Raw genomic sequence first — 72089 nt, 5'->3', positions numbered from 1 at the left:
CTCTCCCTCTGCTGAGACGGACCCTCAGTCTGCTGCTCTCTCCCTCCGCTGAGACGGACCCTCAGTCTGCTGCTCTCTCCCTCCGCTGAGACGGACCCTCAGTCTGCTGCTCTCTCCCTCCGCTGAGACTGACCCTCAGTCTGCTGCTCTCTCCCTCCGCTGAGACGGACCCTCAGTCTGCTGCTCTCTCCCTCCGCTGAGATGGACCCTCAGTCTGCTGCTCTCTCCCTCCGCTAAGACTGACCCTCAGTCTGCTGCTCTCTCCCTCTGCTGAGACGGACCCTCAGTCTGCTGCTCTCTCCCTCCGCTGAGACTGACCATCAGATGCAGACACCAACAGCCCAGTAAAATGTAAAGATGAGATAATATAAAAGTATGCTTCCTCAGCTGTGCCTCACAAGTAATACAACAACTGACCTATTACTAGTGTGATCATTTAGCCTCAAATGTTGAAGATGGTCTGACCACCGATGTAAAGGATAATTAACAACACTCTGTCCAGAACCTTGTAATCTCAAATGTATGACAACTGCCTGATTTGACTAGTGATGTGTACGTGGGAGAGGATGATGTTATCTGGGCCAGATGTGAGTCCCCCCTCCATCTGTCCTTGGGTCTGTTCTCCACAGAGCCCCACAGCTGGGCCATAAAGGAAGGATCGTGACGAGGTCTCTCCTCTCCACAGGTCTTGTAACAGTTATCTGTGTTTTAACGCACCCCACTGCCTCTTCACTCTAGCCCAGGGGTGTCAAATTAATTTTGCTCCGGGGGCCGCATTCAGTCTTCAATGAGGTCTGGAAGGCCTCATTCAGTCTTCAACGAGATCCGGAGGACCTCATTCAGTCTTCAACGAGGTCTGGAAGGCCTCATTCAGTCTTCAACGAGGTTTGGAAGGCCTCATTCAGTCTTCAACGAGATCCGGAGGGCCTCATTCAGTCTTCAACGAGGTCTGGAAGGCCTCATTCAGTCTTCAACGAGGTCTGGAAGGCCTCATTCAGTCTTCAACGAGGTATGGAAGGCCTCATTCAGTCTTCAACGAGATCTGGAAGGCCTCATTCAGTCTTCAACGAGATCCGGAAGGCCTCATTCAGTCTTCAACAACGTCTGGAAGGCCTCATTCAGTCTTCAACAAGATCCGGAGGGCCTCATTCAGTCTTCAACGAGGTCTGGAAGGCCTCATTCAGTCTTCAACGAGGTCTGGAAGGCCTCATTCAGTCTTCAACGAGATCTGGAAGGCCTCATTCAGTCTTCAACGAGATCCGGAAGGCCTCATTCAGTCTTCAACGAGGTCTGGAAGGCCTCATTCAGTCTTCAACGAGATCCGGAGGGCCTCATTCAGTCTTCAACGAGGTCTGGAAGGCCTCATTCAGTCTTCAACGAGATCCGGAGGGCCTCATTCAGTCTTCAACGAGGTCTGGAAGGCCTCATTCAGTCTTCAACGAGATCCGGAGGGCCTCATTCAGTCTTCAACGAGGTCTGGAAGGCCTCATTCAGTCTTCAATGAGATCCGGAGGGCCTCATTCAGTCTTCAACGAGGTCTGGAAGGCCTAATTCAGTCTTCAATGAGATCCGGAGGGCCTCATTCAGTCTTCAACGAGATCTGGAAGGCCTCATTCAGTCTTCAACGAGATCCGGAGGGCCTCATTCAGTCTTCAACGAGATCTGGAAGGCCTCATTCAGTCTTCAACGAGGTCTGGAAGGCCTCATTCAGTCTTCAACGAGGTCTGGAAGGCCTCATTCAGTCTTCAACGAGATCCAGAGGGCCTCATTCAGTCTTCAACGAGGTCCGGAGGGCCTCATTCAGTCTTCAATGAGGTCCGGAGCGGCTCATTCAGTCTTCAATGAGGTCCGGAGGGCCTCATTCAGTCTTCAACGAGGTCTGGAAGGCCTCATTCAGTCTTCAATGAGGTCCGGAGGGGCTCATTCAGTCTTCAACGAGGACCGTTAGTGTGTTATATTTCCTCGTCGTCAAAATGTGCTAAAAATAGTTTTCTGTCCATCGTTTTTTTTAATTTTCTAGAGTTCTTTTCAGTGATTATTAGTGAACTGGACCCAGTCAATAAACTGTATGAATGTAGTGATTATTAGTGAACTGGACCCAGTCAATAAACTGTATGAATGTAGTGATTATTAGTGAACTGGACCCAGTCAATAAACTGTATGAATGTAGTGATTATTAGTGAGCTGGACCCAGTCAATAAACTGTATGAATGTAGTGATTATTAGTGAGCTGGACCCAGTCAATAAACTGTATGAATGTAGTGATTATTAGTGAGCTGGACCCAGTCAATAAACTGTATGAATGTAGTGATTATTAGTGAGCTGGACCCAGTCAATAAACTGTATGAATGTAGTGATTATTAGTGAGCTGGACCCAGTCAATAAACTGTATGAATGTAGTGATTATTAGTGAGCTGGACCCAGTCAATAAACTGTATGAATGTAGTGATTATTAGTGAGCTGGACCCAGTCAATAAACTGTATGAATGTAGGTCCATGATCATTTATACACCATTTATATTTGGTTTTAGTTATTTCAAAGTATATTGAGTTTGTCGCCCCCCCCCCCCCCCCAATAAAAATGTTGGGCCCCCATATATTTGACACCCCTGCCCAAGCCACGTCACGCACAAGCTCCTACATAAAACCTCTTGTGCATTCAGACTGAACAATGCCCAATGCTTTTACACAAAACCTTTTCACTGTGAGAGTTTACAATTTTGTGGTACCATGTCACCATCTCTACAATCTGATATCTCTACAGCTCTACAGTAGCGAATTAAGACACTCTCAAGAGAGATGACGATTCTCGAGGTAAAACATATAGAGAAAGGATAATATCTCCTAGAAAGTGTGTTGAAATGCACAGTAAAGGGAGGAGGAATTTAGAGGAGGTTTTACTGGGACATTGACAGATCATTGCTGGGCCGTTAGGAGGTATTTACCAAAACAACAGGAAACACACAAACAACTAACACATCCATAGACCCACCATAAGGGAAATGGTCTATCCCCTCACCCACTGCCTCACCCACGGCCTCACCCACCCCTCCTCCTGACTCCCTTCTTCCATGGCTGTGGGAAATGGTCTATCCCCTCACCCACTGCCTCACCCACCCCTCATCCTGTCTCCCTTCTTCCATGGCTGTGGGAAATGGTCTATCCCCTCACCCACTGCCTCACCCACCCCTCCTCCTGTCTCCCTTCTTCCATGGCTGTGGGAAATGGTCTATCCCCTCACCCACTGCCTCACCCACTGCCTCACCCACCCCTCCTCCTGACTCCCTTCTTCCATGGCTGTGGGAAATGGTCTATCCCCTCACCCACTGCCTCACCCACCCCTCATCCTGTCTCCCTTCTTCCATGGCTGTGGGAAATGGTCTATCCCCTCACCCACTGCCTCACCCACCCCTCCTCCTGTCTCCCTTCTTCCATGGCTGTGGGAAATTGTCTATCCCCTCACCCACTGCCTCGCCCACTGCCTCACCCACCCCTCCTCCTGTCTCCCTTCTTCCATGGCTGTGGGAAATTGTCTATTCCCTCACCCACCCCTCCTCCTGACTCCCTTCTTCCATGGCTTTGGGAAATGGTCTATCCCCTCACCCACTGCCTCGCCCACTGCCTCACCCACCCCTCCTTCTGTCTCCCTTCTTCCATGGCTTTGGGAAATGGTCTATCCCCTCACCCACTGCCTCGCCCACTGCCTCACCCACCCCTCCTCCTGTCTCCCTTCTTCCATGGCTGTGGGAAATGGAGGTTTTCCAGCATACAGCTCCAGTACAGATTTCTGGAATTCTGCTGGTGGCCTTGACATATTCATTGGTGCCAGATGGCTCAGTCTCAGCCTATACACCTTCACTGCTATAGTCATGCCCATAGTCAGGCACTAGCAGGTCTCTCCCTCTCTGCTGTGCCTTGCCTGCTGTCTCTCCGGGCTCATTTTCTGTATTGTGAAGGACCGGCAGAGGCCCCCCAGCCTCCTCCAAGGGCCTCTGAATGCTTACACTCCACAGTACAATGAGGGGAGTTTAGGTCCACAACTTTCCCAGCATTGTAATGGTAAGAGCTTCTCGGAGGGAGGAAAAACCGCCCCATTTTGCATTTGAAGGAGTTCCCAACATCTGAGGAAGAAGGAGTTCAGAGACAGAAACACACACAGAGGAATGAGCGGGGTCCCACTTTCTCTTCTGTCTCTTCCTTCTTTCACTCACTCGTACTTGCCAACTCTTTCACTCACTCACTGTAATTCTTTACCCCTTCTTCTCTTTCTCTCTCACCCTCTTGTCTGTTTCTTGTTGTTTTGGAGGCTTTGCCATCTGTTGAGTGCCCTGCATTGGGCCCAGAGGAGCAGGGAAATGAAAGAAAGAAGTGTTTTTTTAGAGGGAACATTGAAGTGTCTTAAACTTGATTTTTTTTAAAGTGTTCCCAGCTGCACCCCTGATAACCGTGGACATTTATGGTTAAACTAATTGGTTAATTATTGGCTGTTTAACTAATACTAATACTCAAATACTGATAAATCAAGCCACTTAAATTAATGTTAAAAGTGACAGCCAGCAAAGCACATATGTGTGAGCTACAAACAGTACATTTATTTAACCTGGCAAGTCAGTTAAGAACAAACTCTTATTTTCAATGACGGCCTAGGAACAGTGGGTTAACTGTCTTGTTCAGGGGCAGAACGACAGATTTTTTTTTACCTTGGCAGCTCGGGGATTTGATCGAGCAACCTTTCGGTTACTGGCCCAACACTCTAACCACTAGGCTACCTGCCACCCCTAAGTATAATGTATACATGAGCACATATATCCTTATATAAGGTTGGAGCACTAGGCTACTAAACAGGTAGCCTAGTGGTTAAAGTGTTGGACTAGTAACCGAAAGGTTGGAAGATTGAATCCCCGAAGTGCCAAGGTAAAAATCTGTCGTTCTGCCCCTGAACAAGACAGTTAAAACACTGTTCCTAGGCCGTCTTTGAAAATAAGAGTTTGTTCTTAACTGACTTGCCTAGTTAAATCAAGGTAAAAAAATAATAAAATATATAGACATAAACAATGTAAAGGGTCAGATAACTAATGTAACCTGTTTACATGACTCCATCAAGCCCAGCTAGTCTTATCCGTCAACCGTACACTAGGATGGATTTTCTCCACAGAGACCTTAACCCAGGTCCATTTCATTTATTATAGCTGAGGAGAGAGAAAAGGCCTCTCACATAGCATGTAGCTACATAACAGCCATAGTCACAACATGGAGGGTTCATAACAGCCATAGTCACAACATGGAGGGTTCATAACAGCCATAGTCACAACATGGAGGGTTCATAACAGCCATAGTCACAACATGGAGGGTTCATAACAGCCATAGTCACAACATGGAGGGTTCATAACAGCCATAGTCACAACACGGAGGGTTCATAACAGCCATAGTCACAACATGGAGGGTTCATAACAGCCATAGTCACAACATGGAAGGTTCATAACAGCCATAGTCACAACATGGAGGGTTCATAACAGCCATAGTCACAACACGGAGGGTTCATAACAGCCATAGTCACAACATGGAGGGTTCATAACAGCCATAGTCACAACACGGAGGGTTCATAACAGCCATAGTCACAACACGGAGGGTTCATAACAGCCATAGTCACAACACAGAGGGTTCATAACAGCCATAGTCACAACATGGAGGGAGATTATGGAGGGTTCATAACAGCCCTAGTCACAACATGGAGGGGGTTTATGGAGGGTTTATAACAGCCATAGTCACAACATGGAGGGAGATTATGGAGGGTTCATAACAGCCATAGTCACAACATGGAGGGGGTTTATGGAGGGTTTATAACAGCCATAGTCACAACATGGAGGGAGATTATGGAGGGTTTATAACAGCCATAGTCACAACATGGAGGGAGATTATGGAGGGTTCATAACAGCCATAGTCACAACATGGAGGGGGTTTATGGAGGGTTTATAACAGCCATAGTCACAACATGGAGGGGGTTTATGGAGGGTTTATAACAGCCATAGTCACAACATGGAGGGGGTTTATGGAGGGTTTAAACAGCCATGGCAGTAGCAGACCAGTGAAGTGAAATCTCTGCTGTTTTATTTTGTGTTATTCCAGACCAGTGAAATCTCTGCTATTTTATTTTGTGTTATTCCAGACCAGTGAAATCTCTGCTATTTTATTTTGTGTTATTCCAGACCAGTGAAATCTCTGCTATTTTATTTTGTGTTATTCCAGACCAGTGAAATCTCTGCTATTTTATTTTGTGTTATTCCAGACCAGTGAAATCTCTGCTATGTTATTTTGTGTTATTTATATTTTGTCACCAGACTTGGTTGTTGTTGTGACACAGTAAAAGTGAAAGCTCTCCCTCCTCTCATCTCGTTCCCATACACCCTCTTTGGCATAGAGAGCAGCTAGCTCGTCAGGGAGCCACAGTCAGACAGGCTGCCGTCTCCAGCATAAGGAGCTTGTTTACAGAAGCACCCTTTATAGCCCATAATGAGGCCTCATCAGTGGCCTTCACACACACCTGACTGCCGGCTGTACTGCAGCGCTGCCTGTGTTAACTACGGCCTGTAACTGACACCAGCCTGTCACCTTTTACTGAGCACTTCCACTCCCTAGTTCCCCCAAGTTTACTCGTTCAACATAGCAGGGTTCCCCTCCCTCTCCTTGTTAGAGACGTTATAATAGCCAACCACAGGTTTAAGGACTGGAGTGAGACCTGCGGGCTGCCCTGGGCTCTAGACACGAACACTACATGTGTTCCCGAGTGGTGCAGCGATCTAAGGCACTGCACCTCAGTGCTAGAGGCGTCACTACAGACACCCTGGTTCGAATCCAGGCTGTATCACAATCGACCGTGGTTGTGAGTCCCATAGGGCGGCGCACAATTGGCCCTGCATCGTCAGGGTTTGGCCGAGGGTAGGCCGTCATTGTAAATAAGAATTTGTTCTTAACTGACTTGCCTAGTTAAATAAATGAGGTGTACACCCCTTCAAATGAGTGGATTTGGCTATTTCAGCCACATAAAATGGAGCCCATAGACAAGAAGTAGCATGGCCTTACTAAAGAGCTCATTGACTTTCAATGTGTCACCATCATAGGATGCCACCTATCCAACAAGTCAGTTAGTCAAATTTCTGTCCTGCTAGAGCTGCCCTGTCCTGCTAGAGCTGTGCTGTTATTGTGAAGTGAAAATGTGTGGAAGCAGCAACAGTGAATTGGTAGGCCACATAAGCTCACAGAACGTGAGTGAAGCTGAAGCGTGTAAACATTTACTGTCTTCGGTTGCAACACTCAGCTGCCTCTGGAAGCAACGTCAGCACAAGAACTGTTCGTCGGGAGCTTCATGAAATGGGTTTCCGTGGCTGAACAGCTGCACACAAGCCTAAGATCACCGTGCGCAATGCCAAGCATCGGCTGGAGGGGGGTAAAGTTCACCACCATTGGATTTGGGAGCAGTGGAAACGTGTTCTCTGGAGGGATGAATCAGGCTTCATCACCTGGCAGATTGACGGATGAATCTGGGTTTGGCGGATGTCAGGAGAACGCTTACCTACCCCAATGCATTGTGCCAGCTGTAAAGTTTGGTGGAGGAGGAATAATGGTCTGGGGCTGTTTTTCACGGTTCAGGCCAGCACTATCTTAACGCTACAGCATAAAATGACATGCTACACGATTCTGTGCTTCCAACTTTGTGACAACAGTTTGGGGAAGGCCCTTTCCTGTTTCAGCATGACAATGCACAAAGCGAGGTCCATACAGAAATGGTTTGTCGAGATTGGTGTGGAAGAACTTGACTGGCCTACACAGAGCCCTGACCTCAACCCCATCAAACAACTTTGTGATGAATTGGAATGCCGACTGCGATCCATACCTAATCGCCAAAAATTTGCGCCTGATCTCACTAATACTCTTGTGGCTGAATGGAAGCAAGTCCCTGCAGCAATGTTCCAACATCTAGTGGAAAGCCTTCCCAGAAGAGTGGAGGCTATTATAGGGGAGGACCAACTCCATATTAATGCCCATCATTTTGGAATGAGATGTTTGACGAGCAGGTGTCCACATACTTTTGGTGATGTAGTGTATATACACAGTATATATCAATAATACATTTCATTTAGCAGAATATTTTATCCAAAGCTACTTATGTGTACCTACATTTTACTGGTGGTCCCGGGAATCGAACCCATCACCCTGACATTGCTCGGGCCAACTGAGCTACAGAGGACTTGTAAGACTTGTTGGATAATATAGACAACTTTAATAATGGTAATACAATAAAATACAATATTAGGCATGTTGTGTCGTTCTGAAGTAACATGAGAGGTCCAGTCCTGAGCATAATGACTGAATAATGCTGAACGGAGAATTGGTTTGACTGATATACGCTATTCTGTTAAGAGTATTAAAATGTGAATTAGAATAAGTGATGTGTAACATATGTCCTGTGCTAATGTCAAGGAAGACAACCGACAGAGGGAGAAACATTATACTGAGTGTGGCTAGGCAGGGTCGTAGAGTATTGCTTCATCATAGGAAATGTGTAATGCTACAACAATGTCCTTCATTCACCAGGGGCAGGAAGTGATCCTAGCGGAGAGAACAGGACATCTACGTGTATTTGTGTGATACAGGTGGTTTCTACTCAAGTTTAACTAATTTTAACACACACTCATACACGTCTCTCCACCTCTACGGCTTTACACACACGTCAAGACATTTTCTAAGGTAGTTTATGAGAGTGCTGAGGCAAATCCTTTAAAAAAGGTTGTAACGAATAACAGCATGCCCATGCAGACAACTGATGGTAGCACCTGCTTTAGACTGGAGGCTGTTTTGGACAGGACAAAAGACAGGGGGGGTGGGGGGGGGGCTGTCCCAGACTGATGGAAACAGAGCAAAACAATGCCAGCGTCATCAATCCAGACAAGAACGCTAATCTGGCCAAGAGAGCAGACTGTCCCCATGAGGAATACCAGTTTACCCTGACCACTGCACCAAATGCCCCAGGTGCCTCTCATTTGGAGAAAAAAGTGCAGGATAGCTCAGTGGGATTTCAGGAGTCTTTCTGAGAAATCACATAACAGGAGGAGTGTAGTCGGATGTGAAGACTGGCCTCTTTGTGTGAGTCACACTTCAGCTCATATGATGGATGGAGATCAGCTGATCGTGCCCTGCAGGGAAGCCCAGGGGTCGATATAGATATAGTAAAGAGAGGAAGGTACTGGTACAGGGTTTTACGACTAAGAATGGTTGTAAACATTAATCATGAACAGGAAGCCTGTATGGCAATATGGGACAGTTGAAAGTGCCTATTGTAGGCATACTGGCTGAAGTGTTTTGGACTTGTTCGCAGCTGCCTTGCGACATAGCTGGGAAGCCCCAAATGTTCCAGTAGTTAAGAGCCAGATGAAAGTCATCTTTTTGTGTATTATGTTCAGCATTCAGCATTGCGCAATGAGAGTAATGCCGGTAACTCACTGCATGTGGCTCTATCTTTTTGGATTCCAAAATCCCCCTGGGGTTTGTTTTTCACGAGGTACATAAAGGACAAAACAAAAGCTTTCTAGATTCATGAGCAAGCCAGCATAAAGCATTGTATGGGCCGAGCATTTTGGGCCTGTCAACAGTGTGACGTTGGTCCCTTTGATATCTGATGCTGTTAGGTCCGTCTATTGGTTTCCATAGCAACGAGAAGAGCAAGGTACGGTGTCCCCAGCGGAATTCTGGTTCACCAATAATCTCGGTTAACCCCAGAACTAAATCTGGCGTAATTTGGGATTAGGTTCAACCATAGGTACCACCTGCAAGGGCATACGTGACATCATGGAATAGTGGCTGTCTGGCACAGCAGAAATAACAAGAGATATCTAATGCGATGTCCTCTGAGCTGAGCTGATAAACACAAAGTTATCACCAATGGCCCAGATGTTGTTGCTGTTGACTCATCTTGCTACTTGCTAATTTGCCTGTTGCCTTGGCAAACGTGTGTGTGTGTTTTGCCTCTGTCCTGTTACGACACAACACCTGGTTTTGGCTCAGCCTCTTCTCGTCGTCGGCTGGTGTTGCTGAGGGCTGTGTGCCTCATGGCCCAAGGCCAGTCCTCTGGCCAGGGCTCTCCTCTCCTCTCCTCTCCTCTCCTCTCCTCTCCTCTCCTCTCAGCCAGGACCTGTAACCCTCCACAGATAGCGTCACTAAGGACCTCTGGGTTGCTCTGCTGCTGGCTGATAAACAATGCATTATGCAGAGAGTCATTGGGAATCTGTGTTCAGCTGTGCTCTTATTAATAGTCAAAGAGAGAGAGAGAGAGATTAAAGAAAGAACTTGCTCTATTTTCGGGCAGTGTGTCAGCATGTACTGTACGATCTCTGATTCTTGAAGTGTCTTGGACATCCTGTCAAAGCTCTTGCTCAACGTTGCCAAAAATACACACAGCCAACAATAGCATCAGCAGCACGTGATGTTGTGATGGCTTCTCACGGTAACTATTTCTTAGGTTTGACTGAATATTTCTTAGGTTTGACTGAATATTTCTTAGGTTTGACTGAATATTTATTAGGTTTGACTGAATATTCCTTAGGTTTGACTGAATATTCCTTGGGTTTGACTGAATATTCCTTAGGGTTGACTAAATAATTATTAGGTTTGACTGAATATTCCTTAGTGTTGACTAAATAATTATTAGGTTTGACTGAATATTTCTTAGGTTTGACTGAATATTCCTTAGGTTTGACTGAATATTCCTTAGTGTTGACTAAATAATTATTAGGTTTGACTGAATATTTCTTAGGGTTGACTAAATAATCATTAGGTTTGGTTGAATATTTCTTAGGGTTGACTAAATAATTATTAGGTTTGACTGAATATTCCTTAGGGTTGACTGAATATTCCTTAGGGTTGACTAAATAATAATTAGGTTTGACTGAATATTTCTGAGGTTTGACTGAATCTGTCTGTCTGTCTGTCTGTCTGTCTGTCTGTCTGTCTGTCTGTCTGTCTGTCTGTCTGTCTGTCTGTATGTCTGTCTGTCTGTCTGTCTGTCTGTCTGTAGCCTTGCACTCGGGTGCCAAGCAGCTGGCATGCTCTCGGGTGCCAAGCAGTTGACATACCAAGCGATGATACAGTTCATCAAGATGCTCTCAATGGTGCAGCTGTATAACGTTTTGAGGACCTGAGGATCCATGCCGAGCCTTTTCAGCCTCCTGAGGGGGAAGAGGCATTGTCATGCCTTCTTCACGACTGTGTTGGTGTGTTTGGAACATCATAGATCCTTAGTGATCTGGACACAGAGGAACTTGAAGCTCTCGACTCGCTCCACTACAGCCCTGTCGATGTGGATGTGGGCGTGCTCAGCCCTCCGTTTCCTGTAGTCCACTATCAGCTCCTTTGTCTTGCTGATGTTGAGGGAGAGGTTGTTGTCCTGGCAGTGTGTCACTGAACTCCTCCCTACAGGCTGATGGTGTTGGAGTCATTAGGAGGGGACTAAGCATGCATCCCTGAGGGGCCCCAGGTCAGTGTGGTGGATGTGTTGTTGCCTACCCTCTCCACCTGGGGGACGGACTGTCAGGAAGTCCATGATCCAGTTGTAGAGGGAGGTGTTCATTCCCAGGTTCCTGAGTTTAGTGATGAGCTTGGAGGGTACTCTGGTGTTGAACACTGAGCTGTAGTCAATGAGCAGCATTCTCAAATCCTTTTGTCCAGGTGGAATAAGGGCAGTGTGGAGTACAATAGACACTCACACAAACACCCATGACTCATGCCTGCAAACAAAGCAAGACACATGTATAACATGACATGCATGCAGGTATATGGTCTTTGCAGAAGTAAATAAAACTCCTGCGTTGTTCATTGTAGAGCGATATTGTGGTTTGATGTGTGCCAAGCCTTGTCTTGCTCTGTATGACCAATAGAAGAAAACCACTAGATTACTAGAGGGTTAATTGGGCAACAATTGCCGCTGGTATGGAGCCAGGTTTACAGGCGGTCGGTTCTTGAGAGCAGCTGGTGTGTGTGTGTGTGTGCGTGTGTGTGTGTGTGTGTGTGTGTGTGTGTGTGTGTGTGTGTGTGTGTGTGTGTGTGCGTGTGTGTGTGTGTGTGTGTGTGTGTGTGTGTGTGTGTGTATATGTGTGTATATGTGTGTGTGTATATGTGTGTGTGTGTGTGTGTGTGTGTGTGTGTGTGTGTGTGTGTGTGTATATGTGTGTGTGTGTGTGTGTGTGTGTGTGTGTATGTATGTGTGTGTGTGTGTGTGTGTGTGTGTGTGTGTCTGTGTGTGCGTGCGTGCGTGCGTGCGTGCGTACGTGCGTGCGTGCGTGCGTTCAATATGTGAGGGAACGCAGCTTGGTTTATTATCAGTGTGTGTAACATGATGTTGGAGCAGGTTCAGGGGAAGGGTAGAAACCCTTGACCTCTTTAACGTCCTGTTGACAGTTTTCTGTTAGCTGGGATCAGTCATGCACTGCGCCATATACATACTGTATATTTTCAAACAAATGTACAGTTCAACAACCAGCTATGTTGTTTGGGAAGGGGAACAGGTATACTGTATAAGTAACAGGGTTAAGGATGGAATAGAGTGTTTACTTCCAAAAAGGAACAAAATCTAACTAATGTAACAATCAAAACAATCCCATGACAGCCAGCCAGCCAGCCAGCAAGCCAGCCAGCCAGCCAGCCAGCCAGCCAGCCAGCCAGCCAGCTAGCCAGCCAGCCAGCCAGCTAGCCAGCCAGCCAGCCAGCCAGCCAGCAAGACAGACAGACAGACAGACATACAGACAGACAGATCTGAGGTGCTGTAGAGGGGCTGGTGGTTCACGTTAAGCAGGCAGCAGGCTGTACCCCACCAGGAGGCTGTGTTGATCGCTGATCATCCACCCTCCACTCTGTGTGGTCATCAGCAGTTGCTAAGACACTGGGACTTGGGACGTTTTGCCGCTCTTTCTTTGATCTCAATGGTAAAGGGAGGCCACGGCTTCACTATGGAAAGGTCCATGATCCCTCCTCCCCATCAGTCCAGACAGAGAGGGAGCAGAGGCACATGGGCAGCAACACAGTGTCACTATGAGGCAGGGGGTGGGTGTAGGGTTTGGAGGGGGGGGGGGTGTAAGAATGATAGGTTTTCTCTCTCTCCCCTCCCAGTTCCCAGAATTCACATGATAATTAAGCCATTCCTCTTTACTCTCTGTGGGGCTACAGCTGGGCTGAAGTGCGTTTGATCGTCCCCGCAGCCTTCAGGCCGCAGCCTTCGGGCCAGCTCTACCGCTGGCCACAGCAGCTTGCCGGCCAGGCGCAAACCACCTGTTTGATTTTCCCAGGGTGAAAAAAGGCGGGAGAAGTACTTCAATAGGGCAGAGGCAGGAATTGTTGTATGTCTTTCCCGATACCCTCCTCCTGTCCGTGCCTCCCTCTGGGCTTTATATCCACCCCGAAGTCCTGCTCTTCTATAATAGAGCACACAAATAAGGCATATTTTCTCACAAAGGAATGGCAAAATAATAATTTCTATATGACACAGGGGTTCAAACTCACAAAGATGCACTGCGCCTTCAGAGAGAGGGGCCGGGGGGGGGGGGGGGGGAGTAGAAGGACACAGACCAACAGACCAGAGGGTAGTAATGCCTTTCTTATCAGATTGCAAGGGACGGTGCACATTGTAACGCTGAGCGGGAAACACACTGGGACAGACGACTCTTTTCTTGTTGCCAGTGGATACTGTGTGTCCTGGTAGTCAAACACCAGGTCTGGTATTGACATCATCGTAGATGTGTTTTGACATACAGCAGCAGTACGGATGCAGACCTTCTTGCTAGAATGGAACGCCGTCGCTGTTCATTTGTCATCGAATGGTCACTCTTTAATATCCACATTCTTTCTAGCTCTCTGTTCCTCTCCTGCCGACTATGGGCGGTGTCTCTCTCACTGGCCCTGCCCTCTCTACCTTCTCTCCACTGTACCTCTACCTCTCTCTACCTCCCTGTACCTCTACCTCTCTCTGTATCCTGTACCTCTACCTCTCTCTACCTCCCTGTACCTCTACCTCTCTCTACCTCCCTGTACCTCTACCTCTCTCTACCTCCCTGTACCTCCCTTCCTCCATCCCTCTATGTGCTGTGTACCCATGATGCAGGCGGCTGGCCAGGACTGAACACCTGTTCCCTGTTATCAGGGTTTGTGTGGCGGGTGGGGCTTTGTGCATGTTGTATTGGTCCAGTCACCTCACAAAGCAGCCCATACAGCAGCTGGACAGGTGGCCCTGCACCAGCCTACAAAAGCATAGCATTTTCCCATGACCTCATTATTAGAGGGTTTCAGCTTTGTTTTTGTGTGGTGGCAGTTTTAACTCTGCACAGCCAGGTCATGTTAAAAAAGACAGGGAAAACAACAGCAGTGACACTCCGAATAACAAACATGTCCAATGTGGGTCTGTTGTCAGAGAACTGCAGCATGCCCAACCCACTCACACCTGCAGCCTCACCACATCCTGGGACACACCCCAGTGTACCTGCGGCTGGTTTCACTCTTTTTGTTAGGAGGAATGTATGTGTGTGTGTGTGTGTGTGTGTGTGTGTGTGTGTGTGTGTGTGTGTGTGTGTGTGTGTGTGCGTGCGTGGGTGCGTGGGTGCGTGCGTGTGTGTGTGTGTGTGAGAGAGAGAGAGAGAGGCCGTCCCGGCAACAGGAAGGTCAGAGTGCATGCTAGATCACAGAGTGTGATCTGTATGGCTGCCAGAGCACCTGAGACCACAGAGAGACCACAGCACACAGAGAGACTACAGTACACAGATAGACTACAGTACACAGAGAGACTACAGTACATCGAGAGAGAGACTACAGTACACAGAGAGACTACAGTACACAGATAGACCACAGTACACAGAGAGACCACAGTAAACAGATAGACCACAGTACACAGAGAGACCACAGTACACAGAGAGACCACAGTACACAGAGAGACTACAGTACATCGAGAGAGAGACTACAGTACACAGAGAGACTACAGTACACAGATAGACCACAGCACACAGAGAGACTACAGTACGCAAATAGACTACAGTACACAGAGAGAGAGACTACAGTACACAGAGAGACCACAGTACACAGAGAGACTACAGTACACAGAGAGACCACAGAGAGACCATAGAGAGACGACAGTACACAGAAAGAAGACAGTACACAGATAGACTACAGTACACAGCGAGACTACAGTACACAGAGAGACCACAGTACACAGAGAGATCACAGTACACAGAGAGACCACAGTTCACAGAGAGACCACAGAGAGACCACACTACACAGAGAGACCACAGAGAGACCACAGAGAGACCACAGAGAGACCACAGAGAGACCACAGAAACACCACAATACACAGAGAGACCACAGTACACAGAGAGACCACAGAGAGACCATAGAGAGACGACAGTACACAGAAAGACGACAGTACACAGATAGACTACAGTACACAGAGAGACTACAGTACACAGAGAGACCACAGTACACAGAGAGACCACAGTACACAGAGAGACCACAGTACACGGAGAGACCACAGAGAGACCATAGAAAGACGACAGTACACAGAGAGACCACAGTACACAGAGAGACCACAGTACACAGAGAGACCACAGTACACAGAGAGTCAACTGACTACCTATCAGCCTTCAGCAAATTGATTGTCAAAGTCTTTTCTCAAGGTCTTTTTTGTGGCTAAAACATTGACACACCTGTTCTACGGCCTAACTAAACACTGGGGGTCATCTCCTTCATAAACTGGTATTGGGACCATTGATTCCCATCCCAGATGCGGTACATAGTGCTCTTTTTAGAGGCGAGGTCATCTGAATTTCCTCAGTGCATGTGCCCAGCTGTGTAAAAATGTAAGCTACGTAGATCGGCCTGGATGAAGGTTTTTTGCTCAGCGTGGGTTTGAGCAGATCAACTATTTGCTCAAAGGTTTCCCAGGTCCCTCTCATCTGAACATCAAAATACAATAGTGTTGGGAACAGAATGCAGAGACAGTTCTGGCTTATTGGTGTTGTCCACATGGACAGAGGAGGACTTTAGTGTTTATGTGATGAGAGGATGAGCTCTAGCTCTCTCTCTCTCTCTCTCTCTCTCTCTGTCTTTCTCCATCTTCCCCTCCCCGTCTCTTTAGGGAATGACAGCTGCTCACTGGCTGTTTAGGAGGGAGCACTGTGGTGCCGTTGGCCAGCTGTGAACAGCTGGTACCGCTAAAGGGAACCCCCTGCACCCCCCCCCCCCCCCCCCCCCCCGGGGACTTTCTATGGGTGCAGCAGAAAGACACAGCCTCATTGTGGAGCTCATCTGGGGGTGTTTGAGGGAAACAGTTGTTTAAGAGGGGGCTTGTTAGACCAGTGTCATTGTCTCACTGTAAATGAGTTACCATGTCTCCAGAGTCACTTAGCCCCGACAAATCTGATGTCCCATTGCCTGACGAGGGGTCACTTTCGGAAGCCAAGACTAGAATGGTTTTGGAAGCCATTTTTTAAATTTAAAGCTGAATTTGGTTTGAGTTTTTCTTCTTACCTAATAAAAAGAAGAAGGACTTGAAGCTTCTTGAGTAGGTTTTGTGCAAATGTCGAGCTAATCTCTGAGCTCTATGTGATTGTCAAAACTGATTTTAAAACCTCTCCTCTCCCACTTCACATCTTTGGATATTGAAAAGGATATTGAAAAGGGGGATGCTTTGAATCCAAAGCAGCAGTGGATGAAAAGGAGAATTTTGAGAAAAGGATTCTATTCTTTACCTCAATGGCGGTAGAAATTAGCATTTTCAGCAGTAGGGTTTAATAATGGACTGCAAGCATCAATGGAGGGGTACCCCTTTCCAACTCACCCACACGTCTAATATATAATAATATAAGTCATTTAGCAGACACTTTTATCCAAAGCAACGTACAGTCGTGCGTGCATATAGTGGCAAGAAAAAAGTATGTGAACCCTTTGGAAATACCTGGATTTCTGCATAAATTGGTCGTACAATTTGATCTGATCTTCATCTAGGTCACAACAATAGACAAACGCAGTCTGCTTAAACTAATAACACACACACACAATTATACGTTTTCATGTAACACACCATACAAACATTCACAGTGCAGGGTGGGAAAAGTATGGGAACCCTTGGATTTAATAACTGGTTGACCCAGTTAGTTTTGGCAACAATAACCTCAACCAAACGGTTTCTGTAGTTGTGGATCAGACCTGCACAACGCCCAGGAGGAATGTTGGACTATTCCTCTTTACAAAACTGTTTCAGTTCAGCAATATTCTTGGGATGTCTGGTGTCAACTGCTCTCTTGAGATCCTGCCACAGCATCTCATTTGGTTTGAGGTCAGGACTCTGACTGGGCCACTCCAGAAGGTCAGGACTCTGACTGGGCCACTCCAGAAGGTCAGAACTCTGACTGGGCCACTCCAGAAGGTCAGGACTCTGACTGGGCAACTCCAGAAGGTCAGGACTCTGACTGGGCCACTCCAGAAGGTCAGGACTCTGACTGGGCCACTCCAGAAGGTCAGGACTCTGACTGGGTCACTCCAGAAGGCGTGTTGATTTACTTCTGTGTTTTTGGTCGTTGTCCTGTTGCATCACTCAACTTCTGTTGAGCTTCAATTAGTGGACAGATAGCCTAACATTCTCCTGCAAAATGTCTTGAAAACTTTGAAAATCATAATTCAATTGATGAAAGCAAGCTGTCCAGACCCTGAGGCAGCAAAGCAGCCCCAAACCATGATGCTCCCTCCACCATATTTTACAGTTGGGATGTTTTGATGTTGGTGTGCTGTGCCTCTTTTTCTCCACACATAGTGTTGTGTTCCTTCCAAACAACCAACTGTAGTTTCATCTGTCCACAGAATATTTTGCCAGTAGTGCTGTGGAACATCCAAGTGCACTTTTGCAAACTTCAGACATGCAGCAATGTTTTTTTTGGACAGCAGTGGCTTCTTCCGTGGTGTCCTCCCATGAACACGGTTCTTGTTTAGTGTTTTACGTATCGCAGACTCATCAACAGAGATGTTAGCATGTTCCAGAGATTTATGTTAGTCTTTAGTTGACACACTAGGATTCTTCTTAACCTCATTGAGCATTCTGCTCTGTGCTATTGCAATCATCTTTGCAGGACAGACACTCCTGGGGAGAGTAGCAACAGTGCTGAACGTTCTCCATGTATAGACACTTTGTCTTACAATTCAAGGCTTTTAGAGGTACTTTTTTAACCCTTTCCAGCTTTATGCAAGTCAACTATTCTTAATCTTGGGGCTTCTGAGATCTCTTTTGTTCAAGGCATGGCTCACATCAGGCAATACTCATTGTGAATAGCAAACTCAAATTTTGATAGTGTTTTTTAATAGGGCTGGGCAGCTCTAACCCACATCTCCAATCTCATCTCATTCATTGGACTCCAGGTTAGCTGACTCCTGACTCCAATTAGCTATTGGAGAAGTCCTTAGCCTAGGGGGTTCACATACTTTTTTCCAACCTACACTGTGAATGTTTAAATGATGTATTCAATATAGACAAGAAAAATACAATCAATCAAGGCTTCACTTCACTTTTTCCTACCACACTACATTTTCTACATGGGTAGACTGAGCGGGAATCAATACCTACCACCCTGTTGTTGCAAGTGCCATGCTCTACCAACTGAGTCACAGATGACCATCACTAAACCGACAGCTACCTGCTCATAAGACAACTCCCATACACTAAGTTAGACCTGTTGATTCAAACTCCTTTATCCACCAGTTGCTCTTTGGCGACTGGAACGAGCTGCAAGAAACCCTCAACCTGGACTGTTTTATCTCCATCTCTTCATTCAAACCCTCAACCTGGACTGTTTTATCTCCATCTCTTCATTCAAACCCTTAACCTGGACTGTTTTATCTCCATCTCTTCATTCAAAGCCTCAACCTGGACTGTTTTATCTCCATCTCTTCATTCAAACCCTCAACCTGGACTGTTTTATCTCCATCTCTTCATTCAAACCCTCAACCTGGACTGTTTTATCTCCATCTCTTCATTCAAAGCCTCAACCTGGACTGTTTTATCTCCATCTCTTCATTCTAACCTCAACCTGGACTGTTTTATCTCCATCTCTTCATTCAAACCCTCAACCTGGACTGTTTTATCTCCATCTCTTCATTCAAAGCCTCAACCTGGACTGTTTTATCTCCATCTCTTTATTCAAACCCTCAACCTGGACTGTTTTATCTCCATCTCTTCATTCAAACCCTCAACCTGGACTGTTTTATCTCCATCTCTTCATTCAAATCCTCAACCTGGACTGTTTTATCTCCATCTCTTCATTCAAAGCCTCAATCATGGACACTCTTACTGACAGTTGTGGCTGCTTCGCATTGTTGTCTCTACCTTTTTGCCTTTTGTGCTGTTGTCTGTGCCCAATAATGTTTGTACCATGTTTTGTGCTGCTACCATGTTGTGTTGCTACCATGTTGTTGTCATGTTGTGTTGCTACCATGTTGTATTGTCATGTGTTGCTGCCATGCTATGTTGTCATGTTGTGTTGCTACAATGCTATGTTGTCATGTTGTGTTGCTACTATGCTGTGTTGTCATGTTGTGTTGCTACAATGCTATGTTGTCATGTTGTGTTGCTACCATGCTATGTTGTCATGTTGTGTTGCTACCATGCTGTGTTGTCATGTTGTGTTGCTACCATGCTGTGTTGTCATGTTGTGTTGCTACCATGCTGTGTTGTCATGTTGTGTTGCTACAATGCTATGTTGTCATGTTGTGTTGCTACCATGCTATGTTGTCATGTTGTGTTGCTACCATGCTGTGTTGTCATGTTGTGTTGCTACCATGCTGCGTTCTCATGTTGTGTTGCTGCCATGCTGTGTTGTCATGTTGTGTTGCTACCATGCTGTGTTGTCATGTTGTGTTGCTACCATGCTGTGTTGTCATGTTGCGTTGCTACCATGCTATGTTGTCATGTTGTGTTGCTACCATGCAGTGTTGTCATGTTGTGTTGCTACCATGCTGTGTTGTCATGTTGTGTTGCTACCATGCAGTGTTGTTGTCTCTCTTTAGGTAGTGTTGTGGTGTCTCTCTTGTCGTGATGTAAGTTTTGTCCTATATTTTTATAAAAATATATATATTGAATCCCAGGCCCCCATCCCCGCAATAGGCCTTTTGCCTTTTGGTAGGCTGTCATTGTAAATAAGAATTGTTCTTAACTGACTTGCCTAGTTAAATAAAAGTGTATTTTTTAAATTGTAAAAGCACAATATTACCAATGGATTTGAAGTGCTATCTGATCCATTCTCTGCAGTGGAGGAACTGGTTACAACTTCTCAACATGCAGATGGGGTCAAAGGGCAGGTCTGCCTGACACATTCCACTGCATATAATGTGGTATACACTAACTGAAGGAAGAGTCAGTGCTTTAGCTAATGCTGGGGTGATGGAGGAGGGGGTCAGAGAGGAGTAGCAGGGGGTTGGCTTGAGCATGGTTGTCCTGAGCACTGTAAAGGCTCCAGGCTATAACAGTGTCTCCTATTGTGTGGACCTCCCCCTTAGAAAAGGCCCTGAATGGGCCACAGGTCCTAGGCTTCTCCAAGCATTCACCATTGAAGTGGAAAGGATCCCACCGCACAATGTCTATGCTCTCAATAGATCTTTGCGTGCCATTGGTGCACTGGCACTAGCAGATGACGAGCTAATTAGAAGCTATTATGTGTGAGAACCAGGCTGGTTGTAGGAGCCTGGTATTCAGGGCCCTCAATTGCCAGACATGCTGTTGCCTCTGCCTCAACCAAAGTCTCGCCCTTGCTGGGTGTGGGAGAGAGGGGCAGCCCAGTGGAATCAGGCATCATGGGGAGAAAGGGGGCACCATGGGGAGAGAGGGAACGCCCTAGGAAGACCAGGGGACACTGTTAAAGGACAATGTATGATTGAGTGAGTGCCATAGTGTTGGCAGGAAAGCCAGGGAGGGGCACACTAATTCAAATGCTGGGACAAGCAACAGTAGTCTACATTGGGTGGGGGTTAAAGTTGTGCCCGCATACTTTCACATAATACACCCTCCAACATGCAGCTCTCAGGGGGTGGGGGCGAGGCGCTGTGTGGGTATCTACTGGGCTTGACCCGCTAACACAGCGTCAGTGAGATTGGTGGCAGGGGTCAAAGGTCAGAGCACAGCCACAGGAGGATGCTCATTAGCTGCCTGTCAGAGGGCTGCGGTCTGCCTGCATGGTGATCCTCAGGGCTCAGTGGGAACCTATCAGCTATCAGCTGGCAAACGGCATTAGCCTGAAATCCAGAACTTGTTTTGATAACATTCCACTCTGTATTACAGATGTAGGACCTTAATTTGATACAGCAGGAAAACAATCCCACAGCTAAAGGAAATATTAATTATTATGTGGATTCTAGTTAATGGACATTTTTTTTAGTGGTTCATCTTTTTTTTGTAAGGGAAAGTCATGTTTGAAAGATCAAATTGGAAATTGCAAACTTCAGAAGCCTTTTAAAACCTCAAATATACTACATGTTTTAAGGAAAGTTCTCCTGCTACAGGGTGATCAAAATTAAGTTCCTACATCTGTAGGTTCATATCCTGTCCTATACTTGCAGGGTTTAACTGTTATCTTTCTCTATTAAAAAGAAAAGAGAGCCCATCACTAAATTCAGCCTATTTGAGATCTTTAAAGCCCTTATAATCGGCTGACCCTGACCTAAATTACCATCACAATGTGTTTCTGACACCAGAGGTCAATGATTGGTGACCATTTTAGCTTGTTCTGTGGAACATAGACCCCCCGGGATGACACAGTCCCGCTCTTTTTTCCCTTCCATCCCCTTCCCTTGAGCTCCAGTGACACACCCCATCCACAATGAGACATCTGAAACACAACCCATCTACAATGGGACATCTGAAATCAAAACCTATGTGGAATTTAAAAAATGATTATTTTTTTTTCATCACATGGGCTACATGAAAAAATGTTTAGCCATATGGGCCAAATGTCAGAGTAATATGATAAAAGTGAAGAGCATAAAACCAAGGTCATTTTCACAGGGCCTACGTTAGGCCATGAACCCGCCCCCTCAGAACACTCAGCACACCTGCTCACAGGTGATGTTAATCAGTCAAACAGGAATGGTGATGTTAGAAGTCAAGCAGGAATGGTGACAAAATGGAAAACACAATGAATCCTTCAGCTAAATGGGACAGGCCTAAAAAAATGCCTATTCATGCCTACAGCTCTGTCACTGGCTGTTGAGGCGACTAAAATGTTGATATGCTGTATACAGAGAAGTTCAACTGTGGTAACGTCTCAGCTTGTGTTGAACTTTGACCAACAAACATTAAGGATGGCAAGAGAGACAGCAGTCCACTCACTGGGCTCTACCCAGACACTCACTGGACTCTACCCACACACTCACTGGGCTCTACCCACACACTCACTGGGCTCTACCCAGACACTCACTGGGCTCTACCCCTCCCCTTACACTGTGTACAAGACAGTAGTTTTGGAATTGTTAGTTAGATTACTTGTTATTACTGCATTGTCGGAACTAGAAGCACAAGCATTTCGCTACACTCGCATTAACATCTGCTAACCATGTGTATGTGACAAATAAAATTTGATTGATTTGATTTGAGACACTCACTGGACTCTACCCACACACTCACTGGGCTCTACCCACACACTCACTGGGCTCTACCCAGACACTCACTGGGCTCTACCCACACACTCACTGGGCTCTACCCAGACACTCACTGGGCTCTACCCACAAACTCACTGGACTCTACCCAGACACTAACTGGACTCTACCCAGACACTAACTGGACTCTACCCAGACACTCACTGGACTCTACCCAGACACTAACTGGACTCTACCCAGACACTAACTGGACTCTACCCAGACACTCACTGGACTCTATCCACACACTCACTGGACTCTACCCAGACACTAACTGGACTCTACCCAGACACTAACTGGACTCTACCCAGACACTCACTGGACTCTACCCACACACTCACTGGACTCTACCCAGACACTCACTGGACTCTACCCAGACACTAACTGGACTCTAGACAGACACTAACTGGACTCTACCCAGACACTAACTGGACTCTACCCAGACACTCACTAGACTCTACCCAGACACTAACTGGACTCTACCCAGACACTAACTGGACTCTACCCAGACACTCACTGGACTCTACCCAGACACTAACTGGACTCTACCCAGACACTAACTGGACTCTACCCAGACACTAACTGGACTCTACCCAGACACTCACTGGACTCTACCCAGACACTAACTGGACTCTACCCAGACACTAACTGGACTCTACCCAGACACTAACTGGACTCTACCCAGACACTAACTGGACTCTACCCACACACTCACTGGACTCTACCCAGACACTCACTGGACTCTACCCAGACACTAACTGGACTCTACCCAGACACTAACTGGACTCTACCCAGACACTAACTGGACTCTACCCAGACACTAACTGGACTCTACCCAGACACTCACTGGACTTTACCCAGACACTAACTGGACTCTACCCAGACACTCACTGGACTCTACCCACACACTAACTGGACTCTACCCAGACACTCACTGGACTCTACCCACACACTAACTGGACTCTACCCAGACACTAACTGGACTCTACCCAGACACTCACTGGACTCTACCCACACACTAACTGGACTCTACCCAGACACTCACTGGACTCTACCCACACACTAACTGGACTCTACCCAGACACTAACTGGACTCTACCCAGACACTAACTGGACTCTACCCACACACTCACTGGACTCTACCCAGACACTCACTGGACTCTACCCAGACACTCACTGGACTCTACCCACACACTAACTGGACTCTACCCAGACACTAACTGGACTCTACCCAGACACTAACTGGACTCTACCCAGACACTAACTGGACTCTACCCACACACTCACTGGACTCTACCCAGACACTAACTAGACTCTACCCAGACACTAACTGGACTCTACCCAGACACTAACTGGACACTATCCAGACACTCACACATACTACACTGACACTTCAACACACACATATACAGACACACACATGCATATTGACGCCACACACACTTTCACACACTTTCACAGACGCTGCTGCTACTCTGTGTATGATCTATCCTGACTGCATAGTCACTTTTACCCCTACCTACATGTACATATTACCCCAACTACCTCGTACCTCTGCACATTGACTCTGTACCGGTACTCCTTGTATATAGATATTCTTGTTATTGCTATTTCATTGTGTTACTATTTTTTATTCTGAAATTATTCTCACTTTTTAACTCTGCATTGTTGGTCCATTCCTGGACCATGCCTGGGCCACCAGCACAATACTCCTTACATGTCACTCATAAGGAGCAGGATTAGTCTATGGAACTGCATAGACCTCTTCTGAGATTCCGTCCACCATCAAAGCATCACTAGTTTACAGTAGACTACAGCAGAAAGAAAAAAAATCATTTCAGAATTCTGTGGAAAAAAAAGCTTTAATTCCAGTGAAAAGTAATACAATGCAATGTAGAGATAGGGCCAACAGAACACTGCTGTGGTGGGATAGGGCCAACAGAACACTGCTGTAGTGGGATAGGGCCAACAGAACACTGCTGTAGTGGGATAGGGCCAACAGAACACTGCTGTGGTGGGATAGGGCCAACAGAACACTGCTGTGGTGGGATAGGGCCAACAGAACACTGCTGTAGTGGGATAGGGCCAACAGAACACTGCTGTAGTGGGATAGGGCCAACAGAACACTGCTGTGGTGGGATAGGGCCAACAGAACACTGCTGTGGTGGGATAGGGCCAACAGAACACTGCTGTAGTGGGATAGGGCCAACAGAACACTGCTGTGGTGGGATAGGGCCAACAAAACACTGCTGTAGTGGGATAGGGCCAACAAAACACTGCTGTGGTGGGATAGGGCCAACAGAACACTGCAGTGTTGGGATAGGGCCAACAGAACACTGCTGTGGTGGGATAGGGCCAACAAAACACTGCTGTGTTGGGATAGGGCCAACAGAACACTGCTGTGGTGGGATAGGGCCAACAGAACACTGCTGTAGTGGGATAGGGCCAACAAAACACTGCTGTAGTGGGATAGGGCCAACAAAACACTGCTGTGTTGGGATAGGGCCAACAAAACACTGCTGTGGTGGGATAGGGCCAACAGAACACTGCTGTGGTGGGATAGGGCCAACAGAACACTGCTGTGGTGGGATAGGGCCAACAGAACACTGCTGTAGTGGGATAGGGCCAACAGAACACTGCTGTAGTGGGATAGGGCCAACAGAACACTGCTGTGGTGGGATAGGGCCAACAGAACACTGCTGTAGTGGGATAGGGCCAACAGAACACTGCTGTAGTGGGATAGGGCCAACAAAACACTGCTGTAGTGGGATAGGGCCAACAAAACACTGCTGTGGTGGGATAGGGCCAACAGAACACTGCTGTAGTGGGATAGGGCCAACAGAACACTGCTGTGGTGGGATAGGGCCAACAAAACACTGCTGTAGTGGGATAGGGCCAACAGAACACTGCTGTGGTGGGATAGGGCCAACAGAACACTGCTGTAGTGGGATAGGGCCAACAGAACACTGCTGTGGTGGGATAGGGCCAACAAAACACTGCTGTAGTGGGATAGGGCCAACAGAACACTGCTGTGGTGGGATAGGGCCAACAGAACACTGCTGTGGTGGGATAGGGCCAACAGAACACTGCTGTGGTGGGATAGAGCCAACAAAACACTGCTGTAGTGGGATAGGGCCAACAGAACACTGCTGTAGTGGGATAGGGCCAACAAAACACTGCTGTAGTGGGATAGGGCCAACAAAACACTGCTGTGTTGGGATAGGGCCAACAGAACACTGCTGTGGTGGGATAGGGCCAACAGAACACTGCTGTGGTGGGATAGGGCCAACAGAACACTGCTGTGGTGGGATAGGGCCAACAGAACACTGCTGTAGTGGGATAGGGCCAACAGAACACTGCTGTGGTGGGATAGGGCCAACAGAACACTGCTGTGGTGGGATAGGGCCAACAGAACACTGCTGTAGTGGGATAGGGCCAACAGAACACTGCTGTAGTGGGATAGGGCCAACAGAACATTACAGTGTTGGATAGGGCCAACAGAACACTGCTGTGTTGGGATAGGGCCAACAGAACACTGCTGTGGTGGGATAGGGCCAACAGAACACTGCTGTAGTGGGATAGGGCCAACAAAACACTGCTGTGGTGGGATAGGGCCAACAAAACACTGCTGTAGTGGGATAGGGCCAACAGAACACTGCTGTGGTGGGATAGGGCCAACAGAACACTGCTGTAGTGGGATAGGGCCAACAGAACACTGCTGTGTTGGGATAGGGCCAACAAAACACTGCTGTAGTGGGATAGGGCCAACAGAACACTGCTGTAGTGGGATAGGGCCAACAAAACACTGCTGTGGTGGGATAGGGCCAACAGAACACTGCTGTAGTGGGATAGGGCCAACAGAACACTGCTGTGGTGGGATAGGGCCAACAAAACACTGCTGTAGTGGGATAGGGCCAACAGAACACTGCTGTGGTGGGATAGGGCCAACAGAACACTGCTGTAGTGGGATAGGGCCAACAGAACACTGCTGTGGTGGGATAGGGCCAACAGAACACTGCTGTGGTGGGATAGAGCCAACAAAACACTGCTGTAGTGGGATAGGGCCAACAGAACACTGCTGTAGTGGGATAGGGCCAACAGAACATTACAGTGTTGGATAGGGCCAACAGAACACTGCTGTGTTGGGATAGGGCCAACAGAACACTGCTGTGGTGGGATAGGGCCAACAGAACACTGCTGTAGTGGGATAGGGCCAACAAAACACTGCTGTGGTGGGATAGGGCCAACAAAACACTGCTGTAGTGGGATAGGGCCAACAGAACACTGCTGTGGTGGGATAGGGCCAACAGAACACTGCTGTAGTGGGATAGGGCCAACAGAACACTGCTGTGTTGGGATAGGGCCAACAAAACACTGCTGTAGTGGGATAGGGCCAACAGAACACTGCTGTAGTGGGATAGGGCCAACAAAACACTGCTGTGTTCCTGGAATGTTCTTCCTTCCTCCTTATCATCAACCCGTCGTTCAGCGTCTCCCTCTCTGTTTCCTGTCCACAGTCTGCAGCAGTGTCGGGATAAGATTACAATTAAAAATAAAATGTTTAAACCAAATTCATTTCTTGAAAAACGAAAACATGAGTTGCAGAGATTGAGTGAACAAAAGGTCCCACATTCTCTACCACTTCATGGCATTCAACCAACAACCAACTGCCTTCAAACCAGCGTGTGTGGTGTCACTGTCACAACTCAGGGAGGATCTAACAACAAGGGAGGGGGACAGAGCGAGAAAACATTTTTACACCTCAGTTAGTAGCTAGTTGTAACAAACCACAACAGAAAGAACCTCCTCTCGGTCTTAAAATCAGGAGCTAATGTGTTTCACTTTCCTCCGTCCCCCTCCCCTGCCCCTCCCCTCTCCTTGATGTTGCCGTAAACAGAATTAAAAGGGCCCAGCTGTGTGGGGTTATTGTTGGTGTCAGTAGGAAGTGCTGATAGCTTCTGCAACTGAACAAAAGCTGGATGAGAGAGCAGAGGGGCGCTCCAGACTCACTGGCTCCAGACAAGATTTTCTCCCACAATACTTGCTCTGCACTCCCATTGTTTCAGACCACTGGCTCTCCCCATCCCCAACATGACCTGTGAAAGAGGATGTCACTCTCCTCACACAGCAACAACTCTCTAGAGGCTGGAGAAGAAGATGAGTTTTGCTTAGCGAGTATAAGTAAAATGCAGGGATTTTTTTTTTTTTAAAGAGGGTTAATTGTCCAGTTAAGAAATGCTGATTTAATTACATTTGCATAATCAATTCCATGCACTTAATTATGATACATGCTTTGATCAAAAATGAAAGTTCCACATGCCGTATTTCCAGTGCATTATTTGAGCATTTCACATAGACCAACTGAATTACTCATTCAAACCACATATATTTTTGGGTGGGAAATACCAGATGCTAACAATTACATTCTTCTCCGTTTTCACTTTGTGCTTTCATGCCTTCTCTTGTTTGGTTCTCTGTCTCCAAATGAATTGCAAGTTTGTGGAAAACTCAGCACAATTATACAAGTTGCGAAATTTATTTGAATCTATTTACTAAGTAAAAAGAAAAACGAATTAAAATCTAATTCTGGTGGACTACAACCAGATAGACAGGCATTGAAACTGCAACATTGTAAGTTATTTTATATCAGTGTAAAATATACAATGTTTTGAGGAATTTCCTTGTGAAAAAAGAAGGGGAGTACCTAACTGAAGGAATTCAGGAACTGTCATTTTACATTCAAAGCCCTCTGTCTTTTTTTCTTTACGAGCCTTTTGGAGCTTGAGTGAGCAAGCTAGAGACAATGGCAGTTTGCAGGTGTGTGGGGCAGTAATCTCTTCACTGAGTGGTTTAACGTGATAAATGAATAACGATTTTGGGCAGACAGTTTGTTCTCAGGGTTTGTGCTGTGCAGGTGAATGGGGGGATTGTGAGCCCCGTTGTTTGAGGTCTCCATGGACACCGCCCGCGCGGCGCCGAGCTGACAGCCGTCAGGGACTACATGAATGGGTGACGTCGCGGAACTGGCGCCTGGCGGTCTGCGTCAGCTTGTTTGGACGATCCGGGGAAGATTCAAAACAGAGCAATTCACATACCGCCCGGCGCTCAGAGGGAACATGTGAACGAATCTGTGAAACTATTCATTGGAAGATTTAAGGCTTAATGTGTGTAAACTATTGAGATTTGTAAATTGAAAGAGATTTATTGCATAGGATATGTGAATCCACGAGATTCGTCTACTAAATGAAATGCTATTTTAAATACATTTTAAGTTTTTAGCTTATACTTTAAATCATATTTTGCATACCATAATGCAAAATGTATAGCTGCTAAATAACTGCCAAATTAGTTGATGCTATTAAAACATTAATTTGGATAAGATTTGTTGAATGGTCAAATGCAGAATGATGTATTTAATTTATAATAAAATGCGAAATTATGCACTTTTCAGTTGATTAAAACATAATACTTATAAACAAAAACATGTATTTTGAGGGTAGGATTCTGCAGAGCTGGGATGTGCAGAATGCTTGTTCGTCTTCTCTATTTTATCGAAATTATAAATAGACTGGCTTTTTTTCAGTAGGCTATAGACATCCCCAATAAAAACCTATATTGATGTGACAGGTCAGGTTATTTACCGTAAGATTGAATTCCAATAGGTCTACAATTAAACGCCTATTAATCTAGTTATAGCAGCGTTCTTCATGACTAAACTCCACACCCACGTCTCCGGGCGGTCTCTACACCTGCAGAGTCCACGGTCAAAGGACAGCTGGGAAATTTGTTTCCATTTGTAACACCATCATTTAGCAGATTGTAAAGATTGATAAACACCCTGTCTCTAATGGTAGCGAGGACTGGAGGACCGCCCCTCCGATGCATGCAGGAGTTTCTCATTGGTCCAACGCTTCAAAATGTACCCGCTTTAGTCACTCCCCGAATCCTGCTGGAGAGATAAATGCAGCGTGAGTTCCCTTCAGAGCCACAAACTGTCAAAATTCGCTTGACTGTAACAGTCTGAAAATTCTCACCAGGATACCATAACTCGCATTTACTTTACCTCTTTTTCGTATATTGCTCTTCACTCTTCAAGACGTCAGAACAAGAGAAAATGAAAGTTGTCGGATCTACCTGCACTCTCAAGAACACCGAGGACATGGTCCGGTGTCTCTCCGAACAGAGTATGGCCATCTCCAAGTGCAAGATCCCAATGCTGGACGAGCAGATGAGTGTATTTCTGCAGGACATGAACAGTTGCTACAGCAAGCTGAAGGAGCTGGTGCCCACTCTGCCAGCCAACAAGAAAGCCAGTAAGATGGAGATTCTGCAGCATGTCATCGACTATATCTGGGACCTACAGGTCGAGCTGGACGCACCCGGCAAACAGCAGGCCACAGATGCACCCCGGACCCCCCTGACAACCCTCAATGCAGAAATCGCCAGCATCTCTGTGGAGGTATGTGTACAGAACAATTCCATCAACGCAATTTCAGGAAAATATATTATTGCCATGAATGACATTCAAGTGTAACAAGGACACCACTGCATAATCCTGTGCTAAAACCAAGTTGTTATCTCTGTGTTAAAATGTACCATTACCCCTCTTCCTTTTCACAGAACGGATGCTCCGATGACAGAATTCTCTGCCGCTGATCAAGCAACAGATATAACCGTTAACCGAAGCAACATGAAGAACGATGTTGGCCAGCCATGGATGACATTTCGTCGCATCTTATGTCTTGCATCAAGCAGTGAAGCGACGTGAAAATCCATGATATGCGTAGATAAACATTCTGAGTTGAAACTACGAAACTACGAAGTGTCAGGAGAGCTGTCCCCACGCAGCCACAGGTGTCCTGCTGTCACCATGAAGAGCGGCGCGCTCGGTGAAGACGCGTGCTGGTCGAGCTGAGACTGAGGATGGTCATCAACAACATAGCATCCTAACCCAACGAGCTCTCTTAGATGTTGATACATGTTGGACTTTATGCGAAATAATCTTTAATTCCTTATTATCTTTTCTGTATTTTGAGCAATTTATATGTAGAAAATATTTATATTTTAAAATGTCAATTTCTCAGATTGCTGAGCTATATTTGTATTGTATATTACAATGATTCAGATGTGATCCCCAATATTGTTTTTATAACAATGTACTTCTGGTGTTTTTATTAAAACAATATGTTAGGTGAGAATAATGCCTTCACTTTTCTTTATTCTTTGAATCTGGCTTGTTTTATTCACAACACGTGAATAATAATTATAATAATTATAATAATAATAATTCTCTGTAGACCTACTATCTTGGTTTGAACTGCAGGTCAGACATTCACGGTTAGATTTCCAGACAGAACATAGTGTTGGCAGGCATGGAAAATTACAATTAGTTAAATCAATGTACAGAGAAGCATGTCTTTGGATCTACTAAGTAACCAAACCATGACAACTACAGTATTTTGTTGAACAATCACGACAATAAGGTGATCACAATACTTGTAATGATATTCTATGACAAGTGACAATTCACTGCCATGTTGAATAGATGGATGTTTACTTCCACTCACTCAGCATGAAAACATCAATGGGGTTAATATATAGTTAGTAACTTACACAGCTACTACACTAGAATGTTATCCAAACTATTTAATTAATACGAGCGCATTCAACAGGCTAATCTAGTGATGTTTTCATAATAGACCTTTACCATTTGTGTAATTTAAATATAAAACCCCTCCTAATTGAAATAACCTATACACTTGGAAAAAAAGGTGATATCTAGAATCTAAAAGGGTTCTTTGGCTGTCCTCATAGGATAACCCTTTGAATAACCCTTTAAGGTTCCATGTAGAACCCTTTTAGGTTCCATGTAGAACCCTTTCCACAGAGGGTTCTACAAGAAATCCTAAAGGGTTCTACCTGGAACCAAAAAGTGTTGTTCTACAGGGAGAGCAGAATAACCCTTTTTTTAAGAGTACCAAGGCATTCATCACAGCCCTAAAATAGGTTCATGAATATTCATAAACTAAATTATTTTGGTTGAGAGAATATATGAGAATTATTGATTTAGGATTTATTTTCTCATATTCACAGTTTCAAAGTTGTTCTAACTTTCCCTACTATTCTATCTCTCTGTCACACACATAGACTCACACACACAGCGAGTCTATTTTCTTGGCTGCGATGCCGGGCCATCTGCAGCCTGGCTCGCGGATTTCTGTTTGTTAATGTTTCAATCAGCTGTGCGTCGAGGAATGTGAGGCTATTTAACCTGAACTTCGCCAGGTGTGCGGCGGCGCCACTCAGTCTGGGCCCGCCTGCCCTTGGCACGATGCTATCACACAAACACAATCCCACACTGACTCGGCTTTAAAACATTAGCGCCGCAGCTGTGCGTACTGCACTGCAGGGGATTTAGAGCCGCGTCACATCTGGGAATGGAAATAAATACAACTGTTGAATAGAGGGCTACTATCTATCATAGCTTTGTCCTGCACTCTCCCGGTTTATGTTGAGCTATTTTAACTTCTGTTGGAATTCCATTGTTGAGCCATGCACATTAAACTAATGGTTATAACGCGCTGAGGTCATGTGAAACAGAGACAAAGAAACCGTAGCACTTGTCACATCTTGTATAATAGTAGGCTATAATGGTCAGGTGAGTGACACGATTACAAGAGTTCACTTTGCTCATAAACTGGTCTAATCAAGATAGGTAATTCCTTTCAAATTTGGAAATTAATGTTAATTTTATAGTTGGCACAACTCTTTACTCTTTGTAGACTATAATACTATTACTCTGTTGGATAAGAACATAACTATGAAATGTAGCCAATTATCAAAATAATATATAAAGCAATGTGCCATTAAAACGTTATACATTACAATATATTATTCAATGCATCTGAAAGAGGCAACGAAGATGGTAAAACAAGGAATCCATGCAAATCTTCTGTTCAATAATCATTTTATTTCATAGCCTACTTTATCATGACGAGTAGTGTCAATTCAATAGTGTCAATTCCATTGTATTTCATTCTACTGCACTAAACATAGGCCTCCTGAAGCAAGCAGACACAGGGTCGTATAGCGCCCTCTTGTGGTGGCACACGGATAGTACAGACAGCCCTTTACATTATTTTCATAGCCAGTCATTTGGCGATGAAGTGACAGAACGTTTTTCATGATTGTAGACTCTAGACTGGACACAGTGCAACAATGTAACCCCAAGCAGTGACATGGGGCTAGACACCTAGACACGCCCTCTGTCCACCGTTAATGCATGAGGAGGGCCACCAAAATGGAATGCCCTGCTTAAATGTATCCTCGTGTATCCATGTCACAGATATACAATACATTTTCTTCAGTTTGTGTGCCTACAATAGATGCAATGAAAAAATAACTATGTTATTTTAGCCTATCAAAGTAGGATGGCTAGCAATCCTTTCTGAACGAAAGAGCATCCCAGTTGGCTAACAATATGACCAGAGTGATAGGGGTGCTGTTCTCTGTTTGGCTGGGCTGTTTGAAGCACATATAGAACAAGGAGCCAGATGTTTCACCTGAATCATTAATCTGAAGCACCCAGTTGGAATTTCCACTCTAAACAGCTTTAGTGGGGGCAGCTGCTGAGGCTATACCAAAGAGTTCAGGGAGGAGGAGGAAAGCAGTCCCATTGTGGAAGGAGGAGTGTGGGGAAATAGTGAGGAGTAGGAACAGAGCATTTAGAGTACTGAAAGAGACACATAACTTCAAACATCTGATTCAGTATAAGCAGGTCCAGGCCCCGGTGAGGAGAACTATCTGTCAAAGAGGTTGTGTTGGGGTCGGTTCTGTGACACCATTGGACGACACCTGTGGGAGAAGTGTGGGGGATGATCAGAAGGGACTGGGATCCTCCAGTGTTGATGAGTGGGGAGGATATGGCAGTAACAGATGAGGAGAAGGCAGAGATGATGGCCAAAGCGTTTGTCCAAGTGCACAACTCTGAACATTTTTCAGAGGACGGGCAGAGCGGGAGAGAGACAACGAGAGACGTAGGCGGGAGGATGTAAAGGATGCGTTGAATACACAATTTACCATGGCAGAGATGAAATGGACGATAGGTAAAGGCTGGGTCATTGGTGTTGTACAACAGAGTTTAGGAGGAGGGGAAACAGCCAGGCAGCTGGAAGGAGGCAGTAGTGGGACCAATCCGGAAGACAGGGAAAGACCCGATGAGGCCAACTAACTATCAGCCAATAGCTTTAACATAACATGTATGTAAGATTATGGAAAGTATGATTACGGAGAGGTTAACTTACTTTCTGGAGAGCAGGGGGCTAGTATGGCCACATCAGAGTGGGTTCATGAAGGGGAGGGGAACTATGGACCCAGTGCTCTGCTTAGAAGCAGAGGTCAGGAAGGGGAGGGGAACTATGGTCCCAGTGCTCTGCTTAGAAGCAGAGGTGAGGAATGGGAGGGGAACTATGGACCCAGTGCTCTGCTTAGAAGCAGAGGTGAGGAATGGGAGGGGAACTATGGACCCAGTGCTCTGCTTAGAAGCAGAGGTGAGGAAGGGGAGGGGAACTATGGACCCAGTGCTCTGCTTAGAAGCAGAGGTGAGGAAGGGGAGGGGAATTATGGACCCAGTGCTCTGCTTAGAAGCAGAGGTGAGGAAGGCTCGGGTGAACAAGGAGACTGTTGTAGCTGTCTTTTTTGATGTGGAGAAGGTGTATGATATGATGTGGAAGGAGGGGTTGTTAACCAAGATTGATATTATGGGGGTAGGAGGAAGAACGTACAACTGGATAAAGGACTTCCTGTTTGGAAGGTCTATCCAGGTGAGGGTGGGGAAGTCTCTCTCAGGCAGCTACCTGGTGGATGATGGTACACAGCAGGGGAGCCTGATTAGTCCTCTGTTGTTCTCAACCATGATCAGTGATGTTTACTCTCAGGTACGGACGGATATTGGGAGGTCGTTATTTACAGATGATGGGGCCTTATGGAAGAGGTGAAGAAATGTGCCATACGTAGTCAGGAAGGTACTGGAAGCAATTGATGAGGAAGAGCGGTGGGCATTAATGTGGGGATTCAGGTTCTCTGTAGAGAAAACTCAGACTGTGTTCTTTACCAGGAGGAAGGTGGGAGATGAGGCATGCTTGAGGTTATATGAGAGACGCTTGGAGAGGGTGGGGGCCTTTCAGGTTCCTTGAACACATTGAGAGAGTGGTGGGAAAGTGTTAGTAGGTGCTAAATGTGATGCTCTGTCTGACGGGGAAGGAGTGGGGGGGGGGGGTGTTCCTCATTGAGGACCATGTATGTTGCATTGATCTGACCTGTAATAGACTATGGCAGTATGGTTCAGCAGCGCGGACCTCATATGTAATAGACTATGGCAGTATACTGTATGGTTCGGCAGCGCGGACCTCATATGTAATAGACTATGGCAGTATACTGTATGGTTCAGCAGCGCGGACCTCATATGTAATAGACTATGGCAGTATACTGTATGGTTCAGCAGCGCGGACCTCATATGTAATAGACTATGGCAGTATACTGTATGGTTCGGCAGCGATGACCTCATATGTAATAGACTATGGCAGTATACTGTATGGTTCAGCAGCGCGGACCTCATATGTAATAGACTATGGCAGTATACTGTATGGTTCGGCAGCGCGGACCTCATATGTAATAGACTATGGCAGTATACTGTATGGTTCGGCAGCGATGACCTCATATGTAATAGACTATGGCAGTATACTGTATGGTTCGGCAGCGATGACCTCATATGTAATAGACTATGGCAGTATACTGTATGGTTCAGCAGCGCGGACCTCATATGTAATAGACTATGGCAGTATACTGTATGGTTCAGCAGCGCGGACCTCATATGTAATAGACTATGGCAGTATACTGTATGGTTCGGCAGCGATGACCTCATATGTAATAGACTATGGCAGTATACTGTATGGTTCAGCAGCGCGGACCTCATATGTAATAGACTATGGCAGTATACTGTATGGTTCGGCAGCGCGGACCTCATATGTAATAGACTATGGCAGTATACTGTATGGTTCGGCAGCGCGGACCTCATATGTAATAGACTATGGCAGTATACTGTATGGTTCGGCAGCGATGACCTCATATGTAATAGACTATGGCAGTATACTGTATGGTTCGGCAGCGATGACCTCATATGTAATAGACTATGGCAGTATACTGTATGGTTCGGCAGCGATGACCTCATATGTAATAGACTATGGCAGTATACTGTATGGTTCGGCAGCGATGACCTCATATGTAATAGACTATGGCAGTATACTGTATGGTTCGGCAGCGCGGACCTCATATGTAATAGACTATGGCAGTATACTGTATGGTTCGGCAGCGATGACCTCATATGTAATAGACTATGGCAGTATACTGTATGGTTCGGCAGCGATGACCTCATATGTAATAGACTATGGCAGTATACTGTATGGTTCGGCAGCGATGACCTCATATGTAATAGACTATGGCAGTATACTGTATGGTTCGGCAGCGATGACCTCATATGTAATAGACTATGGCAGTATACTGTATGGTTCGGCAGCGATGACCTCATATGTAATAGACTATGGCAGTATACTGTATGGTTCGGCAGCGCGGACCTCATATGTAATAGACTATGGCAGTATACTGTATGGTTCGGCAGCGATGACCTCATATGTAATAGACTATGGCAGTATACTGTATGGTTCGGCAGCGATGACCTCATATGTAATAGACTATGGCAGTATACTGTATGGTTCGGCAGCGATGACCTCATATGTAATAGACTATGGCAGTATACTGTATGGTTCGGCAGCGATGACCTCATATGTAATAGACTATGGCAGTATACTGTATGGTTCGGCAGCCTGGACATCATTGGAAAGGCTAGATGTCATACAGGGGCAAGGACTCAGAATATGTAGTGGGGCGTTTCAGACCTCCCCTGTGTCTGCATTACAGGTGGAGATGGGGGATATGTCATTGCATATTAGGAGATAGCAGATGGCAATTCATTAATGGGTCAACCTACATGAGGTGTCTCATCCTGCAAAATACATTTTGCAGGCATGCTGGGAACATGAGCGAGGACAGCACTCAAGGTTTGGGTGGGAGGGTGGGAAATACCCAGGCGAAGGAGACGGGACTGTATGAAAGAGAGTTTAGTCCAACGGTAGATATTCCTTTGAACCCATCATGGCCACTCCCGCCTCCAGTAGTTAACCTCAAAGTGTTGGAGAGACCTTGAAAGGAAGGGAGGGTGTTGATCCATCTGATTGGTTTAAGAGACGTCTGGATACTGTGTATCAGGATGTTGTGGTCATTTACACAGATGGTTCAAGAGATCCAAGGACAGGATGTACTGGGTCAGCATTTGTAGTGCAGGAATGTGGGTGGGGGGGGGGGGGGGGGGGGGAGTCAGGGAAACGTATTACAGATCATCTGGCTGTATATACAGGGGAGCTGATGGCCACACTGTTGGCCTTGCAGTGGATGGAGGAAGTCAAGCCTGACAGAGCAGTTATTTGCTCTGATTCATGTGCAGTGTGGATGAGTCTGCAGTCCTTTAGCTCACGTAGCAGACAAGACCTGCTTTATGAGGTGCTCCAAACCCCATGGTAGGATTAGACAGATGGGAATACAGATAAGAGTAGTGGGGATGTTGATGTAGTTTCAATGAGCAAGGCAGAGGCAAAGAGCCTGATATGAACAGTGGTGGTTCAGAAACTGCAGGAGCAGTGGAATAGAGATACTAAGGGCGGTTATTTATTTAAAGTACAGAGGAAAGTCAGGGAGGGGAGGATGGCAGGAAGAGACAGAAGTGAGGAGTCTAATTTTACAAGATTAAGGGTGGGACACTAGCTAGTTGAATAAGACTTTAAATGTGATAGGAAAGCATTCAATAGGAAAGCATTCAATAGGAAAGCATCCAATAGGAAAGCATTCAATAGGAAAGCATCCAATAGGAAAGCATCCAATAGGAAAGCATCCAATAGGAAAGCATCCAATAGGAAAGCATTCAATAGGAAAGCATCCAATAGGAAAGCATCCAATATGAAAGCATCCAATAGGAAAGCATTCAATAGGAAAGCATCCAATAGGAAAGCATCCAATAGGAAAGCATCCAATAGGAAAGTGTGAATATTGCCAGGAAATGGAGACAGTGGTGCAGGTAGCCCTCACACAAAATAGATGTTGTGTTGGCAGCTGCAGAGAAGTACTTGGGGCTACGATATTTTACTTCAGAAGAGTCACAGGGTGTGTTGAGTGGTCGGTCACGCTCTGTCCTCTCAGGCCGTTGGTCTGGGGTAGGGTCAGATAGGGTTAAAGTATTGGAATAAGGTGGTGGGTTGTAATGCGTGTAGCGTTAGATTGTAGGTTAATATATAAATATTTTTTTATTATATATATTTTTTATTTTTCCCGGTTCCCCCTTCCAATTTCTGTATCACAAAGTGTAATGGATCTATACTATAATTCAGTAGGGGGCGGTAATGCAACATATTGGATTCCCCCCGCCATTAACGTAATCGAAGAATAAGACAGCCTGCTGTGGTGTTTCTTGTGTTCATTTGGGTCAGTTGTTCTAATCTTTGATTTCAGTGTTTTGCTATTGGAGAAGGACAACAGGCATGGGGGAAGCCGAGCTTGTTCCAGCTGACGGTAAACAAGCAGAGTCGGGCATCAGTACCGTCGAAGACTCGGTCGTATGGAGTCAAGAAGTCGAGGTGTGCCTGTTCCATGCGATGCTAGGTCACAAACCCGTAGGTAAGAATAAAACCGCTAACCAGCTAGTGTGTTAATCGTGTAGGCCTGAAAATCCCCGGGCTGTAGTGGAGACCCGACGCGGAGGACGAAAGCCTGCCAACCATAACAAGTTAACAAGTCAGCTATTCATATATAGTCAGACCATTACACATATCAATGAACTCCCACAGTTGTTGACCATTTTAGCGGTGGGTATAATCTGTGGAACGAATCTGTTCCAAAAACTTGGTAAATAACAAGGTTGCCAATAAACAATGCATACAAAGTTGTATCGCGGCAGAAATAAGATACCGGGTAGGGGATGGGCTATTTCATTTAAGTTTTCTCTCACTACGTTTTTATTCCGAAACATGTCTGTCCCGACTCTGGTTAGCCTCTGGACAAACATTAAGAAGTAACTACGTGGTTATTCTTGGTGAATAAATCATGCTACTTTTTGGGAACGTTACACAAATGATACCCACCCCTCATTTCAGCTTGTTGTCCAACGGTGCAGGTTTGTTTTTTTGTCTTAAAAGTGTTGGCCAAATGTATTCAAGGAGGTATATTCCTGAGCTGACATACATCTGGAAATCCTAACACAAGCAGCTTCTTGTGACACATTCAAGTGTATGTCTTTATTTTTGTATGTTGCATGCTGTTAACTACTGTAGTATTAGTCAAGGACACAGTTTACTGCAGGTTTAAAAGGTGCAGTGAAATATTTTGCTAACTCCATCAACATTGCGGTAGAATAATCAATAATGGAGTAAAAAAAACAAAAACAACATTTAATAGAATACGTATCCATATGGTAATAGCGTGATGTGCATCATTATAACAAATAAACTAGCTAGCTAGCTTGCTACTCTATATCTACTTTTGTGCACATAACGTTCGCCAAAATGCAGCATCATTATCCGTTGTCAGATTGTCATCCTAAATCAAAATGTATTTTATCACATGCGCCGAATACCGTGAAATGCTTAGTTACAAGCCCTTATTAACCGACTGAGCAGTTCAGTAAAGAGTTAAGAAAATATTTACCAGATAAACTAAAGTAGAATAAAAAGTAACATAACAATAACGAGGCTATTATACAGGGGGTACCGGTACCGAGTCAGTGTACTGGGGTACCGGTTAGAGGTCATTTGTACATGTAGGTAGGGGTGAAGTGTCTATGCATAGATAATAAACAGCGAGTAGCAGCAGTGTACAAAACAAATGGAGGCGGATCGGGGGTCAATGTAAATTGTCCGGGGGTGATTTTATGAATTGTTCAGCAGTCTTATGGTTTGGGGGGTAGAAGCTGTTAAGGAGCTTTTTGGCCCTAGACTTGGCGCTCCGGTACCGCTTGCTGTGCGGTAGCAGAGAGAACAGTCTGTGACTTGGGTGACTGGAGTCTTTGACAAATGTAATTTTTTTTTGTATTACATTTTTTTTCTCTTTCCCTCCTACTTTTTGAAGACGTTGCTTTACATACTTATTTTCCCTGCAGGGGTAAATCGCCACTTTCACATGATCTGCATCCGGGATAAATTCAGTCAGAATATTGGGAGGCAAGTGTCATCAAAGGTGATCTGGGACCACCTGGGAACTATGTATGACATGTCGGCCTTGGTGAGTAGAGCGTCTTAATCTTTCTCTGGCCGTTTTTGAAATAGAATGTTCTAGAGTCAGTCAGCCGCTATCTTTCCTCTGTAATTTAACACTGAATACTGTCACACATTCTGTCCACTGCAGCACGAGTCAGAAATATTGCCATTTCCCAACTCAGAAAAGAGCTTCAATCTTCCAGAGGAGATTATTCAAAAAGTAAAAGAAGGTAAACCCCCTCTCTCCTCTCTCCTCTCTCCTTCTCTTTTCTCTCCTCTCCTCTCTCCACTCTCCCCTCTCTCCTTTCTCTCCTCTCTCCTTCTCTTTTCTCTCCTCTCTCCTTCTCTTTTCTCTCCTCTCCTCTCTCCACTCTCTCCTCTCTCCTCTCCACTCTCTCCTCTCTCCTCTCTTCTCTCTTCTCTCTCCTTCTCTCCTTCTCTTTTCTCTCCTCTCTCCTCTTTTCTCTCCTCTCCCCTCTCCTCTCTCCTCTCTCCTCTCTCCTTTCTCTCCTCTCTTCTCTCTTCTCTCTCCTTCTCTCCTTCTCTTTTCTCTCCTCTCTCCTCTCTCCTTCTCTTTTCTCTCCTCTCTCCTCTCTCCTTTCTCTCCTCTCTCCTCTCCTCTCTCCTCTCTCCTCTCTCCTCTCTCCTCTCTCCTCTCTCATTTCTCTCCTCTCTCCTCTCCTCTCTCCTCTCTCCTTTCTCTCCTCTCTTCTCTCTTCTCTCTCCTTCTCTCCTTCTCTTTTCTCTCCTCTCTCCTCTCTCCTTCTCTTTTCTCTCTCCTCTCTCCTCTCTCCTCTCTCCTTCTCTTTTCTCTCCTCTCCTCTCTCCTCTCTCCTCTCTCCTTCTCTTTTCTCTCCTCTCCTCTCTCCTCTCTCCTCTCTCCACTCTCTCCTCTCTCCTTTCTCTCCTCTCTTCTCTCTTCTCTCTCCTTCTCTCCTTCTCTTTTCTCTCCTCTCTCCTTCTCTTTTCTCTCCTCTCCTCTCTTCTCTCTCCTCTCTCCTTTCTCTCCTCTCCTCTCTCCTTTCTCTCCTCTCCTCTCTTCTCTCTCCTCTCTCCTCTCTCCTTCTCTTTTCTCTCCTCTCCTCTCTCCTTTCTCTCCTCTCTTCTCTCTTCTCTCTTCTCTCCTTCTCTTTTCTCTCCTCCTTCTCTTTTCTCTCCTCTCCTCTCTTCTCTCTCCTCTCTCCTTTCTCTCCTCTCCTCTCTCCTTTCTCTCCTCTCTTCTCTCTCCTCTCTTCTCTCTCCTCTCTCCTCTCTCCTTCTCTTTTCTCTCCTCTCTCCTCTCTCCTTCTCTTTTCTCTCCTCTCCTCTTCTCTCTCCTTCTCTTTTCTCTCCTCTCCTCTCTCCTCTCTCCTTTCTCTCCTCTCTTCTCTCTTCTCTCTCCTTCTCTCCTCTCTCCTCTCTCCTTCTCTTTTCTCTCCTCTCCTCTCTTCTCTCTCCTCTCTCCTTTCTCTCCTCTCCTCTCTCCTTTCTCTCCTCTCCTCTCTTCTCTCTCCTCTCTCCTTCTCTTTTCTCTCCTCTCCTCTCTCCTCTCTCCTTTCTCTCCTCTCTTCTCTCTTCTCTCTTCTCTCCTTCTCTTTTCTCTCCTCCTTCTCTTTTCTCTCCTCTCCTCTCTTCTCTCTCCTCTCTCCTTTCTCTCCTCTCCTCTCTCCTTTCTCTCCTCTCTTCTCTCTCCTCTCTCCTCTCTTCTCTCTCCTCTCTCCTCTCTCCTTCTCTTTTCTCTCCTCCTTCTCTTTTCTCTCCTCCTTCTCTTTTCTCTCCTCTCCTCTCCTCTCTCCTCTCTCCTTCTCTTTTCTCTCCTCTCCTCTCTCCTCTCTTCACTCTCTTCACTCTCTTCACTCTCTTCACTCACTTCACTCTCTTCACTCTCTTCACTCTCTTCACTCTCTTCTCTTCTCCTCTCCTCTTCTCTCCTCTCTCCTCTCTTCTCTCTCCTCTCCACTCTCCTCTCTTCTCCTCTCTCCTCTCTCCTCTCTCCTCTCTCCTCTCCACTCTCTTCACTCTCTTCACTCTCTTCACTCTCCTCTCCTCTTCACTCTCCTATTCACTCTCCTCTCCTCTCTTCAGAATCCACCATACTTACAAAAATGCTGAGTTACTAGAAAGTCCATATTTGACTTGAGGATGTAAATGAGCTGCTAAATTTGGTACATTACTGAGACATTTGTTATTTTGTACATTGTCCCTGCTCAAATAAACGTAATAAATACAAATGTATACATCTCTCTTCCACCCGACTGTACATAAAATGTACAAGACGCTGTTAGACTGCTAAATGGCATATTATTATATTATTCCTGCCCTGAACAGGTAAACTGGTGTCTGAGGACGACATGAAAGACGAGTTGAAAGAAGAACGAGACTCCCCAGCCACGCATGAAGAAGGTTCTCTCCCTCATTCAATTACATTAGCTGTATTTCACCTCATGTGCTCCTCCTCTTTCTGTCTGACGTGAGCCTTATTTGGACTAGGTCCTTACATAACTCCTCCTCTTTCTGTCTGACGTGAGCCTTATTTGGACTAGGTCCTTACATAACTCCTCCTCTTTCTGTCTGACGTGAGCCTTATTTGGACTAGGTCCTTACATAACTCCTCCTCTTTCTGTCTGACGTGAGCCTTATTTGGACTAGGTCCTTACATAACTCCTCCTCTTTCTGTCTGACGTGAGCCTTATTTGGACTAGGTCCGTACATATCTCCTCCTCTTTCTGTCTGATGTGAGCCTTATTTGGACTAGGTCCGTACATATCTTCTCCTCTGGCTCACAAAGCGGCATCCCTAACTCTTGTCATTTGGCTGGTTTTAAAGGTCTGAGTCCCTGTATGGCTGCTGGCCAGGATTTTGAGAGGTATGGACAGAAGAACTCGTTTGCTCTGTTCTAAAACTCCAGCTTGACCTCGGTGTAGAACAGATCAGAACCGGAGGTTCTTTAGAGCGACCGCCCGCCTAGTGCACAGAACATGTGCGTCTGTCTTTATTTCACTTTCTCTTTTTCTCTCCTTTTAACTTAGGTTTGAGAACATTTTTCAAGCATGGCATGCCATTTTTAAAAAATGTATAATTCTATATTGTTTTGATGGAGTTTTAGGACTTATATAATGGCAAGCTTCAAATGGACGGTGATCTTGAACCTGCCTTTTCGCTCTTCTGCCATTCCTTTCTTTATACTCTTTGAATGGCGTTTGTTTGTTGAACTCAACTCTGGTCCTCTGTGTCCTCCACTGGGACTCTGCTCTAAGGTACATGATATTCCCATTGGATGTACACAGCAAACACTAGCCTATCGCCGCACACTAGAATAACAACGGGCTTCATTTGAGTCTATCATACCCTACAAAGTCACAGTCACTGTAGGAGCAGTCACTTACTGTTTTTTTCACTGATCTGAGAGGGCAGTCACTGATCTGAGAGGGCAGTCACTGATCTGAGAGGGCAGTCACTGATCTGAGAGGGCAGTCACTGATCTGAGAGGGCAGTCACTGATCTGAGAGGGCAGTCACTGCCTCCTTCACTGATCTGAGAGAGCAGTCACTGCCTCCTTCACTGATCTGAGAGGGCAGTCACTGATCTGAGAGGGCAGTCACTGATCTGAGAGGGCAGTCACTGATCTGAGAGGGCAGTCACTGATCTGAGAGGGCAGTCACTGATCTGAGAGAGCGGTCACTGATCTGAGAGAGCGGTCACTGATCTGAGAGAGCGGTCACTGATCTGAGAGAGCGGTCACTGATCTGAGAGAGCGGTCACTGATCTGAGAGAGCGGTCACTGATCTGAGAGAGGATCTAAAACATTTGGTTTCACAGGTCAACTTTCAGAACTTGGACTGAGTGATGCAGAATCTTTTGAAACTTCAATCATTTCCAAAACCACTCTCCCTCTCCATCTCCCTCTCCCTTTACCTTTACCTGACAACTCAATCTTTTCTTTCTCTCCTCCTCTCTCTTCAGGCAGCAACTCCTCGGTGAAGATGACAGAGAGGGCCGTCAGCAAAGACAAGGAGAGAGACAGAGACAGAGAGAAAGGTTCCTCTGAGGGTGGCCCAGGGAAGGAGGCAGCAGACAAGAGGAAGAGGAATCGTGCAACTGAGAAGGTACTCAACTCCAGCAGCAACCCGTCCAGCCCCGGTGGAGCCAAGCGGAGAAGGACGTAGGCCAAGTCACCAGGAGACGCTCTCAAGATATCAGCCGCTGCAGAGAGCAGGAGACCCCAGGGGGAGGAGGGGAGACCTGGGACTGGAGAGACTCATCTGTGAAGCCTGGAAGGAAGGGGGAGAGACTTAGGACTGGAGAGACTCATCTGTGAAGCCTGGAGGGAAACGGGAGGGAGGGTGAGAGAGTGGCGTTTGGAGTCAGACAATAGAGAAGCTATTTGGACAATGCAGAGTTTGTGCACAGGTATCCAGGAGACGAAATTAAGAACTTTCAGCCCCACAGAAGCTGCAATTTTAGTCTTATGTAATGTTCTCCGAACATCTAGAATGATGTATAATTTTCCCACTGCCACACAATCTCTGAAAACAACACCGCAATAGCAATGTGAAGACCAAACTGACTCGTATTGGTCATGATTATCAATATACTGTCACAGCAGCGGAGGTTTTTTGGACAATCCCCTCCCTCCAGTCCTCGGCTCTGGATGAGAGGCCAGCAGCCATGTTTAGTAATATTGACACAATTCAATCAGACACGTTATCAATGACATCAGACTGAGCGTAATGGTTCTAGTGCTTTGTGTTCAGGCTTGTGTTATCGTGAAGTTATCCTGTTTGGCTTTGGAGAAATGCAGGACTACTAAATCACAGCAATACACTGTATTAGTGGCTGGACGCTTGCTCTAATTGTCTTGTTGTTGTGTGTTCTGATTTGTTTCAAGTTGTTGTAAACACATGCATAGAGTAGCTCATCCAGCTCTTCCAATAACTGCCAACCAGATTGTTATTGTACCTCGTCTGTATAAAATGTAGCTGCAATTTGTGCAAATTGTCGGTCATTGTCCCCTTTTTTCCCTACAGTCACAGTCTTCTGTATTTTATCCGTAGGGATTATTGAATGTGCATGTTTTGGTAATTGCTAAAAAAAAAAAAGTATTTTTTTTGTCCGTGTTAAAGACAGACCTTTGCGAATATAATAAACATGTGTAGCTGTAGTCTCCATCCCATTTGAGATCCCTTTTGTTATTCTCTATTTATTGGACATGTCATATTTTTAAAGACTATGTCCCATTAAATGATTTTTGACGAAGTTTGTGACTGGTTCATTAATTCAACAAACGGTGTATTCTAATGGCGTGTGATGATTTGCAGCATTTGTTCGTTAAAATCCCGCGGGGCTGAACTTCCTGGTGACTCGGGAGGCAACTACTAAGCAACATGTCTGTGTTTTTTGTATTAAGCCAGTATCTCTGAGTGATATGTCAGTGACATGTCAGTAACTATGTCCTCTCTGGCGACACAGGCCTCGTTGATACCCAATCACCTTGCAGCAGAACTTCTAAAGTAGCTTTGTCAGTCATCCAGTTGATTGTTGGGACTCTTAACTGCAGCGCTTCATACCAGTGTAATTAGTTGATACTAATTAAACTCTTAGGACTGATAAGGATTTACTTTACTAACACTGTTTTTGAGTTACTTCTCACTATGATATCTGAGATCAGCCCATCTCTTTCCATTCTTGCTGGCCGGTTCCCTGTCTAATTGCTACACACACACACACTCACACTCTCTGAGCTGCTGCAGACAAGTGCTTCACTGCAGGCTATGCCTTTCCCTCCATCCTACTGCACCCAAAGGAGGCGGGGGTGCCGACATGGAGCGGGCAGCGCAGCCCAATTCTGCTACAGGTAAGAGGCCGTACAGTACGGGTACACCTGCCTTTCAGGGCTCACCGCTGAGCTGCGTATCGAGAGCTGCCATGTCTTCTTTTCATTTGCTAATTATGATGTCTGATATTGTGCAATGATGTTTTATAAAATAAATACATAATTGCTTTTGATTGACAGTTCCAGCCTTAAGATCATCTGAGGCCACTGACACTGATGCCTGTTTACCATCTTGCATGATTATTATTATTATTTTACCTCACAATGTCCTGATATGACCTACTGCAAAGCCAAATGAGGTTTAGGAGCAATGCACTATCCATGGAATATGAAAGACATTATCACCAACATCAGTTTTAATGCTACGTAAAATATCTCAGAGCCTGATTGATACATGGTAACTTCAGTATTGAAGAAAACAAGCTGTTTTACTAGTAGTTTGTGAGATCTCAGTGAATAAATCTATACCTTGATTAAACATTTTATATGCTCAGTGTAGCAATAGACACTAGTCAGGGGATAGACTGTAGTCAGAGGATAGACTGTAGTCAGGAAATAGACTGTAGTCAGGGGATAGACTAGTCAGGGGATAGACTAGTCAGGAGATAGACTGTAGTCAGGGGATAGACTGTAGTCAGGGGATAGACTGTAGTCAGGGGATAGACTAGTCAGGGGATAGACTGTAGTCAGGGGATAGACTAGTCAGGGGATAGACTGTAGTCAGGAAATAGACTGTAGTCAGGGGATAGACTAGTCAGGGGATAGACTGTAGTCAGGGGATAGACTGTAGTCAGGGGATAGACTGTAGTCAGGAGATAGACTAGTCAGGGGATAGACTGTAGTCAGGAAATAGACTGTAGTCAGGGGATAGACTAGTCAGGGGATAGACTAGTCAGGAGATAGACTGTAGTCAGGGGATAGACTGTAGTCAGGGGATAGACTGTAGTCAGGGGATAGACTAGTCAGGGGATAGACTGTAGTCAGGGGATAGACTAGTCAGGGGATAGACTAGTCAGGGGATAGACTGTAGTCAGGAAATAGACTGTAGTCAGGGGATAGACTAGTCAGGGGATAGACTAGTCAGGAGATAGACTGTAGTCAGGGGATAGACTGTAGTCAGGGGATAGACTGTAGTCAGGGGATAGACTAGTCAGGGGATAGACTGTAGTCAGGGGATAGACTAGTCAGGGGATAGACTGTAGTCAGGAAATAGACTGTAGTCAGGGGATAGACTAGTCAGGGGATAGACTAGTCAGGAGATAGACTGTAGTCAGGGGATAGACTGTAGTCAGGGGATAGACTGTAGTCAGGGGATAGACTGTAGTCAGGAGATAGACTAGTCAGGGGATAGACTGTAGTCAGAGGATAGACTGTAGTCAGGGGATAGACTGTAGTCGGGATAGACCATAGTCAGGGGATAGACTGTAGTCAGGAGATAGACTAGTCAGGGGATAGACTGTAGTCAGGAAATAGACTGTAGTCAGGGGATAGACTAGTCAGGGGATAGACTAGTCAGGAGATAGACTGTAGTCAGGGGATAGACTGTAGTCAGGGGATAGACTGTAGTCAGGAGATAGACTAGTCAGGGGATAGACTGTAGTCAGGAAATAGACTGTAGTCAGGGGATAGACTAGTCGGGGGATAGACTGTAGTCAGGAGATAGACTGTAGTCAGGGGATAGACTGTAGTCAGGAGATAGACTAGTCAGGGGATAGACTGTAGTCAGGAAATAGACTGTAGTCAGGGGATAGACTAGTCGGGGGATAGACTGTAGTCAGGAGATAGACTGTAGTCAGGGGATAGACTGTAGTCAGGAGATAGACTGTAGTCAGGGGATAGACCGTAGTCAGGAGATAGACCGTAGTCAGGAGATAGACTAGTCAGTGGATAGACTGTAGGCAGGGGATAGACTGTAGTCAGGGGATAGACTGTAGTCAGGAGATAGACTGTAGTCAGGGGATAGACTAGTCGGGTGATAGACTAGTCAGTGGATAGACTGTAGTCAGGAGATAGACTGTAGTCAGGGGATAGACTGTAGTCAGGAGATAGACTAGTCTGGGGATAGACTGTATTCAGGGGATAGACTGTAGTCAGGGGATAGACTGTAGTCAGGAAATAGACTGTAGTCAGGAGATAGACTGTAGTCAGGGGATAGACTAGTCATTGGACAGACTGTAGTCAGGGGATAGACTGCAGTCAGGGGATAGACTGTAGTCAGGAGATAGTCTAGTCAGTGGATAGACTGTAGTCAGGGGATAGACTGTAGTCAGGAGATAGACTGTAGTCAGGGGATAGACTAGTTAGTGGATAGACTGTAGTCAGGAGATAGACTAGTCTGGGGATAGACTGTAGTCTGGGGATAGACTGTAGTCAGGGGATAGACTGTAGTCAGGGGATAGACTGTAGTCAGGGGATAGACTGTAGTCAGGAAATAGACTGTAGTCAGGGGATAGACTGTAGTCAGGGGATAGACTGTAGTCAGGAGATAGACTAGTCAGGGGATAGACTGTAGTCAGGGGATAGACTGTAGTCAGGGGATAGACTGTAGTCAGGGGATAGACTGTAGTCAGGAGATAGACTGTAGTCAGGAAATAGACTGTAGTCAGGAGATAGACTGTAGTCAGGAAATAGACTGTAGTCAGGGGATAGACTGTAGTCAGGAAATAGACTGTATTCAGGGGATAGACTGTAGTCAGGGGATAGACTGTAGTCAGGAAATAGACTGTAGTCAGGAGATAGACTGTAGTCAGGGGATAGACTAGTCATTGGATAGACTGTAGTCAGGAAATAGACTGTAGTCAGGGGATAGACTGTAGTCAGGAAATAGACTGTATTCAGGGGATAGACTGTAGTCAGGAGCTAGACTAGTCAGGGGATAGACTGTAGTCAGGGGATAGACTGTAGTCAGGAGATAGACTAGTCAGGGGATAGACTGTAGTCAGGGGATAGACTGTAGTCAGGAAATAGACTGTAGTCAGGGGATAGACTGTAGTCAGGGGATAGACTGTAGTCAGGAAATAGACTGTAGTCAGGGGATAGACTGTAGTCAGGAAATAGACTGTATTCAGGGGATAGACTGTAGTCAGGAGATAGACTAGTCAGGGGATAGACTGTAGTCAGGAAATAGACTGTAGTCAGGGGATAGACTGTAGTCAGGGGATAGACTGTAGTCAGGAGATAGACTGTAGTCAGGGGATAGACTAGTCGGGGGATAGACTGTAGTCAGGAGATAGACTAGTCAGTGGATAGACTGTAGTCAGGAGATAGACTGTAGTCAGGGGATAGACTGTAGTCAGGGGATAGACTAGTCTGGGGATAGACTGTATTCAGGGGATAGACTGTAGTCAGGGGGTAGACTGTAGTCAGGGGATAGACTGTCATAAATCATTTCTCTCTAATAACTGAGGCGTTTATCATTCTAACTGTTAATATACAGTATCTTTACCTTCTCTCTCTCCCCTAGATGGAAAGAGGCTCCTTCAAGCATGCATGCGTGCTGGACAAGCTGAAGACAGAGAGAGAGTGGGGCATCACCATAGAGACATATCCCTGTGGACAACCCAGGGCACAGAAACTTAATCAACAACATGATCAAGGGGACCTCTGAGGTAAGTAGGGACATCTCAGGTAGGTAGAGACATCTCAGCTAAGTAGGGACATCTCAGCTAAGTAGGGATATCTCAGGTAGGTAGGAACATCTCAGGTAAGTAGAGACATCTCAGGTAGGTGGGGACATCTCAGCTAAGTAGGGACATCTCAGCTAAGTAGGAACATCTCAGCTAAGTAGGAACATCTCAGCTAAGTAGGAACATCTCAGCTAAGTAGGGATATCTCAGGTAGGTAGGGATATCTCAGGTAGGTAGGGTCATCTCAGGTAAGTAGGGTCATCTCAGCTAAGTAGGGACATCTCAGCTAAGTAGGGACATCTCAGCTAAGTAGGGACATTTCAGGTAAGTAAGGACATCTCAGGTAGGTAGGGACATCTCAGGTAAGTAGGGACATTTCAGGTAAGTAGGGTCACCTCAGCTAAGTAGGGCAATCTCAGCTAAGTAGGGACATCTCAGCTAAGTAGGGACATCTCAGCTAAGTAGGGAAATCTCAGCTAAGTAGGGACATCTCAGCTAAGTAGGGAAATCTCAGCTAAGTAGGGACATTTCATGTAAGTAGGGACATTTCAGGTAAGTAGGGCCATCTCAGGTAAGTAGGGCCATCGCAGCTAAGTAAGGAAATCTCAGGTAGGTAGGGACATCTCAGGTAAGTAAGGGACATCTCAGCTAAGTAGGGACATCTCAGGTAGGTAGGGACATCTCAGCTAAGTAGGGACATCTCAGGTAGGTAGGGACATCTCAGGTAGGTAGGGACATCTCAGGTAGGTAAGGACATCTCAGGTAGGTAGGGACATTTCAGGTAGGTAGGGACATCTCAGCTAAGTAGGGACATCTCAGGTAGGTAGGGACATCTCAGGTAGGTAGGGACATCTCAGCTAAGTAGGGCAATCTCAGCTAAGTAGGGACATCTCAGCTAAGTAGGGAGATCTCAGCTAAGTACGGTGAAACCTTCACCTAAATGTTACCATTCCTCAACGTAACCCGTCATCGAAACCTTAATTGTTAACCATTACAACAAGCAACGCAAATCATCACAGTATTACTACTGATGAATGGTCTGAAAATATTCCCATTCCTGCTGTGTTGTGTTGTGCAGGCGGACTGTGCCATGCTGATCGTGGCAGCTGGAGTGAGAGAGTTTTGAGGCAGGCACCTCCAAGAAAGGTCAGACGAGGGAGCATGCCCTCCTGGCCTACACCCTGGGGGTCCAGTAACTCATTGTAGGGGTCAACAAGATGGCCTACACCCTGGGGGTCCAGTAACTCATTGTAGGGGTCAACAAGATGACCTATACCATGGGGGTCCAGTAACGCATTGTAGGGGTCAACAAGATGACCTGCACCCTGGGGGTCCTGTAACGCATTGTAGGGGTCAACAAGATGACCTACACCCTGGGGGTCCTGTAACGCATTGTAGGGGTCAACAAGATGACCTACACCCTGGGGGTCCAGTAACGCATTGTAGGGGTCAACAAGATGACCTACACCATGGGGGTCCAGTACCGCATTGTAGGGGTCAACAAGAGAAGAGTGAGAACAACTATGATGAGATGGTGGTGGTGGTCAGAGCCTACATCGTGAAGATCGGTTACAAGCCCAACGCTGTGCCGTTCAATCTCCTGTTGGCATGGGGACAACATGCTGGAGCCCTCCCCCAACGTGAGTATCTTCTTTTGGCCTGAATAACATCCCATTGTTCAGCATTGCAAATAGATGTGTTCTTTCTCAAAGCTTAAGTGCCACAATGCCCCTGGACACTATGTAGTTCCTCAACTCTCCAGCAGATGTCCTCATGTCCATATAAAATTAATTTACCTGTTGCTCAATCAACTGACACACAAATTCAGCACACAGATGTTCATGTTGTTACTCTGTCCAGATGCCCTTGGTTCAAAGGCTGGGAGCTGGACAGACGGGAGCACCATGCCAATGGGGTGTCTACTAGAGGCTCTGGATACAAGATAAGAGGTAGGGTTACTACTCTAACACTAAACTAGAGTAATATTCTCACAAACAACATAAACAGCACAGAGAACTAATACCTGATATAAAATATTGCCTTATTACTTCAGAAGAGAGTGATGACTAGAAGTCTCTCTTTTGTTTCCCAGGTATTGGAATGCCACCAGTGTGGGCAAGTGATGAGTGGTGTCCTCAGGACCCAAGAGACCGCTGGGTTCACAGCTCAGGTCAGGGTCAAAGGTCATCCCTCTGGACATCTCAGACAGATACTGTGCTTAAGCCTGGTAGAGGTTCTTCATTTACATAAATTCATTTTCTGTCTCTCTCTTTTTTTTCTCTCTCTCTCTTTTCTGTCTCTGTCTGTCACTGTGTGTGTGTGTGAGTGTGTGTGTGTGTGTCAGGTGATTATCCTGAACCACCCTGGTAAGATCAGTGCAGACTACTCCCCGGCCACTGACTCCCACATCGCCTGTAGGTTTACTAAGCTCAAAGTGAAGATAGACCTCTGCACGGGGAAGAAGCTGGAAGTCAACCCCGATTCCCTGAAGTCTGGGGACTCTGCCATTGTAGAGATGGTTCCTTGGAAGCCCACATGGGTGGAGAGCTTCTCCAAATACCCTCCACCTGGAGAGTATTTACACCTGGTAACCCTAACTAACATCCACTGTCCTCAGACATCTAGTGGTCCTCTGTAGCTCAGTTGGTTGAGCATGGTGTTTAAAACACCAGGATAGTGGGACCACTCGTATATAAAATATGTGCACGGATGACAGTAAGTCACGTTTGGATAAAAGCGTCTGCTAAATGGGATTTATTATGATATACCTCACTTTTCAAGACTTGCCTGGCTAGCTGCCCTCTGATTCCTTCACTTCCATCTGCGGCCCATGTGTGGTCAATTCATTGGCTATAATCAAATCTCAGGGACTGACGTACTTGTAAGAATCACCCTTTTGTGTGTGAAGCTGGCATGCCGTCCTCCACATCTTGCTCTAGTTCCATAAGGGTGGCTGTTTTGGTTACTCACAAACAGACAAGCCTCTAAGCTAAAGCCCCCCCCCCCCCCCCCCCTTGGACATCATCTGGTTCTTCTGAAACTCTCTCTCTCTCTCTCTGATGATGGTGAGGTTTGTAACATGGATTCACTATTTACCCATTACACAGTCCAGGGAGAGGCTTTGTTGATTTCACTGGCCCTGATTGGGAATATTGGGAATATTTGTCAGAGGTTCTGTGTGCAATCAATGGAGGAAATAATGTAATGTGTTAATAATGTGTTTTTGAAGCTTGAAATCCTCTGTGACACCCCTAGGCCCTGGTCTCCCATGTGTGCTGGGCCCAGAATGGCAGTGTGAGGGAGTATTCTTTGTGAGTGGTACCCAGGTACAGGCAGCCTTTTCCATGGCTACGTTTCAACAGGTCTGCTTAGTGTCAGAAAACTCATGCAAGATGAGCAGAATACTGAAACAACATTAAATACTAAGAATGAGGAGCCAATAGAATCCTTGTGAGATGTTAAACAACAATATGAAACACTGTTTCACTGTGTGTGCCTGCATGAAAGCACCAACTGTTCCGGAAAACTGTGATCACTATCTCCGTAGCCGATGTAAGTACCCGTAGCACTCACGTCTGTAGCCATGAAGTGCTTTGAAAGGCTGGTCATGGCTCACATCAACACCATTATCCCAGAAAACCTAGACCCACTCCAATTTGCATACCGCCTCAACAGATCCACAGATGATGCAATCTCTATTGCACTCCACACTGCCCTTTCCCATCTGGACAAAAGGAACACCTATGTGAGAATGCTATTCATTGACTACAGCTCAGCGTTCAACACCATTGTGCCCTCAAAGCTCATCACTAAGCTAAGGACCCTGGGACTTAACACATCCATCTGCAACTGAATCCTGGACTTCTTGATGGGCCGCCCCCAGGTGGTAAGGGTAGGTAACAACACATCCCCCACGCTAATCCTCAAAACGGGGGCCCCTCAGGGGATCGTGCTCAGTCCTCTCCTGTACTCCCTGTTCACTCATGACGGCATGGCCAGGCACGACTCCAACACCATCATCAAGTTTGCCGATGACACAACAGTGGAGGCCTGATCACCGACAACAATGAGACAGGCTATAGGGAGGAGGTCAGAGACCTGGTCGTGTAGTGCCAGGACAACAACCTCTTCCTTGACGTGATCAAGACAGAGGAGATGATTGTGGACAACAGGAAAAGGAGGACTGAGCACGCCCCCATTCTCATCGATCGGGCTGTAGTGGAACAGGTTGAGAGCTTCAAGTTCCTTGGTGTCCACATCACCGACAAACTATCATGGTCCAAACACACCAAGACAGTCGTGAAGAGGACACGTGTGTCAGCTCATGCTTTTTTACCACAAACAAAGTAGTGACACACAATCTGTCAGCCGTTGGCAGTGGGAGTTCTTGAGGAAAAAAAGCAGCGCGTGTCAACGTCTGTAAAGGTCAAATGTGAACTGTAACCAACCAATCAATGACTGTATTAGGCACCAAAAAGTTGGACTAATCCCCATGCCTCTTTTTCCAATGTTGTTCCAGATAAATAACAAGCAGACACGGGTCTTAAACATGAGGCGGGACTCTTAGCCGTACAAACAGTTCGCTGGGAAAAAGACGACAGGCCCAGTCATTTGCTGTATGTTGACGGTGTCAGTCAGAGTAGTGCAGTATTGTCAGCGTGACCAGTAGAGGGCAGGCCTCACCAAGGTGTCACCACCATTATGTTTCACATGTTGTACTTGATGGCAGAGCCAAGTGATGTTCTTAATTTGTCTATTAAGTGACATTAGTTGTTGATTTACTTGTGAAACATACACTGACTATACCAAACATTAGGAACACCTTCCTAATATTCTTCTTTGGGTGGTGGACCATTCTTGATACCCACCGGGAAACAGTTGAAAAACCCAGAAACGTTCCCCGGTCATTCCGGATTCAAAGGCCCTTAAATCTTCAGTCTTGCCCATTCACCCTCTGAATAGCACACATACACAATCCATGTCTCAGTGGTCTCAAGGCTTTAAAAATATATATATTTTTACTTGTCTCCTCCCCTTCATCTGCACTGAATGAAGTGGATTTAACGGGTGACGTCCAGAAGGGATCATAGCTGTCACCTGGATTCACCTGGTCAGTCTATGTCATGGAAAGAGCAGGTGTTCCTAATGTTTTGTACACTCAGTGCATGTCTCGACACACCTTTGAATGAGATATTGTACAAACCCCTCTAACAGATCCGATGACCTCCTTGGTAATGCAATATGTTATATTTCTGGGCACAGTTTACAACCTTAATCAATCCAATGCTAAATCAGTTTAGTGTGTTTTCACTTTTCTTTTCTAGGCCAACACGAGGACCATGAATACATGTGATTTCAGTGGAATAGTGTACAGTCATTGCACTTGCAGTTTAGTAGCTTCACAAGGAATAAACAGTGGGGTTATTGATCACTGATCGACTTGGACTCGATGAAGCTATTCTAAGTACATGCAACAAAGCAGACTTTGTAATGCAGCACTTTCCTGATCATATAGCATAAAATAATATATATTGTATTTATCTGGTGTCTACACACATTATAGAACCCCATTTAAACGTTTGTAAGGTTGGCCTAAGGGTTAATAAATTGGTGCAGAACTCATACCTCATCGACGGCCCTAAGGGATTGTAGCCTGGGTGAGGATAACCCATATACTTTTGTCTAAAATGTGATTATTCTGGCTGCATATTTTCCGAAATATTTAACTGGGCGACCTGGTGCTTTAATTTAGGAGCATCAGTACGCCTAAAGATATTGAACTATGAATAGCAAAATTCTAGTTGTGCTGTTGGAAGTAAGCAACATTGTTAAATTTGAATCATATTTTTGTGTCCGGTGTGCTCCGGCTGTTGTTACGTGTATCGTTATTTGGAGGCCATCATTATTTGAGCGGCGAACATTGAGTCGACATGCTATGGTATAATTTCACCTCACCTGGAGTGTGGAGAGGCAACTCTTGGAGGAGACTAGAAGTTGATAAAAGTGCTTTAGGCTGTTGTTCAACGTAAGAGCGCATTTCTGCCCTTCATTAGAGTTTTACAGATCGAAATGTGAACTGAAGGAAGCTTTTATGTATTTCAAAATGGCCTCCTATTGTAGTGATGCGCGGGATGACTCATAACCTGCCGTCCCCTCAGTTATATTCACGGGGCTGACGGGTTTAGGGTTATTAGATAGTGTGTGGATGAGGGGTGTGTGGATGAAGGGTGGGTGGATGAGGGGTGTGTGGATGAAGGGTGTGTGGATGAGGGGTGTGTGGATGAGGGGTGTGTGGATGAGGGGTGGGTGGATGAGGGGTGGGTGGATGAGGGGTGTGTGGATGAGGGGTGTGTGGATGAGGGGTGGGTGAATGAGGGGTGTGTGGATGAGGGCTGTGTGGATGAGGGGTGTGTGGATGAGGGGTGGGTGGATGAGGGGTGTGTGGATGAAGGGTGTGTGGATGAGGGGTGTGTGGATGAGGGGTGGGTGGATGAGGGGTGTGTGGATGAGGGGTGTGTGGATGAGGGGTGGGTGGATGAGGGGTGTGGATGAGGGGTGGGTGGATGAGGGGTGTGTGGATGAGGGGTGTGTGGATGAGGGGTGGGTGGATGAGGGGTGTGTGGATGAAGGGTGTGTGGATGAAGGGTGGGTGGATGAAGGGTGTGTGGATGAAGGGTGGGTGGATGAGGGGTGGGTGGATGAAGGGTGGGTGGGGGACGAGCGGGTTGAATAAAGAGAAAACAATACCCTAAATTCCATAAATGTATAATTCTTGTGCAATTTATATCTACTGTATATTCTCCGTTGAGGTTTAACATTATTTTAGCCTATCTGCTATTAGTGCATAGGCCTAAGATTTAACTCTTAACTGTACCCATGCCAAATAGCGTACACAGTCAATCGCCAAATAATGATTTTGGGAATGGGCAGGCAAGGTTAACGTCCGTCCACGGAGGCAAAAAGGCCGTTGTCGAAGTTTAATTCAATAAGACAAAAGCTGCTGAAGGAGAAGTGAAAACAAACAGAATGGAGGGCCAGAGAGGTCCTGTTTGGTAAAGGTCAGGTGACGTGGTTAAAGAGGATGATATTGGTGTTGTGTGATTGTTAGGTCAGGTGATGTGGTTAGAGGATGATAGTGGTTTTATGTTGTTATGTATGATGATTGTTAGGTCAGGTGACGTGGTTAAAGAGGATGATGGTGGTTTTATGTTGTTATGTATGATGATTGTTAAGCACTATACATATTTGACAGTAACAAGACAGGACTTGAAATAGGCCTATGGCACGTCAAGGGAACTGTAGCCTTCTGTTTAAATGGAACGGGAAATCTGGACACTGACTGTAGGTCTATAACCTCTCATACAGCCTTAATATTAACTCCTGCACAATTAAGCATGTCTTGATACACTAAATGTCGGCAAAATTTGGACTTGGGAACAGGAGTGGAGAAATATGATTTCTTTCTTTCTGCATCTTGATAGAACGCAATGCTCAGCTACATACCATGTGTGGAGGGGCCGTCTTCATCATAAATGCTGATAGCATTTCAACCACACAAAATATGCATCGAAGCCGAGCTTAAATCTTATCAGAAACACTTTGGGTCGTTTTCACAGCTTTCTTTTTCCTTGCAACCGGTCCAACTGATGTCATTTGGACATTTTGTACCGAAAATTGTTCCTGTTCTTTTTTTGTGTTGTTGTATGAAGCATTCATTCTATCGATCTATGACATTATTCTGTTGAGTAATGGTTTATTTAATCTTCTAGAGCAACAAATGTCAGAAGAGAAGCTACATGTATCTAATTATATACAATTTGACTAACAAATAGCCTACAGAAATGTTGGAAATTACAAGCAGAAACATATCTAAATTAGGCATTTTCTACATCTACACTACGTTAGGGTTGGGTGCAGGCCTCCGATTTTCACTTTATCACATCTCGTTGGGTGGTTGCGGATGGGTTATTAGCAATTGCGGGTGAACAAACAGCTGACCCACTATCCTATTGGTCAATTCTTTTCAACTCATTGACCATTCACATCATGTTTTGTTTTGTATTCCCATTGTGATTGGTCCCTGAACCCATGAGCCTATTTGAAATATATAAAAGCCTCCTTCGCTTTTCAATCTGTCAAACCTGATGATAAGCAGAACAACTTCCATTGTTCTCCAGTAGCTGTAGTGTTAACTTTCCTTTGCAGCTCACCTGTGAGAACCATGAGCACAAGCTCATAGGCTTTGTTGTACCATAGTTTCTGAGTATGATAGAGTCAAAACAGTTTTATATTGTGGAGCTCGCCCCATAGAGGAGCTCTGCTCCTATTGGTTTACCCTAGCTGCCTGAGAAAATGTATGCATGCACCTGCAGCCAATGGGAGTCCACATGCCCCTATATATTGGGACTCGTCCCCACCATCAGTCTCCCTTTATCTTCGGCGAGACTTGGACTGAAGAAGCCAGAAGAAAAGAAGAGATAAGACTCAGGATGAACCCGCCGTCGATCGAAGCCTCTCCTTCATCCTTGATAATGAACCTGCTGTCGATCCAAGTCTCTCTGTTGTTCTTCATAGTGAACACGCGGTCGATCCAAGCCTCTCTGTTGTTCTTCATAGTGAACCTGCTGTCGATCCAAGCCTCTCCTTCATCCTTGATAATGAACCTGCTGTCGATCCAAGCCTCTCTGTTGTTCTTCATAGTGAACCTGCTGTCGATTCAAGCCTCTCTGTTGTTCTTCATAGTGAACCTGCTGTCGATCCAAGTCTCTCTGTTGTTCTTCATAGTGAACCTGCTGTCGATCCAAGTCTCTCTGTTGTTCTTCATAGTGAACCTGCTGTCGATTCAAGTCTCTCTGTTGTTCTTCATAGTGAACCCGCCGTCGATCGAAGCCTCTCCTTCATCCTTGATAATGAACCTGCTGTCGATCCAAGTCTCTCTGTTGTTCTTCATAGTGAACACGCGGTCGATCCAAGCCTCTCTGTTGTTCTTCATAGTGGACCTGCTGTCGATCCAAGCCTCTCCTTCATCCTTGATAATGAACCTGCTGTCGATCCAAGCCTCTCTGTTGTTCTTCATAGTGAACCTGCTGTCGATTCAAGCCTCTCTGTTGTTCTTCATAGTGAACCTGCTGTCGATCCAAGTCTCTCTGTTGTTCTTCATAGTGAACCTGCTGTCGATCCAAGCCTCTCTGTTGTTCTTCATAGTGAACCTGCTGTCGATCCAAGTCTCTCTGTTGTTCTTCATAGTGAACCTGCTGTCGATCCAAGCCTCTCTGTTGTTCTTCATAGTGAACCTGCTGTCGATCCAAGTCTCTCTGTTGTTCTTCATAGTGAACCTGCTGTCGATCCAAGCCTCTCTGTTGTTCTTCATAGTGAACCTGCTGTCGATCCAAGCCTCTCTGTTGTTCTTCATAGTGAACACGCGGTCGATCCAAGTCTCTCTGTTGTTCTTCATAGTGAACCTGCTGTCGATCCAAGTCTCTCTGTTGTTCTTCATAGTGAACCTGCTGTCGATCCAAGCCTCTCTGTTGTTCTTCATAGTGAACCTGCTGTCGATCCAAGTCTCTCTGTTGTTCTTCATAGTGAACCTGCTGTCGATCCAAGCCTCTCTGTTGTTCTTCATAGTGAACCTGCTGTCGATCCAAGCCTCTCTGTTGTTCTTCATAGTGAACACGCGGTCGATCCAAGTCTCTCTGTTGTTCTTCATAGTGAACCTGCTGTCGATCCAAGTCTCTCTGTTGTTCTTCATAGTGAACACGCGGTCGATCCAAGCCTCTCTGTTGTTCTTAACCTTTCTGATCTCCCCATCCCGGATCCGGGTTCGTGAATACAGACTCAAGCTCATTACCATAACGCAACGTTAACTATTCATGAAAATCGCAAATGAAATGAAATAAATATGCTAGCTCTCAAGCTTAGCCTTTTGTTAACAACACTGTCATCTCAGATTTTCAAAATATGCTTCTCAACCATTGCAAAACAAGCATTTGTGTAACAGTATTGATGGCTAACGTAGCATTTAGCATTAGCATTCAGCTGGCAACATTTACACAAAAAAACAGAAAAGCATTTACCTTTGAAGAACTTCAGATGTTTTCAATGAGGAGACTCTCAGATAGCAAATGTTCAGTTTTTCCTGAAAGATTATTTGTTTAGGACAAATCGCTCCGTTTTCTGCGTCACGTTTAGCTATGAAAAAACCCCTGTATCCAGGATTGTGTAAATCTATCAGCAAGCTCATTAGCATAACACAACGTTAACTATTTATGAAAATCGCAAATGAAATGAAATAAATATGCCATCTCTCAAGCTTAGCCTTTTGTAAACAACACTGTCATCTCAGATTTTCAAAATATGCTTCTCAACCATAGGAAAACAATCATTTGTGTAAAAGTAGCTAGCTAGAGTTAGCATTTCGCGTTAGCATTTAGCGTTAGCATTAGCGTTAGCATCCAGCACGCAACATTAACAAAAACATAAAAGCCTTCAAATAAAATCATTTACCTTTGAAGAACTTCTGATGTTTTCAATGAGGATACTCTCAGTTAGATAGCAGATGCTCAGTTTTTCCAAAAAGATTCCTTGTGTATTAGAAATAGCTCCGTTTTATACATCACATTTGGCTACCAAAAAAAATCCATAAATTCAGTCCTCAAAACGCAAACTTTTTTCCAAATTAACTCCATAATATCGACTGAAAACATGGCAAACGTTGTTTAGAATCAATCCTCAAGGTGTTTTTCACATATCTCTTCATTGATACATCGTTCTTGGACACATGCTTTCTCTCCTGAATCCCAGGAGAAAATGCCCGCACCTGAAGATTACGCACAAATTTAGACAAAGGACACCGGGCGGACCTCTGGAAAATGTAGTCTCTTATGGCCAATCTTCCAATGATATGCCTACAAATACGTCACAATGCTGCTAAGACCTTGGGCGAACGACAGAAAGTGTAGGCTCATTCCTTGCGCAATCACAGCCATATAAGGAGAGAATGGAAAACAGAGCTTCAGAAATTCTGCTAATTCCTGGGTGATGCATCATCTTGGTTTCGCCTGTAGAATGAGTTCTGGGGCACTTACAGACAAAATCTTTGCAGATTCTGAAACTTCAGAGTGTTTTCTTTCCAAAACTGTCAAGAATATGCATAGTCGAGCATCTTTTCGTGACAAAATATCGCGCTTAAAACGGGAACGTTTTTTATCCAAAAATGAAATAGCGCCCCTAGAGCTCTAAGAGGTTAATAGTGAACACGCGGTCGATCCAAGCCTCTCTGTTGTTCTTCATAGTGAACACGCGGTCGATCCAAGCCTCTCTGTTGTTCTTCATAGTGAACCTGCTGTCGATCCAAGCCTCTCTGTTGTTCTTCATAGTGAACCTGCTGTCGATCCAAGCCTCTCTGTTGTTCTTCATAGTGAACACGCGGTCGATTCAAGCCTCTCTGTTGTTCTTCATAGTGAACCTGCTGTCGATCCAAGTCTCTCTGTTGTTCTTCATAGTGAACACGCGGTCAATTCAAGCCTCTCTGTTGTTCTTCATAGTGAACCTGCTGTCGATCCAAGCCTCTCTGTTGTTCTTCATAGTGAACCTGCTGTCGATCCAAGCCTCTCTGTTGTTCTTCATAGTGAACCTGCTGTCGATTCAAGCCTCTCTGTTGTTCTTCATAGTGAACCTGCTGTCGATCCAAGCCTCTCCTTCATCCTTGATAATGAACCTGCTGTCGATCCAAGCCTCTCTGTTGTTCTTCATAGTGAACCTGCTGTCGATCCAAGCCTCTCTGTTGTCCTTCATAGTGAACACGCGGTCGATCCAAGTCTCTCTGTTGTTCTTCATAGTGAACCTGCTGTCGATCCAAGTCTCTCTGTTGTTCTTCATAGTGAACCTGCTGTCGATCCAAGTCTCTCTGTTGTTCTTCATAGTGAACACGCGGTCGATCCAAGCCTCTCTGTTGTTCTTAATAGTGAACACGCGGTCGATCCAAGCCTCTCTGTTGTTCTTCATAGTGAACACGCGGTCGATCCAAGCCTCTCTGTTGTTCTTCATAGTGAACCTGCTGTCGATCCAAGCCTCTCTGTTGTTCTTCATAGTGAACACGCGGTCGATTCAAGCCTCTCTGTTGTTCTTCATAGTGAACCTGCTGTCGATCCAAGTCTCTCTGTTGTTCTTCATAGTGAACACGCGGTCGATTCAAGCCTCTCTGTTGTTCTTCATAGTGAACCTGCTGTCGATCCAAGCCTCTCTGTTGTTCTTCATAGTGAACCTGCTGTCGATCCAAGCCTCTCTGTTGTTCTTCATAGTGAACCTGCTGTCGATCCAAGCCTCTCTGTTGTTCTTCATAGTGAACCTGCTGTCGATCCAAGTCTCTCCGTTGTTCTTCATAATGAGCCTGGAGTTTCTCCACCCCCAAAAGCTTTTTTAAGAGTTCAGTGTCGCTGCTTCTCCATAGTGATGGCTGTGGAGTCACATGACCTGTGTTCCGTGTGTTTGGGATCACAGTGGCCTCACAGATTCCCCAGAACGCACCAGCTGGCCCTTCTTCCTGTAAAGGATAGGAAGCAGCTTTGGGCTTTCTTTTGTGAGGATATTCCCCTAGAGCAGTGGTTCCCAAACTTTTTATAATCCCGTACCCCTTCAAACAATCAACCTCCAGCTACGTACCCCCTCTAGCACCAGGGTCAGCGCACTCTCAAATGTTGTGTTTTGCCATCATTGTAAGCCTGCCACACACTATGCGATATATTTATTAACCATAAGAATGAGTGAATTTTTGTCACAACTCATGGGAAGTGACAAAGAGCTCTTATAGGACCAGGGCACAAATAATAATACAATATTAATCAATAATTTTACTCTTTATTTACATATAAAACCTTATTTGTTCATCGATAATTGTGAATAACTCACCACTGGTTAATTAGAAGGGTGTGCTTGAAAGGATGCATATAACTCTGCAATGTTGGGTTGTATTGGAGTGAGTCTCAGTCTTAAATCATTTCCCACACAGTCTGTGGCTGTATTTAGTTTTCATGCTAGTGAGGGCCGAGAATCCACTCTCACATAGGTACGTGGTTGCAAAGGGCATCAGTGTTTTAACAGTGCTATTTGCTAAGGCAGGATACTCTGAGCGCAGCCCAATCTAGAAATCTGGCAGTGGCTTCTGATTAAATTACATTTTCACAGAACCGCTTGTTGCAATTTCGATGAGTCTCTCTTGTTCAGATATCGGTAAGTGGACTGGAGGCAGGGCATGAAAGGGATAATGAATCCAATTGTTTGTGTCATCTGTTTCGGGAAAGTACTGCATAATTGCACACCCAACTCACTCAGGTGCTTCATTATATCACGTTTGACATTGTCCGTAAACTTGAGGTAATTTGCACACAAAAAATCATACAATGATGGAAAGACTTGTGTGTTGTCCTTGTTAATGCAGACAGAGAAGAGCTCCAACTTCTTAATCATAGCCTCAATTTTGTCCCGCACATTGAATATAGTTGGTCCCTGTAATACCAGATTCAGATCATTCAGATGAGAAAAAAACTTCACCCAGATAGGCCAGTCATGTGAGAAACTAGCTAGGGTAAACCAATAGGAGCAGAGCTCCCTATTGGAGCTTCACTCATAGAACTGGAGCTACAACGTCAGTAACTGTTGTTTCATGACCTTCATGACAATTGCACCTTTACAAGCAGAAAAGTGCTTGTCTCTCAACGGCACAAAAAACGTCTCATTCCGGAGCTAACATAGTTTATTTCAATACAGATTCAGGGCCATATATCTGTACATTTAAAAATGTACATATATCAACTATGTCACGGACTTGATTAACTATATTTGTTTAATAACAAACAACTGTGTCCAGACATGTTATCTAGTTGGCTAACAATTTGCCCATCTGTGTAGACCATGCTGGGGTAAGAAGGGCAAGTTAGCAACCTGCAACTTGGAAGAAAGACAAGGGGCTCCTGGATGGTACTTCAGGAGATGTGCTTCATAAGTAGGCTAGGCTTCTAGGCTCCCGAGTGGCGCATGATCTAAGGCACTGCATCTCAGTGCTAGAGGCATCCCTACAGACACCCTGGTTCAAATCCAGGCTGTGGATAATTGTTTAATAAAGTAATTAATGTAGAGAAGGCTATCTACATAAAAGCATTCATTTTTGTTGGTTCTAATAACTTTTTTAAAGTTGGAAGCACCAGTGTTACCCATGAAAAAAGTAAACTTAGAGCCCTATACCGATCAAAAACAAATGGTTTTCTTTTCAAAATCAGCGCCTGTCTACCAAAGCAGTCTGCTACTTACACACAGAATGTTATGAAGAGTGATCAGATGAATTGCAATTAATTGCAAAGTCCCTCTTTGCCATGCAAATGAACTGAATCGCCAAAAACATTTCCACTGCATTTCAGCCCTGCCACAAAAGGACCAGCTGACATCATGTCAGTGATTCTCTTGTTAACACAGGCGTGAGTGTTGACGAGGACAAGGCTGGAGATCACTCTGTTATGCTGATTGAGTTCGAATAACACACTGGATTTTTCATTCTAGGCTCCACACACACGCGCACACAGACACACAGACACAGACACACAGACACAGACACACAGACACACACACACACACACACACACACACACACACACACACACACACACACACACACACACACACACACACACACACACACACACTCACACACACACACACACACACACACACACACACACACACACACACACACACACACACACACACACACACACACACACACACACACACACACACACACACACACACACACACACACGCTCTGCCACCACCACTCAATGCCATCGAAGACCTAGCAGATGTTTTGGGGCATATTTTCAAAGTACAGTTCAAAAAAACAACTTCACAGACAGAGAACAGAAGGTCTGCTCTCTGAGGGAGACTAAGGCCTAGATTCAATCTGGTCTGCTGAAAATAGTTAGATTCACAATTAAAGGCAATTTCCAATTGAGCTGACGTATGCAATCTTTTTACTGTGAATGCGGTCTCCACGAATGGAGATTTTACATTTAAAAGGTGCATAGCTCGAAAAGGGGCGATGGGTTTGAATCTAGCCCCAGGATAAGGGACTTTTCTGTCCAAACCGTTTCCAAGAAAATCAGACTGGGAAACCCCCCCACTGTTTACGGCCATTAACACATTTGTTCAGACAACGCCAAAGATCAGTTGATGCAAGACAGATATGGGCTTTAAGAATGCGTCTTGGCTAGAATGAAAAAACGAAACCATCATGTGAATTCAACCCTCCTGATTCAAGCTTACAAGCAACAATTTAAGCAGGAAGAACCAGTGAATCGGTCATTAAAAAAGTGATCAGATGCTAAGCTACAGGACTGTTTTGCTAGCACAGACTGGAATATGTTCCGGGATTCTTCCTATGGCATTGAGGAGTACATCACATCAGTCATTGGCTTCATCAATAAGTGCATCGATGATGTCGTTCCCACAGATCCTCAACACAGGGGCCCCTCAGGGGTGCGTGCTCAGTCCCCTCCTGTACTCCTTGTTCACTCATGATTTCACAGCCAGGCACGACTCCAACACCATCATTAAGTTTTCAGATGACACAACAGTTGTAGGCCTGATCACTGACAATGACGAGACAGCCTATAGGGAGGAGGTCAGAGACCTGGCCATGTGGTGCCAGGACAACAACCTCTCCCTCAACGTGATCAAGACAAAAGAGATGATTGTGGACTACAGTAAAAGGAGGACCGAGCACACCCCCATTCTCATCGACAGGGCTGTAGTGGAGTAGGTTGAGAACTTCAAGTTCCTTGGTGTCCACATCACCAACAAACTAACTTGGTCCAAACACACCAAGACAGTCGTGAAGTGGGCACGACAAAACCTATTCCCCCTCAGGAGACTGAAAAGATTTGGCATGGGTCCTCCGATCCTTAAAAAGTTCTACAGCTGCACCATCGAGAGCATCCTGACTGGTTGCATCACTGCCTGGAATGGCAACTGCTCGGCATCCGACTGCAAGGCACTACAAACGGTAGTGCGTATGGCCCAGTACATCACTGGGGCCAAGCTTCCTGCCATCTAGGACCTCTATACCAGGCGGTGTCAGAGGAAGGCCCTAGTCAGAGACTGTTCTCTCTGCTACCGCACGGCAAGCAGTACCGGAGTGTCAAGTCAAGATCCAAACCATAAGGGCCTTCCTCTGACATCTAATCAAATGGCTACCCAGAGTATTTGCATTGCCCTCTCCCCCTTTTTTACTCTCCTGCTACTCTGTTATTACCTATGCATAGTCACTTTAATAACTCTACCTACATGTACATATTACCTCAATGACCTCGATTAACTGGTGCCCCCGCACATTGACTCTGTACCGGTACCCCCTGTAAATAGTCTTTCTATTGTTATTTTACTGCTGCTCTTTAACTACTTGTAACTTTTATTTCTTATTCATATTTTTTAAACTGCATTGTTGGTTAGAGGCTTGTAAGTAAGCATTTCACTATAAAATTAGATTTGATTGGTTATGGGTGGCTCTGCCACTGACCTCAATGTCTGACACATGATAAAGTCCTGGGCCTCTATTGGGCAGAGACAGTCAGTCAGGCACATTAATGGAATCCTGATCTGACAGCCAGTCTTTATTAAGTCTAGTGACCTTGCCCTGCCTGTGTCTTCTGAGATGAATGGAGGTAATTTAAACCACAGCCGACAGATTGTACTATACAGGAATAAATAAATACTCCTTTGGCCAGAAGTAACATATCGTACATATTGTACTTCATAACATCTTATACATATTGTACTTATTGTACTTCATAACATATCGTACATCTTGTACTTCATAACATATCGTACATCTTGTACTTCATAACATATCGTACATCTTGTACTTCATAACATATCGTACATATTGTACTTCATAACATATCGTACATATTGTACTTCATAACATATCGTACATATTGTACTTCATAACATATCGTACATATTGTACTTCATAACATATCGTACTTATTGTACTTCATAACATATTGTACTTATTGTACTTCATAACATATCGTACATATTGTACTTCATAACATATCGTACATCTTGTACTTCATAACATATCGTCCATATTGTACTTCATAACATATCGTACATATTGTACTTCATAACATATCGTACATATTGTACTTCATAACATGTCATACGAAACGGATGATGGACATCCACAAATTACTACATACCATACGAAACATAACATAACATATTAAATCAGTGGAGGACCGCTCATAATTACGCCTGAAATGCAGTCAATAGAATGGTGTCAACCACATGGAAACCACGTCTTTGATGTGTTTGATATCATTCCATTGACTCCATTCCAGCCGTTATTATGAGCCGTCCTCCCCTCAGCAGCCTCCACTGTATACTAAATGGAGTGCCTCGGATTTACGTACAGATATACGAAGTGCTCTGAGACCACGTTGTGCTTGTACCCATCGAACACTGTGTACTATCCTCTGGCTTGCTGCAACAGTAATTAGCCTAAATGCTACAGCTCCTGGCTTTGATTTCTGTTTCCAAGCTTGCTCATAAGCAGCTCAGTCATGGGGCAAATTAGTTTTCATGGCAATTTTACAGGGCTCCTTGCTGGCATGTTGCCTGCTCCTCTTTATAGCTGTCAGGTTGGAGCAGGTACACAGTAGGCAGTGGTGGCAGGGCCCCGAACAGCCAGGAAACATTTTGGATGGGATGACCACGACACTAGACCGGCGACGACTTGAGGCCTCTACTTTCTCTCTCTCTCTTTCGTTCTCTCTCTCTCTCTCTTTTGTTCTCTCACTCTCTGTCTCTCTCTCTCTTGTTCTCTCTCTCCCTCTCGTTCTTACGCTCTTTCGTTCTCTCTCTCTCTCCCTCTCTCTGTCTCTCTCTCTCTCTCTCTCTCTGTCTCTCTCTCTCTCTCTCTCTCTCTCTCTCTCTCTCTCTCTCTCTCTCTGTCTCTCTCTCTCTCTCTCTCTCTCTCTGTCTCTCTCTCTCTCTCTGTCTCTCTCTCTCTCTCTGTCTCTCTCTCTCTCTCTCTCTCTCTCTCTCTCTGTCTCTCTCTCTCTCTCTCTCTGTCTCTCTCTCTCTCTCTCTCTCTCTCTCTCTCTCTCTCTCTGTCTCGCTCTCTCTCTCTCTCTCTGTCTCTCTCTCTCTCTCTCTCTCTCTCTCTCTCTCTGTCTCTCTCTCTCTCCCTCTCTCTGTCTCTCTCTCTCTCTCTCTCTGTCTCTCTCTCTCTCTCTCTCTCTCTCTCTCTCTCTCTCTCTCTCTCTCTCATGTGCTTCTGCTTTGTGTCCTTCTATTTTCCATTACAGCAGTTCAGCCATTAAAGGTGTCATTCAGACTCAGAGCTCGCTGTCTTGGAAGCTTGTAGAGGAACACCGTGCAAAATTGGCCAGGTCGCAGTTGTAAATGAGAACTTGTTCTCAACTAGCCTACCTGGTTAAATAAAGGTGTTCTCAACTAGCCTACCTGGTTAAATAAAGGTGTTCTCAACTGGCCTACCTGGTTAAATAAAGGTGTTCTCAACTAGCCTACCTGGTTAAATAAAGGTGTTCTCAACTAGCCTACCTGGTTAAATAAAGGTGTTCTCAACTGGCCTACCTGGTTAAATAAAGGTGTTCTCAACTAGCCTACCTGGTTAAATAAAGGTGTTCTCAACTGGCCTACCTGGTTAAATAAAGGTGTTCTCAACTAGCCTACCTGGTTAAATAAAGGTGGAATAGTATATATTTCTCCGTTGGAGAACGCTTGAACATCCATCCTTTTAACACAAGAGGACAGGCCTACCATGACTGAGAGCACACTAATCCTACCATGACTGAGAGCACACTAACCCTACCATGACTGAGAGCACACTAACCCTACCATGACTGAGAGCACACTAACCCTACCATGACTGAGAGCACACTAACCCTACCATGACTGAGAGCACACTAACCCTACCATGACTGAGAGCACACTAACCCTACCATGACTGAGAGCACACTAACCCCACCATGACTGAGAGCACACTAACCCTACCATGACTGAGAGCACACTAACCCTACCATGACTCGTCTCTCAGAGCTGAGTGTGTTGAGACTGAGAGCACACTAACCCTACCATGACTGAGAGCACACTAACCCTACCATGACTGAGAGCACACTAACCCTACCATGACTGAGAGCACACTAACCCTACCATGACTGAGAGCACACTAACCCTACCATGACTCATCTCTCAGAGCTGAGTGTGTTGAGACTGAGAGCACACTAACCCTACCATGACTGAGAGCACACTAACCCTACCATGACTGAGAGCACACTAACCCTACCATGACTCGTCTCTCAGAGCTGAGTGTGTTGAGACTGAGAGCACACTAACCCTACCGTGGCTCGTCTCTCAGAGCTGAGTGTGTTGAGACTGAGAGCACACTAACCCTACCATGGCTCGCCTCTCAGAGCTGGGTGTGTTGAGACTGAGAGCACACTAACCCTACCATGACTGAGAGCACACTAACCCTACCATGACTGAGAGCACACTAACCCTACCATGACTGAGAGCACACTAACCCTACCATGACTGAGAGCACACTAACCCTACCAAGACTGAGAGCACACTAACCCTACCATGACTGAGAGCACACTAACCCTACCATGACTGAGAACACACTAACCCTACCATGACTGAGAGCACACTAACCCTACCATGACATTGTCAACAAAACTAAGGAGATGATTGTGGACTTCAGGAAACAGCAGAGGGAACACCCCCCTATCCACATCGATGGAACAGTAGTGGAGAGGGTAGCACGTTTTAAGTTCCTCGGCATACACATCACAGACAAACTGAATTGGTCCACTCACACAGACAGCATTGTGAAGAAGGCGCAGCAGCGCCTCTTCAACCTCAGGAGGCTGAAGAAATTCGGCTTGTCACCAAAAGCACTCACAAACTTCTACAGATGCACAATCGAGAGCATCCTGGCGGGCTGTATCACCGCCTGGTACGGCAACTGCTCCGCCCTCAACCGTAAGGCTCTCCAGAGGGTGGTGAGGTCTGCACAACGCATCACCGGGGGCAAACTACCTGCCCTCCAGGACACCTACACCACCCGATGTCACAGGAAGGCCATAAAGATCATCAAGGACATCAACCACCCGAGCCACTGCCTGTTCACCCCGCTATCATCCAGAAGGCGAGGTCAGTACAGGTGCATCAAAGCTGGGACCGAGAGACTGAAAAACAGCTTCTATCTCAAGGCCATCAGACTGTTAAACAGCCACCACTAACATTGAGTGGCTGCTGCCAACACACTGACACTGACTCAACTCCAGCCACTTTAATAATGGGAATTGATGGGAAATGATGTAAATATATCACTAGCCACTTTAAACAATGCTACCTTATATAATGTTACTTACCCTACATTATTCATCTCATATGCATACGTATATACTGTACTCTATATCATCGACTGTATCCTTATGTAATACATGTATCACTAGCCACTTTAACTATGCCACTTTGTTTACATACTCATCTCATATGTATATACTGTACTCGATACCATCTACTGTATCTTGCCTATGCTGCTCTGTACCATCACTCATTCATATATCCTTATGTACATATTCTTTATCCCCTTACACTGTGTACAAGACAGTAGTTTTGGAATTGTTAGTTAGATTACTTGTTGGTTATTACTGCATTGTCGGAACTAGAAGCACAAGCATTTCGCTACACTCGCATTAACATCTGCTAACCATGTGTATGTGACAAATAAAATTTGATTTGATTTGATTTGACTCATCTCTCAGAGCTGAGTGTGTTGAGACTGAGAGCACACTAACCCTACCATGACTGAGAGCACACTAACCCTACCATGACTGAGAGCACACTAACCCTACCATGACTGAGAGCACACTAACCCTACCATGACTGAGAGCACACTAACCCTACCATGACTGAGAGCACACTAACCCCACCATGACTCGTCTCTCAGAGCTGAGTGTGTTGAGACTGAGAGCACACTAACCCTACCATGGCTCGTCTCTCAGAGCTGAGTGTGTTGAGACTGAGAGCACACTAACCCTACCATGGCTCGTCTCTCAGAGCTGAGTGTGTTGAGACTGAGAGCACACTAACCCTACCGTGGCTCGTCTCTCAGAGCTGAGTGTGTTGAGACTGAGAGCACACTAACCCTACCGTGGCTCGTCTCTCAGAGCTGAGTGTGTTGAGACTGAGAGCACACTAACCCTACCGTGGCTCGTCTCTCAGAGCTGAGTGTGTTGAGACTGAGAGCACACTAACCATGATCAGCCTGCTTATGGCTTATTTATTAAGTAGTTCATTAAAGTGTACCAAGAACTACAACACAAACTCTTATTGTCCATTAAAACATCCCTGATACCTCTGAGAGACCTACTCTCCCTCTTACTCTCCCTGTCTATTAAAACATGCCTGATACCTGCTGAGAGACCTACTCTACCTCTTACTCTCCCTGTCTATTAAAACATGCCTGATACCTGCTGAGAGACCTACTCTACCTCTTACTCTCCCTGGCTCTTTGCTTCTGATGGGAATCAAGTGACAAGAACAGTGATATTTCTTCTTAATGAAAACCTGTGTGGCAATTCTCTGACAGTAAATGAATCCCACATTGCATTCATCTTATGCTTCATGAACATGGTATAGCTCGATTCACTCAGAATTAAGTCGACATATTGAGCAAATGTTGAACACTCACTCGATGTGAATGGGCACTTTATTTTTTATATTTTTTATTTACATTATTTAATTTATTTGACATTTACATTTTTTGCATCTTAGTATAGATAACACAGCAGTGTAGAACACACAGCAGTATAGAACACACAGCAGTATAGATCACACAGCAGTATAAAACACACAGCAGTATAGAACACACAGCAGTATAGAACACACAGCAGTATAGAACACACAGCAGTATAGAACACACAGCAGTATAGATCACACAGCACTATAGATCACACAGCAGTATAGATCACACAGCAGTATAGATCACACAGCAGTATAGATCACACAGCAGTATAGATCAAACAGCAGTATAAAACACACAGCAGTATAGATCAAACAGCAGTATAAAACACACAGCAGTATAAAACACTCAGCAGTATAGATCAAACAGCAGTATAAAACACACAGCAGTATAGATCACACAGCAGTATAGATCACACAGCAGTATAGATCACACAGCAGTATAAAACACACAGCAGTATAGATCAAACAGCAATATAAAACACACAGCAGTATAGATCACACAGCAGTATAGATCACACAGCAGTATAGATCACACAGCAGTATAGAACACACAGCAGTATAGAACACACAGCAGTATAGAACACACAGCAGTGTAGAACACACAGCAGTATAGAACACACAGCGGTATAGAACACACAGCAGTATAGAACACACAGCAGTATAGAACACACAGCAGTGTAGAACACACAGCAGTATAGAACACACAGCAGTATAGAACACACAGCAGTATAGAACACACAGCAGTGTAGAACACACAGCAGTGTAGAACAC

General features: G+C 45.5%; 2 protein-coding genes and 1 pseudogene across 3 annotated transcripts; all 3 read left to right on the top strand.

Moving 5' to 3' along the window:
- Positions 1-29698: 29698 nt before the first annotated feature.
- Positions 29699-30894, top strand: id1 (inhibitor of DNA binding 1; the record flags this gene model as incomplete). The annotated part of the gene is given in 2 exon segments (NM_001124722.1): positions 29699-30157; positions 30319-30894. Coding segments are annotated over 2 exon segments (381 nt in total). The 3' UTR covers positions 30355-30894.
- Positions 30895-38211: 7317 nt separating this feature from the next.
- Positions 38212-45287, top strand: LOC110492614 (MRG/MORF4L-binding protein). 2 transcript variants are annotated; one of them, XM_036947645.2, is made up of 5 exons: positions 38212-38478; positions 39956-40077; positions 40201-40282; positions 42360-42434; positions 43995-45287. In XM_036947645.2, exons 1-5 carry the CDS (start codon positions 38343-38345, stop codon positions 44195-44197), a joined length of 618 nt encoding a protein of 205 aa, XP_036803540.2. In that variant the 5' UTR covers positions 38212-38342; the 3' UTR covers positions 44198-45287. The 2 variants fall into 2 exon arrangements, with proteins under 2 accessions (XP_036803540.2, XP_036803541.2); XM_036947646.2 differs by lacking the exon at positions 42360-42434 and having other exon boundaries at positions 38236-38478.
- Positions 45288-49327: 4040 nt separating this feature from the next.
- LOC118939464 (elongation factor 1-alpha 2-like) lies at positions 49328-51499 on the top strand (annotated as a pseudogene).
- The last annotated feature ends 20590 nt before the right edge of the window (positions 51500-72089 follow it).

This window comes from Oncorhynchus mykiss, chromosome 16 (genome assembly GCF_057628025.1).
Source record: "Oncorhynchus mykiss isolate SJ-2025 chromosome 16, ASM5762802v1, whole genome shotgun sequence".
NCBI classification, from domain to species: domain Eukaryota; kingdom Metazoa; phylum Chordata; class Actinopteri; order Salmoniformes; family Salmonidae; genus Oncorhynchus; species Oncorhynchus mykiss.
Note: the sequence above shows the minus strand (reverse complement) of the source record. Positions and strands in the feature narration are given on the sequence as shown.

Excerpts from the sequence above, each read along its gene's own strand:
- LOC110492614 (XM_036947645.2), top strand. The coding sequence starts at position 38,343 with ATGGGGGAAGCCGAGCTTGTTCCAGCTGACGGTAAACAAGCAGAGTCG. Across the intron at positions 40,078-40,200 it reads TGTATGACATGTCGGCCTTG|CACGAGTCAGAAATATTGCC; the intron begins GTGAGTAGAGCG and ends TGTCCACTGCAG. Across the intron at positions 42,435-43,994 it reads CCCAGCCACGCATGAAGAAG|GCAGCAACTCCTCGGTGAAG; the intron begins GTTCTCTCCCTC and ends CTCTCTCTTCAG.